Raw genomic sequence first — 72089 nt, 5'->3', positions numbered from 1 at the left:
TTTATGTGCAGGATCCAGACCGCGTTCTAACGGGAGAAGGCAATTCAACTGGAACAGTGGATCCTAAGTTAGCTGCTTGAACACGCCAAGTAAGCTATTATCTGTAGCTGCCATGAAATTTCTGGTTATCATAGCTACCTTTCCCGATACACATCAAGTAATCATATTGAATCTAAGGGCTTATGCTTTGACCTGAAACATCCATTCACCAGGGCATGGTAGATATCTTCATGATCATTCCAAGAGGTTCTGTTTTCTGGTCTTTGGACCATGCCCTTGTGCATTGCTAAGTTTTGTTCTTTCTTTAGTATTGAAATGCTGTCTAATGTACCCAGCATTCAAACAACTTCATGAACTCTTTCTCTTGTAAACTGTCAATAATTTCGTAGAAACAAGTTAGCAGGAATTAACTTTGTCCTCTTAGAGATGAGTTATCATAAGTTAGATCCCAATGGTGGAGCGATGAGATCTCGGCGAGAGCTTACCGAGGGAGAAAGATACACCTTGAAAAGGGGCGGATCTTGTGAAGCTCTATGACGGCACAACTGGAAATGGACTCTGATCATGGTGGAGTTCAGAGAGAGAAAGGGACTTAGTCTTGGACCTTGGTAGTGCTTACCGAGAATCAAAAGAACATAGAGAGAAAGAAAAGGGCTTAACGTGTGACGATGGCAGCTTTCCTAAAATTCAGAATAATACAAGACTAACAGAAAGAACCCACTCGGCAAACAAAGTGGTTGCCCAAGAACTTCCAACCCCTTGTGGTGGTCGACGGTGTAGAAATAAAATTTACAAAGTATTTGGTCAATTACAGAAGAAAATAAAGCAATGGAGATCACTAAAATATAAGTGTAACAGAAACTCACCGAGAGGAATTATAGAACTCAGGTGCTAGATTGAAGGTCACAATGTCAACACTAAAAACTCAACATATGGTGACGAGGTTATGAGAAGGAAAAATTTTCTTGATGTTATAAGATCAAGAATAGAGAATTAAGGAGATGGAGATTTATTGCTTTGCCAAAATAATTGAGAATATAGAATATAAATTGAACTATTCGGCTCTTACATTGTAACATCTCAAAAATCAACGGATCGTTCAAGGAATTGAAATAGAAACAGCGGCTGAATATCTGAAGGTTTTCAAGGATATAAATTAAGAATTAAAATTAGTTATAATGGTACTATTAATATAAAATTTAAATTTAAAAATCCTTAATTTAAAATCATGGATGTTACACATTCTAACGACTAGGCCCAATATTTTTAAGGTTGGAATATAGATAATTTTATTGGGCTTAAATTAGGTTTAATTGGCCAATGTTTTCGGATGTTGATGGGCTATTATTTATTTAAGTTTGTGTCATGTTGAGCCTAAATTTGACAATATATTATTTATTTCTTTACATTTTAAAATATTATCAAAAATATTTTATTTTAACATATATTACTATTAGGAATTTTATCAAATTCTATTAGTAACATGTGTAATTGTAATTGAGGTTAATGTTGCTATTATTGTTATTGTTATTATTATTATTATTTATTATTTATTGTCTATTCTCCATTAATAGAATGAACGTAGTGGAATAATCCCGTCTCACGTTCTTCCTCTTCATGAATCATGGATATGAACATTATTAGTTGATATGCACGTTATCAGTTTGTAACCAACGGCATTGAACACATAGAAGCCAATTTATATTTCTTCGTAAGAAACCACGTCCTCTAGAATCAAAGCAAGCCCCCACGTTGAAGTTGATCTATATCGAACCTATCATGTAATGGTCTTTCTGAATTAATAACCCAGTAATGTGCAGTAACAAGAACAATAAGGCAATAAATCAGAACCCAGAAAGAATACAAGATTAAACAAGAAATCTACTTTTGATTTCCTGAGAGAGATTTTCGAGTAATCTCCAAACTCCTTACAACAAGGAAATTCACTTCGTAATTTTCTAGTCTCATTCCATTTACAAGAGTCTATTATTTATACTAAGGCTACACAGTAAAACGCAGCCGTTTAATTCAACTAATCAACTAAAAACAATGGCTATTTACAATTGCCAAAACGCCCCGTATCATTAAACGCAACGCACCGCTTCAAGTAGACGTTTAACTTCTTCAGACTTAAACGTAACGCACCATTTCAATCTTCAAATAACCGTTAAGCTTCAAATAGCCATTAAACCCACAATTCCTTCATACTTACTATTGCTTCCCATTGCTTCTTCAGAAACTTACCCACGACAAATTCTTCTATAACTTTTCTAAGAGAGAGCCATTATATCCCCGGACTCTGTCCACAAGACATTATTAAACTTCTTTTAGAGAACCTTACCCACTAGGTGTGGATAAAGGTCTCTCAGGTTCCATAAGGATTCCCAAGAACTGTCCTCAACAGTAGCTCCCCACCACTTGATAAGGACCTCAGTAATAGACTAATTACCTTGTTTCCTCATCCTCCTCTCTAAAATTAATTCAGGCTCTGGTTGAATCTGTTCAGCTGCATTTGTTGGGGGAAGAATTGGCAGTGTAGCAATGCCTTGACCCAATTTCTTTTTTAAACATGACACATGGAACACAAGATGTATGGAAGAAGAAGATGACAATTGTAACTTATAGGCAACAGTTCCTATCTTTTCCAAAACCTAAAAAGGTTCATAAAAGTGAGGAGCTAGTTTCATATTATGCCTCAAAGAAACTGACTTTTGTCTGTAGGGTCTCAAAAACACCCAGTCACCAACTTGAAAAGTCCTCTCAGACCTTCTCTTGTCAGCATAGAACTTCATTCTGTGTTGAGCCTTATGAATGTTTTCCTTCAACAAGGATAAAATCTCCTCTCTAGACTTCAATTGGAGATCCACAACTTAATTACGCGTAGTACCAGGCACATAAGACAGCAATTTAGGTGGGGAATACCCATAAAGAGCTTTAAATGGAGTAATAGCTATAGTAGAGTGAGTTGTAGTGTTATAATACCACTCAACCATAAACAACCACGCAGACCATTCTTTAGGCTTCTGTCCAGCATAGCATCTCAGATACGTTTCCAAGCTTTTATTCAATGCCTCAGTTTATCCATCTGATTGTGGATGGTAGGCTGAGCTGAAATCCAATGAAGTACCTTGCAAAAGAAACAATTGCCTCCAAAAGGAGCTGGTAAAAATTGGATCTCTATCCGAGACTATGAATTTAGGCAATCCATGGAGTTTAAAAACTCCAAAAAAGAAAACTTGTGCAACCTTAGTGGTTGTGTAAGGATGTGATAAATGAAAGAAGTGAGCAAACTTTGTTAACCTGTCAATAACAACAAACACCTCAGAATAGTCGTTGGATGATGGCAACCCTTCCACAAAATCCATAGAGATATCATGCCAAGGAAGATTTGGAACATGTAATGCTTGTAGTAAGCCAAGATATTGCACATTTTCATGTTTATTAGCTTGACAGATCACACTCTTGCCTCATGTCTTCCCAAAAGAAATCCAACCTAGCCTTTTTAAGAGTTCTATGGTAGCCTACATGGTCTACCTGTGGGTTATTATGAATGAATTGCAAAATTTTTGCCTGGAAAGGTGAAGATGGTATCACAACCAACCTTCCCTTCCTCAACAATAACCCTTGCTGCAAAGAATAATGTTTAGGTCCCTCTTGCCCTTGTTGTAACTTAGTTAGAATCTCGGAAGTTTTGGGACACAAGGAGTAACTATTTTTGAGTTCCTCTATCCACAAAGGGGTAGGAAAAGATATTAGAGCAACCGTGGCAAAACCTTCTTCATTTCTTCTAGAAAGTGCATCAGCTACAACATTTTCCTTGCCCTTCTTATAAACAACTGTAAAATCATATCCAATCAACTTAGAGATCCATTTTTGTTGTGCCTCAGTTCCCACCTTTTGTTCAATCAAATATTTTAAAGCCAGTTGGTCAGTCTTCACCTTAAAAGTATGGCCAAGCAAGTAAGGCCTCCATCGAGTCACTGCAGAGACAAGAGCTAACAACTCTTTCTCATAAGTAGACAACAATAAGACTTTACCTTTCAAGACCTTGCTATAGAAGGCAATTGGGTGGCCCTCTTGCATAAGGACAGCTCCCATCCCGATGCCTGAAGCATCACATTCAATAATGAATGTTTTGAAAAAATTTAGTAAATTTAAAACTGGAGGATTGCTGACAACTTTTTTCAAAGCTTCAAAGGCAACTGCAGCTGTTTCATCCCAATGAAATGAGTTCTTTTTTTAACAAGGAGGTCAATGGGGCTGCAATTGATCCATAATGTCTTATAAATTTTCTGTAACCCTCTTAAGGATTTCAAAGTTTTGGGGCTAGGCCACTACACCATGGCTATAGTCTTGGAAGGATCAGCTTGAACCCTTTTACCTGAGATGATGTGGTCCAAGTATTCGATTTCAGAGGCTCCAAATTTACACTTTGACATCTTAACATACAAGGTGTGTTGCTCCAATACTTGCAAAATAGATTTCAAATGATGAACATGCTCTTCTATATTTCTACTATAGACCAGTATGTCATCGAAGAAAACTAACACAAACCTCTTTAAAAAGGGCTTAAATATGTTATTCATCAGCCCTTGGAAAGTTTTTTGTGCATTGGTAAGCCCAAAAGGGCATTACCAAGAACTCATAGTGCCCTTCATGAGTTCTAAAGTTGTTTTGGGATGTCTTGCTCTCTCACTTTGATTTGGTGATAACCAGCCCTCAAATCCAACTTAGAAAACACTTGTGCAACAAAGAGATCATTTAACAACTCATCAATGACACGTATTGGAAATTTATCTTTGATAGTTACTTGATTGAGTGCACGATAATCAATGCACATCCTCTAAGTACCATCAGCTTTTTTAATTAGTAAAACAGGTGATGAAAAAGGACTTTGGCTGGGTCTCACCCACTGTTTTCAATCTCGTACTGTATGGTCGATATTTACCGTACCGGCCGCTAGGCCGGTACAGATACCATATACGTTTCGTACCGACCCAAATACTGGCTGGTACCGGCCATACCTGCCTCAATTTTGGCCTGTACCGGCCTATATTTCGGCCTTCAAATTTTTTTTTTTCATTTTTTCAAACTACAAGCTTACTTTTTGACCTCCAATTCAGATTAGGCTATTTATAATTTTTATATATATGTATTTATATATAATTTATTCATATATCGACTATCCTGAAACGGTATCGGTACCGAAATATTTCGTTCCAGTGCCTTGACCGGTACGACTTCCGATATGTTATTCAAAACACTGGTCTCACCACCCCAAAAGCCAACAATTCTCGAACAATCTTTTCAATTTCTGCCTTCTAGTAATGGGGATATCTATATGGCCTAACAAAAACAGGGTTTGCCCTTTCTTTAAGATTAATAGGATGGTTAAAAGCCCTATTAGGTGTTAAACCCATAGGTTCAGAAAAAACCCTTGGGTATGCATTCAATAACTTAGTAATGATCTTAGGAGTGGACTCAGGTGCTACCTTTTGATCTACCCCCACTAGGTGTAAGAACCACCCTTGACCATTTATAAAATCAAGTTTAAGCCATTTGTCTCCCATTAGCACATCAACAGTGCCAGTACTAATTCCCTGCAACACTACATCTTCCTTTCCTAACCTGAAACTCATTGACATCTTAGTAAAGTCCCAGTAAATAGACCCCAGAGTTTTGAGCCACTACACACCAAGAACAATGTCACGGCCTCCTAATGATAGCACATGAAAAGGAACAGAAAATTTAGACCCTTGTATCCTAACTACTTCTTCACCTTTTCCTCGACTCAGTACTTTAGTCCCATCAGCAACTCTTACCTGTAAGCTTGAATATCTTCCAATCCTCAACTCAGTACTTTAGTCCCATCAGCAACCCTTACCTGTAAGCTTGAATCCCTTTCAGTCCTCAACTCAGCCTTCCGAACCACTAGTGGATCTAGGAAGTTATGAGTACTTCCTGAGTCCACTAGAATTTCAACAGCGCAGGCACTAATTCTCCCATGCAATCTTATTGCATTGCTGGTAGTACAGCCTGAGATAGCACTAATAGACACCTCAACACCTTCCTCCCCTTCTTCTTGAACTACAGCATGTCTCTCCTCATCTCCTAAACATAAGTCATCCTCATTCACCCAAGAGGGGGTCTGAAACCTCTTGATTAACTTGCAAAAGGTAAACATTGGGATTTTACATTTATAAGTGGGATTTTACATTTATAAGTGGGATTCCACTTCTCATTACAGTGATAAAAAAGTTTTCTCTTCTCATCCATCTGAGAAGAGAAAACTTTTTTTACTAGTATAGGACTTCTTTGCACTATGGTACTATCCGCCATGAGAGGACCGCCCACTTTTAATTGTTTTTCTGAATTAAGAACCTAGTAATGTGCAGCAACAAGAACAATAACGCAATAAACCAAAACCCATAAAGAACACAAGATTAAGCCAAGAAATCTACTTTTGATTTCATGAGAGAGATTTTCGAGTAATCTCCAAACTCCTTACAACAATGAAATTCACTTCGTAATTTTCCAGTCCCCTTCCATTTACAAGAGTTTGTTATTTATACTAAGGCTACACAATAAAATGCAGCCGTTTAATTCAACTAATCAACTGAAAACAACGGCTATTTACAATTGCCAAAACGCCCCGTATCATTAAACGCAACGCACCGCTTCAAGTAACCGTTTCACTTCTTCAGACTTAAAAGTAACGCACCGTTTCAATCTTCAAATAACCGTTAATCTTCAAATAGCCTTTAAGCCCACAATTCCTTCATACTTACTATTGCTTCCCACTGCTTCTTCAAAAACTTACCCACGACAAATTATTCTATAACTTTTCTAAAAGAGAGCCATTACATATTAGTAGCATCGTCGACCTCGTTAGGCCAAAATGAAAATCACCGTTGCACGGAACAAGCAAAACTGCATGACTCTGTTTTACACTCACGGAAAAAAGCACACCCATGCCACGAAAAGCTGCATTGACACCACTCAGTGAGATGCCAAGCACCAGGCAACCACCACAGTTCACTACCACTGCCACTGCACAAAATATTAGCCAATAGCTCTACATCGTGAAGCCCCTCCGACAATCATTATGTACACCATGCAACGCTGTGTTGCACTGCACGTATCGCCACAAGACAACCACCATGAGCCGTTGAACACCAATGTTGCTCCTGTTTTCTCTTCGTCAAAACAAAGCACCGTCGCGGTCAAGAGAAACTGACGAGTCTCCACCACGCCGAAGCAGCTAAGAATAGCCAAGAAACTGCCACTGGTCACTGTCGAAATACACCCAGAATACGTCGATGCCCTGGATGGCCACTGTAAGCCAATCTCTCATCTGCTTTATCTTCTCCGTTTCTCTCTCCCTCTAACTGCATCGGAATCATCTTTTACACTAGGAGCTCCGTTCACCATGCACGGAAGCTGTCGTAATCACCACATAATCGCTTTGTACAACCGCCACGTAATCGCTATGAAAAAAGTGAATAAAACATGGGACCCACATGAAAAAAAATTAATTTTTTAATAGTAGATCCCACTCTTTTTCAAATCGATTATGTGGCATTTACGCACTTCACGGTTGTATGTAGAATTACTCTAAAAAAAATCTTTAAGAAACATAACTATTAGGAAAAGACATTTTCAAAAGCATGATTAATTGTTAGAAACAATGAGAAGAAGATTGACTTAAACAAGGTACTTATGAAATATTGATTGGAAACATAGAGGTGTTTTGAAAAGTGAATAACTAACATAGAAAATGGAGTTTTGGTTAGTAAAAATTTAACAAATTTTAGTTGTTGCTCACAAAGGAGAGGCTTGGCTGATAATGCCCCCACAGTCTCACCTTCATCATGAAATGTAGGACCATGCCATGTAAATATATGCATGTCAAGGATGCGATGCGATGCGATGAAGGGTCAAAAAAATGTTCATGCATGAGTCCAGCTGGAGGGATCGAAGATTCAAAATGATATGCAAGATCATGAAAATCATAAGCTCCATCTGATTTGAGTAGAGCAGAGTCCATGCCTTTAATTTTCTCAGGTTATCTCTGTTCAATGGATCACAATACATGACTGCACCATTTCAAGCCACCACTTAATATATGCTGATGACCTGTGCGTGCCTTCAATCCATCAGAAATTGGTTAGAAAACACCATATATCTTAGCGTTCTTGACAAGAATAGCATGATCAGTTAATGTTAAAGGTCATGGACAGGGCTAAAGACCATCGTCTTCTTTCTTTCTCGAAAAGAAAGAAAGAAAGAAAACAGTAGAAGGCCTGGAATGAATGAAGTGAAACTTTTGTTCATTGCAGTTAGAATGTGATCTAGTCAATAGAATTGTGCACTGATGGGAGGTCGGGAGAGGGGAGGGATAACTCACATCTTCCTAATTAAGAAGGTAACCTCAACAATAAAACTATAGTCATAGTAAAATAACCATAAGAATAGCCAATCAAGCTAATATTGGACATGTCATCATGAGAAAGCCACCTCCGATCGTCCCTGCCTACTCTTTTTACTCAGCAATATATATATATATATTGATTGAAATAAAAAGAATGAAAGAAAATGCCTTTAGTTGAATACACATATAGTTGTAGTAATAGATTTACACGTCTGGCTTGGCACAAAAAGCAGACTCGAAATCGAACCGAATAAGCTCACAAGTTGAAGTAGTGCAGAAGCCACACGTTATAATTCATACAATCAAGAGAATCAAAAAGCATTTAGTGTACATTGTGATTTGTGGGTGTTTTGGAATAAATAAAAGCAACTAATGACGTTGTTTTTGCTCTTTTTTTTTTTTTTTTCCCTTTCTCTTTGTGATTTCTGTCTTTTCTTTCCGAACCTTTGAATTCTTTGTGTAGCGTCTCTGTCCCGCGCGACTGCTTTGAAGACTAACTTCAACTTTAGTATCTTAACTTTAACTACAAACTGGATTAGATAATCGGTTTGGTGTACATTTTGTCTCGATCAAGCCTACCTTGTGCGTGCTTGTGCTAGCTATACCTTCGAGGCCTAGCTTGTACTTCCAAAACAGTAATAATAGATATAGTCATAGAATATGCAAGTTTCGTACAATAATTTTTTTAAAAAAATAGATTTATTATTAAAAACTTAGTTTTTTTTCTATAGATCTTATATTTATTTATTTTTTTAAAAGAAATTATACGGTACTTATATACTACATAATTGTAAATATCATTTCTCATATTTTAAACGACCAAGTTAATGGCTAAGCAGGAATATTGTGTACAAGGAGCACCTCCACTTGCAGTACAAGCGGCGATGGATCCAGCACACATCCACTTGCACTGCACTCTACGCACGAAAACAATTCAAAAAAAAAAATAGGTCACTTTTACTACTGTCCTTCTGAATTATGCATATGAGAATGATCCTCACACCATTTTGGCTTTTGTTTTCGAAACTTGTTCTTTATTTCCTTCCATATCTCTGAAACAACGTTAGTTGTGGGGCCTCTCACAGCCCCTAGCCCGCCCCAGATATAATAAACTCAAGCAAAAATGCAGCCCCACCTGAGCACCTGCATTCATTCTGGCTGCTGCCCCCTTATTCTGTCTTCTTTACGTGTGGATTGAACAACTATAATACTCTGTAATTATGCCCTTTTCATGCAATAAACACGACTGAATGGACTGCCCCCTTATCAGTCCATTAATTAGTCCGTACACACCTTCGTCCGTTTAGCATTATTCATATATATATATATATATATATATATATATACACGTATATGTTATACGTACGTATATGCAATGCAAGTACTGTTTTTGACTTGGAAAACCCTTTCCACATTTTATGCATCCTGTACCAACCATAAAGGCCTGCGCATTGCTAAATTTACGAATCCACACCTTCGCAATTTTGAGCAGTAACGCATTAAAAGAGTGAAAAAACGGAGAGAGAGAACCTTTGCTTAATATTTGCTCGAGTGAGGCTTGAGCAAATATCATACAGATTGTCCGTTCGACTCTTCGCTCAAGTGTGGCTCGAGCGATATTCACACAGATTGTTCGCTCGAGCCTTCGCTCGAGTGTGGCTTGAGTGGACGTTCAGTTTTGTCTTTTATTTATTTTTAAAACCACAAACACGACTAGACACATTTTTTTTCCTTTTTAATGTGTTTCCAGTGTGTACATAATTTTCAGAACATGTTAAATGATAGTTATTTGTTAATTGTTTCAGATTATTTTCATAGCTAATTATGGATTCCACACCACGATTGTCTACAAGAGGATGACGTACAGAAGATGTTGATATGCTTAATAAGGAGGAGTTGATGAATGTTGAGGCTAATCGACTAGCACGGTCGAGTAAAAAAAGATCGTGGACATAAAAACATTTCACTAAAGTTCTCGGTGATCGTGAGAACCCACATGCTCGATGCCATTATTGTGGACAATAATGCGATTATAATTAAAAGAAGCAAAGTACATCAATATTAATAGCACATCTTACGGGCTGCTAATGGTATAAGATACAGAAAGGGTTGGTGGCAACTGAACAAAAGAAGCAGAGTTATGAGACTTCTACAGCCACTGATGGCACGTAGATTAAGAAGATTTCAATCCCTCAATATAATGAGAATATGTTAAGGGATGTTCTTGTAGAGATAATCATCATTAATGATATGCCTTTTATCAAGGTCGACAAAGCAGGCTTCCGCAAATTTGTGCATACTTTAGAGCCACAATTTTCCATACATTCATGGTATACGGTGATGCGTGATTGTTTGAAGATGCATGTCAAAGAGAAGGCATTGATGAAGGAAATGTTTGTTACCACTAGTCAAAGAGTGTCATTTACGACTGATACGTGGACCTCCATATAGAATGTGGGTTACATGTGTATCACAACCCACTTTGAGTGGGCGTTACAGAAGCCGATTATCGGCTTCAAAGAAATTGTTAATCACAATGGTTCATTCATTGGCAAGGAGATGGATGACTGTATAAAGGATTGAGGAATCAGAAAAATACTTTGTATCACGTTTGACAATGCCAGTGCAAATGATACTATCATTGATTGGTTCAAGTGGAATACGATAATAAAAGAGGATATCATTCGTGAGCACCAATTTATCCACGTTCGATATTGTGCTCATATCATCAACTTCATAGTTTTTGAGGGGTTGAAGGAGGTTGATGATTTCATTACTAAAGTCTGGAACCTTATGAGATATGTGAGGGCTTCCACCCAGCAGCTCTGCTAGTTTAAGGTAATAGTCAAACACCTTGAGATCTCATCTTTTAGTATGTTGCAACTGAACGTTTTGACTCGATGGAACTCTACATACATGATGTTGAATGTAGCGTAGAAGTACCAACCAACGTTCGAGCGGATGGAGGTCAAGAATGGCGGCATGAGGTATGCTTTGCTGGAGTCAATTGGGGGAAGAAGAGGGCTCAATGCGCTGAACACAATTGATTGGGTCAATGTTATGTATTTTATTCAATTTTTGAAATTATTTTATGACATAACTATATGGATATCTGGGATAAAATATCCTACTGCGAACGTGTACTTCGAGAAGCTCTCGGTGCTTTTTGACTACTTGCAACAGAGTCATGTTGATAGTGTGGGTTTGTTGCTTGCTATGACTATGAGGATGAAATATAAATATAATAAATATTGAGGGGATGTTGGAAAGATAAATAGATTATTATTTATGACTGCGATCCTTGACTCCCGATATAAGTTGGTGATTCCAGAATCTTGGATTAGGGACGTCCTCGGTGATGAGGACACTGATCATTTATTACCAAGCTTAAATGTGATCTTAATGATTTATATAGTCATTACAACAGTAGTGGTCAGTCTTTAACCGGAGGTGATAGCTCCTCATCCTCGACCGGCTCGACATCTTCCTTAGATCACACACATGCATAGAGTTCAAATTTATTGCGACTACGAAGGTATCATCAAAACCGTGCATTGAGGAATATTATGCAGTGTAAGTCTGAGTTTGAGCATTACTTTATGGAGAGAAATGATAGTTGCAGTCATGAGTGTGCAAGTGTCAGGCAATCACTTTGAAAAAAATGAATAAATACGAGACCCACATGAAAAAAAATTAATTTTTTAAATATAGTAGATCCCATCTTTTTAAAGCGACTGCACGGTGCTTACACACTCCACGACCATTACTCCTTTATGGAAGATGTTGAGGCACCTAGTGAGACATTCCAGATATTAACTTAGTGGAAGGTGAATTCTGGTAAGTTTTCAATCCTCTCCCGAATAGCGAGGAATGTACTAGCTATTCCTATCACTGCAGTTGCCTCTCAATCAGCGTTTAGCACCGAAGGTCATGTCTCACATGCTTGTCGGACTTCATTATCTCCAACCACCTTTGAGGCCCTCGTTTGCACACAAATCTGGTTAAGTTCAATGCCCATTAGAGTAGATATCATTGATACCGAGAGCTATAGGCTTGAATCAGGTAACTTTATGGTTGTAAATGATTATTTACATAATTTTAATGTTTTCATTATTTAATTTATAATTTATATAATTTTGTAGACCTAGTTGTGAACCTCAAACTAATTGTGGATGACTGAGACGGATGCACCGTGGGATGGAGAACCCCTAACCCCTTTATCGGTGAGAAACTCAATATCATGATTACCATCATGTAAAACTCGTCAGAATTATAGGTGGAGGTGAGTTCATAATGTGTCTTATTTTATGTCATCTATCACTTGGCTGATGGTTTAGATTCTATCATTCTACAAGTCTATAGTTAAATGACTAAAGAAAATATAGTGTATCTGATCAGTAAAACTTCATGCACGAAATCACTATCAAGTATCGAGAATCGAGTCGACGAGCCATCGACTCAAATGCATGGGTTGTCAGGACTGATGTGGGGGACTGTGGCTATTTGAATCAAATCTATGACATTATTTATATTTTGGTGTTGTAAGTTTAACTTTATTGCGAATTTGTAATTTTAAATTTAAATTTATCGTTTGCACACATTAAATCACTTATTTTTGTATTGTACATTTTTTTTAAAGAAGAGTAGGAAATCACATTTCCAATAGTGAACCCCTCCTGAATTTATTAATAAAGTTCTCACTTATGGTGGAGGAATACCGTGGTAACAATCAAGGCCCATGGGAAAACCCAACAAGACCGCAACCAAGAAAACATTCTATGACAATCCTATGGAATGATTAAGAAAACAAAACCACAAAAAACCAGACAACTAGCATCTTAAAGATGGGAGGGCTAAGAAATCTAAATGGAACAATCCTCTGAGAATCTGAGGCATATCATAATTATTAGAAAAAACCAACTCAGCGCCTGAGGCCCCTTCCTTGGCTAACCAATCCGCCACCATACTACCTTCACTAAACACATGTTGAAATCGGCAATGCATAGTGCGAGACAATCCAACAAGTTCTTCCCAAAAATCCTCTAGGTACCACACACCACATCTTCCTCTATTCCACCAAAAAATAACCACCATCGAATCCATTTCTACTATCACATTAGAAATATGTAAATATTTATAAATTCTCAAACCTTGAAGGAGCGCTAGAAGTTCTGCTTTGTTATTAGAATCGAAACCAATATGAGAGGCATAAGCTTGGACAAGACAATCTGAGTCATTTCGAATAACCCCACCAATGCCACAAGTGCCCGAATTTCCCAGACAACTACCATCTGTATTCAATTTGTACCATCCCGATAGTGGTTTTAACCACTTAACCACTTTGGAACAAGGAGCTTTAGGCATAACCGGCTTAATCCGCAAGGCCTCTAGAATCATGCCATCCTGGCGAGACAAATTAATAGGATTCTTTGATGCATGACAAAGGGAACCTAGCCACACACAAATAGAATGAACAACAGCTTCATGAGTTTCCAAAATACCTTCCATACGTGCAAGGCATCTTCTCCTCCATAGGCGCCAAGTAACAATGATGGGAAAGATGTCCACTATAAAACCCACCTGAGAAGAAGAGCTAGCACGCCTAAACCAAGACCCAAAATTCTGCGTCCAAGATCTGCCAAGAGGATTACCAAACAGAGTGCCAAAAAATGACCATACTTTTTTTGGAAAATCACCCTAAAAAAGCACATGATTAATATCTTCAAGATGACCTACATCACAACAATCACATTTGGAAACAAGAGGAATACCAATTCGACGAAATCTTTCATCTACGCTCAAGGCCATGTGTCAAGCCCTCCAAAAATGTATAGACATTTTTAATGGAAGACTTTTATGCCAAATCCAATTATGCCAACCAAGAATAGAACCTCTAATAAGAATACAATGCCAAGCAGATTTAGAAGAGAACATACTTGACTCTGTAGGAGTCCAAACAAGCATATCCTTTCCAGAAGAAGGTCCAGATAAAGAGACTAAAATATCATCCACCTTCTTCTGCCCAATTAAGTTGTCCATAAGATCCACATCCCACTATCCAACAACTTGCACTCTTTAACTTTTAGCATGGGTGAACTCACTTATGGCATGTCATTAATTAAGGGAACATTATCCCTCCACTTGTCATACTAGAAAAAAAATCTCTCATTCTCTAAGTTTCCACTTAGAATTATTCAGCAATAGCGGGATACAATTAGCAACCATTCTCCAAAATCTAGACCCTTTGGTGCCCTCTATTAAAAACCAAGGCTTTGAGCCCACATATTTTGCTTTGAAAAAATTAGCCTATAGAGAAGTACCTTGTAAAATATTCCAAGCAAAACGCATATGTAAGGCTCTCTGAATATCTTGGAGATGCCGTAACCCAAGACCACCTTCCTCCATAGGGGTGCAAAGATGTTCCCAAGCCACACATTTCTTTTTATCTCTCCCATCGAACTCTCCCCAAAAGAAGGAGCTCATCAACCTATGAAGCTTGGTGATAGTAACTTGAGGGACCTGTAAAATAGCTGTTGATAATTGATACGTGAAGTTGGGGCTTGGATTGTTGTTGGGTTGCATATGCATTTATACATAGGATTACATGAAGATAATTTAATCATGTATAAAATGCTCAAATTTGGTGGATTCCTACACTCTACCTCTCGTTTTAAACTAGTGCCCACGAAGTGCTTGTTTTTATGTCTCAATCAAACTACTTCATTCATTTTATCATAATTTTACTTGCATTCATGCTTATACATCATATGCATTTAATCCATGAAAAGTTGAGACACATGAGAGTTATGAGTTTTGTAAAATTAGTGACAAAAAGGGGGAGATATATTGGAAGATTGATTTACTTCGGGTATTATGAAATTCGTATTGTGAATTTTAAGGAGAGTTTGAGTAAGTGTGTTGTTGAGGGGGAGTTGAATGAATTTTTATTATTCTGATTAATAAAGTTTAATATTGAGGGGGAGAACTAAAATATGGATATAATTCAACTTCAAGATTAGAACATGCTTAGATTTTAAATCTTGTGAAATTTAATCTTAGTCATTGTTTTATGCCATTATTTTTTGCCTTGAATCTCTACTCGGTCTCTTGGTCTACTGTTTGTGCTGTTGACAGGTTTTATATTAAATTCATCAAGTTGATATTGTCACCAATCCGCCACAGGAGGAGATTGTTGATGTAAAAGTTTGTTCACTAGGATTAGATGACTAGGACCTATTTGAATTATTGGATGAATGTAATTTATCTTTATCTTTATCTATGAATATTTAAATTCAAGGATAGATAGATTAATAGATAAAAGTTTGTCTTTATCTTTATCTATAAATATTTGAATTCTAAGATAAGTGGTTGAATAGATAAAGGTTCAAAAGACTTTTGATCTGGATAGAAGATTCAAAAAGAAGATATCAAGCAGAAAGAATTTCAAACTATCAAGAAGATATCAAATAGTCATCTGATGAAACTTCAGCGCTGGCCGTTAGTAGTCCGTCAATAGCGTAAAAAAATTATAATTGAATGTAACTGTCAGCATAATTGGATAACCACTAAGCAGCTTATTTAAAGAGACTTCGGCTGAAGGTTTCATTGATCTTTTGGATCAGTGTTTATGTTGAGAGCTTGGAGATTTGAGAGAGATCCAAGTGCTTGAGGTTGTGAGAATTCTTGTTAAGGATTTCTCTTTTCGAGTGTGTACTTACTCCATGTCGGAGTGGAAGTGATCAAGTTCAGCCACTGGAGTTCTAGGGAAGTTAATAGGTTGAAAATCGCGAGAGGTTCTGACTACTATTGCAGTAGAAGACAAATGAGTCATTTGTCTGGTCAAGTAAGAGAGTCAAGTTACAAAGGTTTTGTAATTGAGATTTACTTGTAATTGATTTTCAAATAATAAAATTGATTTTCTTGGGTTTAGCTGTCCCGTAGGGTTTTACGTTTAGAGATTTTTTTAAAGAGTTTCCCTTCGTAACCAAAATTGGTATTATACACTTTGTTTATTTTTTTATATTTGATTGTCTATCAAATTATTACTTAATTAACAACTAACCAATTTATTGAGTGAATTGATAGATATTTCTATTACGTTACAGAGGTACTTGGGTAATTTCAATAGTAAAGAGGTGAATCGCCATGCTAGATACAACATGCCTTAACATAATTAGTTTTCCACCAAAAGATAATAGTCGCATCTTCCAATCACTGATTTTTTGCCTCACTTTATCCACCATGCCTTCTAGATAAGACTGCTTAAGGTGCCCCAGAATACTCGAAACACCTAGATATTTAAAAGGAAAAGTCCATTCCATGAACCCAGTACGACGTAAAAGACTCCGCTTGCGCATAGGGGAAGTTTTTTCCGAACAATATAATGTTGATTTCTGAATATTGATAGACTGACCCAACCACCTCTCATATTAAGTCAGAATGTTTTGAAGTATTCGAACCAATCTCTGACTTCTATTAGAAAAAATCATTACATCATCAACATATATCAAATGAGAAATAGTAGGCATATCTCGAGCTTGATAGAAATGACCAAATTTATTATCTCTCACGCTGCCATGAATCATTCGGAATAGGACCTCTTTCTGAATGATAAATAGATAAGGTGACAAAGAATCCCCTTGACGAAGACCACGGCCTTCCGGGAATAAACCCTTGATCGTGTCGTTCATCATAATCGAAAACCAAGGGTTAGAAATACAACTATTCAACAAGTCACAGAATTGAGAAGAAAAACCAAACCTTCGCAAGACTGTAATCAGAAAAGCCCTATCCACACAATCATAAGCTTTCGCCATATCCGCTTTCAACATAATATTTCCCCCATGAACCATTTCCTGGGTGAGAATAATGTTCTCAAAGATACTTCTTCCAGGGATAAAGGCTCCTTGCTCCGAAGATATCAGGCGAGGTAGGAGACCTGTTAATCGATTCACAATAATATTGGAACCAATTTTATAAAAAACAGAACAAAGGCTAATGAGGCGAAATTTATCAAAGCCTATAGGCAAATCCACAATAGTTTAGATTTTTTAATTTTTTTAATTTTTTTTTTTTACATTATCTTGTCTTTTCTTTAAAAAATATTTTTAAACAGTGATGGGTCAATAATTGGGCATTGGATAGTGGGCTATGAGCCCATGCTCAATCCGAGTAGCTAGGGCAAGCTCACATGTACTCCGATCGAAGTTGGAGTCAGAGATGATTTATACCTCTAACCCCAGTCAGAGTCGGAGGTCAAAGGTGGACATTTCGACTCGGTCGGAATCAGAGCCCACCCCTACCTTTGATTGTTTATTTTTTTATTTAATGATTAAGAAATTATTTTTTAATATATTTATCTAATTTTATTTTTTAAAATATTTAAATAGCTTAACAAATTGTATAAAAAAAGCAAAAAAAAATTGTCTTACCGATGAGATTCTCGGCGGTGGCTCTAGCAGCACCATTAATAATTGTGGTTGCAGACTGCATCTTTGTTGTTGACCTTTCACCATGTATAAAAATCATAGTACTGAACATTAATAACATGCATGGACCATCCTCTTCTGTTACACGAGTGGCCAACAACACTCAATATTAACACCATATTTTATGGCTCTCAAGCCCCTAAGGCGGCCCACCCGTTTACCAGTGGAATTGAAGTGCCAGTTTTTTCATTTGACAAATAATTTCTACATGCCTCAATTATATAAATCTAATATAATCTTTTTTTTATAAATAAATGTCATCTTAAAAATTTAAAAAAAAAAAAACCTATTTTTTTACGTATAACTTATACATAATTTATCTATTTCAGACTTGTACCTAACAATATTCTTTTTATTCAAACTGTACTTTTTTATAATAGTCTCATGCTTCATTTGCTTCTAAATTTATCTTAATTTATCTCAATTCATCATTATAATTTTTTTAAATTTTAATATAAAATATAATAAATAATTTAACTTTTTTAAATCTTAAAATAATAATAATATTAAAAAATAATATTTTATCATCTCAACTCAACTCAATTTAAGATCTAAATGCAGCCAATCTCACTCTATTTAATATTGAGATTTCATATTGCGAGCAAAAATCTTAATACAAAGAAGAAAATCATCTCACATTTTTATCTAACTTGAAAGATTTCAAGCGATAAAGTAATGCATAAAGTAAGTCTTATATCGTTTATTACTCATATAATATTGTTTAGATAATATTTAATGTTGTAGGGTCTACTTCATCTTACACTTTCTCTGAATTAAATTCGGACAATAATTTTAAAAGAAATTTGATCCCGCATATTGTGATCATCTAAAAAGTTAAAATTATTGATATGCATAAGATTGCGGTTTCAAAGATGAAATAATTGAGATTAAAGTTAAAAGTTGAATAAAATATTATTAGAATATATATTTTTAATATTATTTTTATTTTAAAATTTTAAAAAATTGAATTATTTATTTTACTTTGCGTAGAGATTTGAAAAAGTTATAATTATTAAATGAGATAAGATGAGTTGAGAACAGTTGTGAAAACAAACGAGAGTTATAAAGTAATTATATATAATTGAAGATAATAAAATTATAAAAAAGTAAGGTAGACTTGTAAGAGAACTGGAAATAAGAATCCACGAGCAAATAATCAGGAGGGATGCATATTCACATTAGAAATTGATGATAGAGTAGTGATGGTTTTTTTTTTTTGAACATAATACTACTTTCATTAACAACAAGAGTAGTGATGGTTTTGATCTACAGAAGACAACGCTATTCACAAATCATATTTATTTCAACCCGAAAAGTATGCATCCACGTCCCATTTCAAGTCTTGTTCTAAATCTACTGAGATATCGATTAAATCTTCTCTTGAATATGTTTCTGGCAGCATCATTTCATCCAAAAGTATGAAATCTTTCAACATTTGTGGATCCAACCACAAGCAATCCTCCTTGCTTTCTTCAACTGCTCGTTGAGTAGAACTCGCCGGAGTAGTAGTGCTCACTGTGTTTCTCTCCGTATCAACTTTAGGCGTTGGAGGCGAAACCGGAGGTTTGACAAAGTTTGTGAGAGCGTTGGGGCCTCTGATGCGAATGGCAGCCTTGTCGTATACCATGGCTGCCTCTTCGGCTGTGTCGTACGTCCCGAGCCAAACCCTCGCCCGCCGGAGAGGGTCTCTGATTTCAGCCGCCCATCTACCCCATGGTCGTTTTCGAACGCCTCGGTACCTCTTACCATCCTGCAAAAACTGCTGCTTTGCCTGTGCCGGTGCCGGAGTAGTACTCTTTTCTTCTTTGGGCTGCTTTGGCCTCTGTTTCAGCTCTGCATTCTGTGGCTTTGCGTTAATGGCCGCGTAGTGCGAGAAATCACGGATTCTGATCTCGTACACGAGTCTCTTCACTCGGTACTGACGAAACGGCTTTTCGTCTTCCTCTTCACCGCTCGACGAGTCAGTAGCATCGGCATCCGTGACGGAGATCCGAACGAGTTTTGGTTTCTCGGCATTGGAAACCGGAAACTGTTTGGCAAGAGATTTCACGAGCTTATTCGTAACATTCCGATGCTCTGTGTACTTGACCAAATTATGCATCTCTCGAACAACAACAACAACGACAATTGTACCCAAAAAATTGATGGAATGCGGAGAAGGAACAGGAACTGGACGAATATAAAAGCATCTAAAACAGATATCTCAATGAATGAATTCAGGAATAAGGAAACTCTCGGAGAGAGACAGACAGAGAAGAGTGAGAAGCAGAGGAGTTACGAGGAGCACAGTAGAGTCCAAATTCCTAAAGCAGAGAATCACACTTTTATAGGAGAATCCGAATTGAATTGCCCAACTATTTTTCATTTATTATATTTAAATCTGCTTTACAAAAACAAAACAAAAAAACGATTGTTTACAGCCGGAGATTCCGGCGGCGACCGGTGCCATTCCATACGACTCGCCGCATCCCCGTGCTGTAACGGCTTGGTTTTGAACACGTGGCAATCCTGGCCAATTATATTCGTCGCAATAGAGTCGGAGATATGCGAGTCACGTGAGTGAGGAGGAGGGAGACCGGACCGTTCTGTTGAGTGTGACTTTCTTTCACTATTTAAAATATTAATTTATTTTTTAAACAAATGAGAAAACATTTTGAATCACAAACCTTTTCAAAGAAAACTACTCGTTAAAATTAAAACCAGGCGATTTCTTTTTCTTTTTCTTTGAGAGTTACAAATAACTATATTAATTTTGTAAAAAACAAAAATTATACTCATTAATTCTACATCACACATTTATTTAATAAAAAAATAAAAAATAAAAATGTAATATAGGAATTCTGAGTAGAATAACTCTTCTATAAAATAAAAATAATACTGATAAAAATGGTGATAATAATAAATGCATCTTCAAATTCACGTTGATGATAATTATAAATTTAAAAAAATAAAAAAAGTAAAAAGTAAAAACACATCAAAATTATAATTCATCATGAAAATTTTAAAAAAGCGTACATTAAAAAAATATATGCATTAAAAAAATACAAACTACTTTTCTTTGGAAAAGTAATTAAGATACTTGATGTTCTAAAATAAATAAATAATATATATTTGAAAAATATTAAATGATTTTTAGAAAAGTTGGCCTCCCAAGATGAGTGACCATCTCTCTTTTTTAAAAGTGAATTAATCCAAAAACATTTTCAGGTTTTTATTATTATTTGTTTTTTGTATTTTATATTAATTTTTCATTTTTTTTTATAAATATTTCATGAATATTATGCATTTTAAATAAATCAAATGCTAGTTTCTTATTAATGTTTTAAATTTTATTTTCTCGTGCTGACTATATATTTTTTTAAAAAATTTTTAGAATGCATACTATTTATAATGTCATACAGATGATCTGTAGTGTAAAAACTTTCAAATAAAATTATTCATATATATAATAAGACACGTGTCCTCTTATGGTTGATTATGATGTGGTATATAACTGTCACATTTTTATCGAGAGATTAAAGCACCATTTAGATAGTGAGATGAGATGAGATGAGATGGTTTTAGATAAAAGTTAAAAATTAAATAAAATATTATTAAAATATTTTGTTTTAATTTTAGTATTATTTTTAGATTTGAAAAAGTTGGGTTTATTTATTATATTTTGTGTGAAAATTTAAAAAATTTATAATAATTAGATGAAATGAAATGAGATGAAACTGTTTCTATATCTAAACATAGTCTAAATAAGTGATGGCGAATGGCTCATTTTAAAACCAATTTAAAATCAAACCCTAATTTCAAAATCTAAATCATAAACTTTTTAAATTTTAAATACCAGATTGAAAAAACTTAATAATAATTTTTCCTTAAATTTAAATATGTAAGGACAAGCAGCTAGTGATCATAAGATATTGGTTGGATCTGGGTAGGTGGAAAACGAAAAACTCACCTTTTTTTTTTTTCTTTTATCCTGATTAGTAAGTAATTTTTGTGCTCCATCAATGTTTTACCATTCTCTTCACGTGATCCGACCTTGTTTTTCATCCCAATAATTCACATCCTTTAAAAAAATAATAATAATTAATTTAAATTTAAGGGTGACTTTAAAAAGAATAAACAAAATCATTAGATCAATCAATGCCTTTGGAGATTCTGAAAGTTGAGACTCAAAACAAAGCCTGGGATTGAAGACAGACGACCACATGAATCGCGACATGTTATCATAGCATCTGCAAATAAGCTGTGTTGTGATTAAGGTTTGGATTTAGAGATGAGTTGAGATAATTTGAAAATGAATTTCAATCACACCGGAGAAAAAAATTGGGAATTCGATCGGGAAAGGGGAGGAAGTGGACGTGGAACAAGATGGAGTGGGTTGGGGCACTTTTCTTTGGGTGAAAGTTTTGATTGACCTCACTAAACCTATAACGAGAGGCAGATCAATTACAGTAAATGGACCTAAGATCTGGATTCCATTAAAGTATGAGAAATTACCCAAAGTTTGTTTCCAATCTGCTTGAATTGTTCATGAGAGGAAGAATTGCTAGTCAACTGAAAACAAAAAAATTTCTTTGATTCAGCTCGGGCCGTGGTTGAGAGGTGAGGCCCCAGGAAGAAGGTGCGCTGAATCAATTCATAAGTCTAGTAGAAGAGATGATGTAGAGTTTCCAACTGACAGTTTCGGGAGAAATTCAAATTCCAGTGACGAAAACCTCGTTAGACTAAGTCAGACGAAGGATGCAGATTTGGAAACAGTAGAGAATCATGGAGCAAACAGAGATTAGGGCGAGAAATCTGGAGAAGATGAAGTCAATATGGCAAGTAACAGAATGAGAGAGGTTGAGTTTGAAAATGGAAATTATGGCTTTGGTAAAGGAAAGATTGACTCATGGCTTCTCAGAAGACTTGGTGGATCTCGTGACACCCAAAGGAATTAATGAAGATATTGGGGAGGGCCAATCTGGTATGTAGAAGGGTTGCTTGGGCGTTTTTCCTACTGGACCAGTTTCAGTGGAAATCCAAGCCTCAAACCCAGTCCACCTTGAACAAAAGGACGTTCCTTTGGTGATTCAAGACTTGGAGACAAACAACTAGCTCTCCCTCCAGCAACAAAATCCTATAGTGGAAGAATTGAGGCGAGGAACAATGATCAGGGATCCAAGAGACAACAAGAAAAGCAGAGATGCAACACTAAGGATAATTGGAAGAGGCGAGCCCATGCATCAGGTTCGATTTCTGGGTCTCCGAACCATAAGCCATGCAAAAATAGAAATCGAATAGATGAGGATAATCTACCTTCCTTAGGGGTGGTAAAAAGAAATAGAGTAGGGGGAGAATAAAATTGATTATGCTGAACTAGGTCTCTATCATCAACTTCCCAAAGAGGGGGAAAATCTTGAGATGGATACTAATAAAATTTTATCGGTGGAGGCTAGATTCCAGTCCTGCTAAGAGTAATGAAAATCATTGGTTGGAATTCCCGTGAGTTTGAGAACCCACAAAGAATTCGTGCTTTCTGTGACCTAGTCAGGAAGGAAGTTCCCATAATTCTCTTTTTGATGTTTGTGGTAAAAGTAGAGAAAAGGTTCACTCTGGGTTTTGAGTGTTGTTTGGCAATAGACAGTGTAGGTAGAAGTGGTGGGCTGTTATTCTAGAAAAACGAAGTTGATTTGACTATGACAAAATTTTCAAAGTATCACATTAATGCCTGTGTTAAAGAAGAAGGGGGTGATGGTAGGGAATGGAAGCTTACAGAAATTTATGGGAATCCAAATACACCCCACATGCATGAGACTTGGGACTTGATACGATCTTTTAGGGTCAGTAATGAAGCCTGGTTAATGTTTAGAGATTTTAATGAGATTCTGAGCAGTGATGAAAAAAGGGTGGAAAAGTTAGACTTGAGAAGCAAATGTATGATTTTAGATCCTTGTTGGATGACTATGAAGTGTATGACATGGGTTTTCTGGAGTAAAATTCACCTAGTGTAATAGAAGGGGTAGTCACAAAGCATAAGTGAAAGGTTCAATATATATGTTGCTAACCTGGAATGGAGTGTTATCCATGGTATTGCAGCACATTCAGACCATATCCCAATCATTTTCATGGTACGGCAGCAGATTTGAGGCGATGTGGGTGGAATCTACTGATTGTGAAAGAGTTATCATGGAGGCATAGGTGGCAAGCTCAGGTGCTTAAAAGGTGGAAAATGTGGTTGAGAAACTATCAAAGCGTAGTGCAAACCTTGAGGTCTGGAACAGGAAGGTCTTTGGACATATCAATAAGAACATTTAACAAAGTACAAGGAAAATCCAGCTACTTCAAGCTTCCGACCCCCACAGTACCAGAATTAAGGAAGCTCAAATGGACTTACAGATTTGGCTGGAAAGGGAAGAATTAATGTGGAGACAACGTTCAAAGGATTTGTGGCTATAATCAGGAAATCAAAACAAAAAATTCTTCCACAATAAAGCATTCTAAAGGAAGAAAAAAAATATGGCAGGAGGAGGAGGGGAAAGATGAGGTGATTCAATTTTTTTTTCAATAACCATTCACTACTTCAAACCGGAGGGGGAATTTGGATATTCTTGACGGCCTAGAGGGAAGAGGTAACGTAGAAATGAACAGGGAGCTCACTCAAACGTTTTCTTAAGAGGAAGTATGCACTTTTCAAATAGATGAATCCAATCAAAGCTTCTAGCACATATGGCACAGTGCCTATTTGCTATAAAAAATACTGGAGCATCGTGGGAAAGGATGTCACTGTAGCAGTTCTGGAGGCTTTAAACAATTTATGAGTTCCCAAATTCCATTAATCATACTCTCATTTCTCCGATTCCTAAGAAGAAGAAACCTAAGTTAGTTGCTAATTATAGACCAATTAGCATTTGTAATGTATTTTATAAACTGATCTATAAGATTATTGCAAATAGGCTTAAGGGGGTGCTACCTCATGTAATATCTTACTCTCAAAGTGTTTTTGTACCGGGTAGACTCATTTATGATAATGTCTTAGTTGCTTATGAGATTCTACATTAGTTGAGACAAAAGAGAAAAGGAAGAGAGGGTTATATGTCCCTAAGAGCACTGGCATTGGACTCATCAAATGAGTCCAATGTCCATAATTTGAAGAATTTAATGAAAAATACTCTGCATTGAATTCACTTTTTCCTTAAATCTTAAACTTTTAGCTACAGTGAAGTCTCTTCAATCGCCAAATTTAGCGACCTACTATTCAACATCTATACGGTTATTTTATTACGAAACAATTATTTCGCACGCAAAAGCCGTTCTCTTCCCTCTCTATTCTGCATTCTTCCTCTACCCCCGAAATCCCCAAATCCCCAATCCCTTTCGATTCCTCTCCTTTCCTTCTTCCTTTCCTCTCCTTTTCTTTCTTCCCGAATCGACGCATCTCCAGTTCTTTCTTCCCCCTTTTCTCTTCCTTCTTCCTCTACCCCGGAATCCCGAAATCCTCAAACCCATTTCCGATTCTTCCTCTCCCTTTCTTTCTTCCTCTCCTCTCCCTCTCTTTCTTCCCGAATCTGGCAAACCGTCTTCCCTCTCTTCTCTGTTTTCTTCTCCACCCCGAAACCCCCAAATCTCGACTTCCCGTTTCGATTCTTCCTCTCCCTTTCTTTCTTCCGCTCCCTTTCTTCCTCTCCTTTTCCTCCTGTTTTTCCCGAAGCTTGTATCATAAACTTTGCCGAGAAAGTGACCCGTGAATCTTCGTGAAGCAGATGTTGAAGTGCGTACGAGGTGTTTCAGGTGAAACACCACCTCCATCACCTCCATAGGCACACCGTCGCCGATCATTTCTCCCTTTGCTCCGAACGTTCTCCATCTCCGTGAGTTCACTCTCTCATATATATATATATATATATATATATATTAATCATATATGCATGTATGAAAAATTTTGCATGATTATTTATATGATTTTATATGACCTTTTTCTTGGGGCCGAATTGATTTTGTATGAATTTATATGATTTTATATGACCTTTTTCTTAGGGCCGAATTGATTTTGTATGAATTTATATGATCTTCATGTTAGTTTAGATGGTGGAGGAGGGGATTCGGCCCCATTTCTGGGGGGTTGTCAATGTTCTGTTCTTGCCAAGATATATGCTGCTTTTAGAGCTCTCTGTCTATGCCGTCCATGACTAGAACTTTTAGAGCTCTCTGTACCTGCCATCCATGCCTAATATTGAAGATATATGCTGATTGTGTATTAAGTTTTAGAGCTCTCTGTCCATGAAGTTTTAATTGCTGTCTTTAGGAAATCAAATTTTGTTAAGTTTTGATTGTGTATATTAAGCCTAGACAGAGTCTTTTTTCTGTGGGTCTGATGGCTTTATAACTGGTGATTCAGATAGCAAGGTATTGTTCATGCTTATATATTTGTTTGTGTACTTTTGCACACATTTATAACTGGTAATTGCTGTCTTGAAAGTTTTTTTTTTTTAAAATTCAATTTGGAGAGTTTTGTTGTCTTATTTACATTTGTGGCTGGGCAGTGGCTGCAAAAAACACGTGTAATTGAGTTCTGAAGTGGCTGGGCAGTCACTTCAATAGTTATTTGCCAAGCCCTACAATGTTGTTGATTGTTTCTTGCAAAAGCTGGAACCTCCTTGTTTTTTATTGAGAGTAAGAACTCCCGAGCCACTTATATTTCAAAATTTGAGGCCTTGTATAGGCAGTTATGCAAAAGGGTTTTGAAACATACAGATAAAAATGATTAAAAATAAAGTGGCTGGGCAGTCAACCTCTAGGGATAAAAATAAAGTGATTGAGAGTAAGAACTCCCTTAAATTAAGAAAGCCAACCTCTAGGGATAGTCTTAATGGCAATACACATTTAACTTGCAGGCTCTGTACTTGTTCAATCTACACGGATCCACTTGAGTAAAAAATAAAGTGCATCTTGTAATGTGAGGTCCGTGTGCCTATACTCGTGGAGTTGTGTATTTGAGTTGTATTTAGTGGCTGGGCAGCCACTATCTCTAATTCTGAACTTGTTGTTGTGTATTCAAGACTTGTATTTGAGTTGTATTTAGTGGCTGGGGAGCCACTATCTCTAATTAAAAATTTTTTGTTGTGTATCCAAGTTCTGTAGACTGAGTTGTATTTAGTGGCTGGGCAGCCACTATCTCTAATTAAAAATTTGTTGTTGTGTATTCAAGTTGTGTATTTGAGTTGTATTTACTGGTTGGGCAGCCACTATCTCTAATTCTGAACTTGTTGTTGTGTATTCAAGACTTGTATTTGAGTTGTATTTAGTGGCTGGGCAGCCACTATCTCTAATTAAAAATTTTTTGTTGTGTATCCAAGTTCTGTAGACTGAGTTGTATTTAGTGGCTGGGCAGCCACTATCTCTAATTAAAAATTTGTTGTGTATTCAAGTTGTGTATTTGAGTTGTATTTGAGTTTTATATGACCTTCTTCATGTTAATGATGTGTATAAACCAACATGCAACATGGTTTGATATTTTCTTAAAATATGCTTCCACTGCTTTGTTTTCTTGTGCTGAGTATTATCTTTTTTATTGTACTGCCTTGTATCTAATTTTTTGTGCTTATTGTGCTACCTTGTATCTATTGTTTGATTCTTAAAGGATGGGCAGTCCATCTGAGGAGGATCTCTTCTTCACCACTCTCTTACAAAGTGGAGGAGAAGGTTGCACTCCAACATATGAGCAATATTCTAGTGTTATGATCCAAACAACTCCTCTTAACGGTGAAAAGAGGCCTCCTCCAAAAAAAGTTCAGAGAGGTGCATCTTTCACTGTTGAGGAGGATAACTTACTTGTATCCGGTTGGCTCAACATTAGCATTGATGCCATACGGGGTACCGATCAAAAATCCACACAAATGTGGGAGAGAATTTCTGAGTTTTATCATGAGTATAAAAAACCAAATACTGCAAATCGTTCGATAGGGTCATTGATCAATCGTTGGTCCATGATCCAGAAATGCACAAACAAGTTTTATGCATTTCTATCACAAGTAGAGTCATTGCACCCAAGTGGTGCAACCGAGCAAGACAAGGTATGTACCATTTTCCTTTAAATAATGTATTTTTTTATCGATTATTTATTTTTTTGACAATATTCCTTCAATTTTTCAGATTGAAAAAGCTAAAATAATGTACAAAGAGATAGAGAAGGGGAATTTCACAGTGGAGCATTGTTGGTGTCAATTGAGACACCAACCCAAATGGCAGCAACACATGAACATGCTGAATACAAGGAGAAAACCACCCGATAAACGTCCAGCCAATGAGCAGTCTTTTGAAGTTCCCGATGACGTTGTGGAGGAGAATGTTGAGAGGCCTCCAGGCAAAAAACTTGAGAAGGATAACTTAAGGAAGCGGAAGGCTCAGGAAGCATGTGATGTTGACTTCAACGGTGCGCTAGAAAAAATGACCGCTGATAGGCGACTGTTCATGGGAGAGAGGAGAGCATGGGTGACGAAGGCTGATGAAGTGAGAAGTGCACAACTAGAACTTGATAAGAGGAAGTTCGAGGCGGAGATGAGTAAGGATCTTTCTAATATGACCGTCATGCAACAAGCCTATTTCCTGAATATTCAGAAGAAAATTTATGAGGACTCTTTAAATAATTCCGAAGGTACATTCGACACATCTCCATCCATACCTCATGGAGGTGTGTAACTGTTGGTTCATTTACAACCCAAAATTCCAGTATTTAGTGGCTGGGCAGCCACATGTATATCCAAAACATGTGGCTGGGCAGCCACTAGTACTACTGAATGTTAGTTTTGTTTTAAATAGATGACTGGACAGTTAATTAATGTTTTTGTGGATTAGAGACTTTATTTTGTTGAGGTTGGACAGCCACTTGAAATTGGCTCATGTTAGTTGATGTTGTTGTGGATTAGAGACTTTATTTTGTTGATATGGACAGCCAGCAGTCTCTTGGCTCATGTTAGTTTATTTTGTTGTATTTAGAGAATTTATTTTGTTGATATGGACAGCCAGCAGTATCTTGAATGTTAGTTGATGTTGTTGATGTTAGAGAATTTATTCTTGTTGATATGGACAGCCAGCAGTCTCTTGAATGTTAGTTGATGTTGTTGATGTTAGAGAATTTATTCTTGTTGATATGGACAGCCAGCAGTCTCTTGAATGTTAGTTGATGTTGTTGATTTTATAGAATTTATTTTGTTGATATGGACAGCCAGCAGTATCTTGAATGTTAGTTGATGTTGTTGATTTTGGAGAATTTATTTTGTTGATATGGACATTCTAGATGTCATGAATTTACAATGGCAAGATGGTCAAGTGAGTTTATATCCACAGTACTTCCCAACTAAATATCTCTCTGCTATTGATTTATCTATTAAAACTACAAGACAACCAAAACCCTTTGAAATTGTCATGTTTTGATACTGAAATCAGTAATGGTCATGGATCTTTTGATTACTTTAGGTAGGACCAATATGATTCAGGAACCATTTGATTAATGACATAGGTATTTGACGATTCATTCAATTTCTTTATCAGATTACTCTCCAAAATACCCCAAATGTTTTTTCAGGTTCCTCACAAATCTGATACACTTGTACTAGTTCACATGAATCACAGTTGATATAGTTCATCGAGTTGGAATTAAGACATCAGGGGACCAACTATTATACAACAACTTGAAAGTGTCAGTCTGGCCGAAAGGCAGGTAAATGAGAAAAAACGATAAATTCAATGTCTCATTTGCACAGAAACAGTTTTTAACACCCAAATAAACAATGCAGAATTCATTTTTAAAATGATAAAATAAACAATGCAACAATGATAAAATTAAAAATAAACAATGCAACCACAAAATGATTGCATTGTCTTTTATATATTGTTTTTAAGCATGAATATGAATTTGCAATATTCCAAATGACATTCATATTCCAAAAAGTTTTAAAACAATATTCCAATAAAAAGCTTTAAAATAATAAACAACGACACATCATAACTAATAAACTTATTTAATAATCATAAACAACAACAGTGAACTCCATGCATATTCTACGGGTACTCGACAATAAACGGCAATAAACTTCATAACTCGTAAATTATGAGCGGCCATGCAAATTCCATAAATGCTCAATAAGGTCAGCTTGGAGTTGAGAATGAGTGCCTCTATCTCTGATTCGATGATGTTGCGCAATGAATTCCATGAATTCAGGTATATTATCGCGTGAAATTGGCTCATGTGGAGTATCATCATTGGATTCGTAAATAAACTGGTCAGCCCCGAGATATTGATGACGCTCATCTTCAACGATAATATTATGCAAGATAATGCATGTGTACATAATGTCTTTTAGAACTCGGGGCTGAAAATACCTAGCAGGTCCATGCACAATTGCAAATCTAGCTTGGAGTACTCCGAAGGCTCGCTCCACATCTTTCCTTGCAGACTCCTGACAAGCAGCAAAATGTTTTTTCTTTTTTCCATGTGGAGCAGGAATTGTCTTCACTAATGTTGTCCATGAAGGATATATACCATCAGCAAGATAATATCCCATTGTGTATTCGTGACCATTGATTGTGTAGTTGCACGGAGGAGCATGACCTTCGGTCAACGTGGCAAAAACAGAAGATCGATCGAGTACATTGATGTCATTATGAGACCCAGGCAAACCAAAAAAAGCATGCCATATCCAAAGATCATAAGATGCAACAGCCTCCAAAATAATAGTTGGTTCATTTACGTGACCAGAGTACATACCTTTCCAAGCACTAGGACAGTTCTTCCATTTCCAGTGCATGCAATCAATGCTACCCAACATTCCTGGAAACCCACGGTTTTGTCCAACTTCTAGTAACCTCGCTATATCACTATTGGTTGGAGACCTCAAGTACTCACCCCCAAAAATTGACACGATCGCCTTTACAAATTTCTTCATACTCAACCGTGCGGTGCTTTCTCCAATTCTTACATACTCGTCCATAAGATCTGCCGTAACCCCATATGCAAGCATCCTAATTGCTGCAGTTATCTTTTGAAGGGAGGACAATCCAAATCTCCCACTAGCGTCTCTTTTTTGGACAAAATAATCATCGTGAGCTTCAACTGCAGAATGTATGCGTAAAAAAAGATTACGATGCATTCGAAACCTTCTCCTAAATACGTTTGGCGGATATATTGACGGCTCAGCAAAGTAATCATTCCAAAGGCGCTCATGACCTTCCAATGGATTACGTCGGATGAACATACGAGGTTGAGAATTACGACGACGTGAAGCAGATGCTCCCTCGACTGCATGTTGTTGTCTATGTAGGGCCATTGCTTGTATCATATACTCCTCGTGATCAAAATAATCTTCATCTTCTATATGATCAATACTCTCAAAGGGATCCATAGGGAATTGGGAGAATTGTGTATTTGATGGAATGAAAGAAGAAATATTGGTTTTTGATGAGTGGGAAGTAATGAGAGGATGGATCTATTTATACAGCTTAATCAGAGACTATTAGTTGTAACTAAAAAAATTGGTAAAAGAAGAATGGTTGGCACCATCTACTTGTTGGGTAGAAGAATGGTTGTTAAAATGTGTTTGTTAGATAATTAGGTTGAGAAAAAAAATTAATACAATTAATAATAATTTAAGTATCAAATTAAATTATTAATTAACATATATTAGTGTAATTATAAAATTTATTATAAAAAATAATATTATTAAAAAAATAATATTATATTATTATTTTGATGAATCTAATGGCTAATCCAATGTGGAGTTATGGATAAGGAGATTTTAGATATATGAAAAACATGTACTTTTCATCAAATTTTGAAGATGAATTTGATGAATCCAATGCCAGTGCTCTAAAACTTGATATGAGTAAAACTTATGACAGAGTAGAATGAGACTTTCTAGGGAAATTATGCTAAAGTTGGGTTGTCATGAAAAATTGGTGGATTTGATTATGAAGTGTGTTAGAATAGTGTCCTTCTCCATTTTGATTAATGGTGAGCCTAGAGGTCTTATTAAATCTTCTAGAGGCTTACGACAAAGAGACCCTTTGTCCTCTTACCTATTCTTATTTTGCACTGAATGCCTTATTAATCTGTTGTATCAGGTGGAAGTTGCAAACCAGATTCAAGGTATTAAAATTTGTAGAAGGGCTCTAAGAATTAACCATTTTCGTTTTGCAGATGATAGCCTTTTATTCTACAGAGTAGATATGCAAGAAACCCAGCATCTTCACAGGCTTTTAGAGCAATATGAGAGAGTTTCTGGCCAAAAAATCAACAAAAGCAAAACATCTAGGGTTTTCAGCAAGAATGTTTGTCCAGTGAAAAAGAAAGAGATCATGGCTTTCTGGGGAGTTCATAGTCACCAACAATATGATAAATATTTGGGTCTTTCTCCTATGATTGGTCGAGAAAAAAATAAAGCTTTCTTAGATATCAAACACATAGTATGGCAAAAGCTGCAAAGTTGGAAGGAAAAGATTCTATCTCAAAGAGGAATGGGGTTCTAATCAAGGCTGTTGCATTATCTATCCCTACTTATTCGATGAGCTACTTCAAATTACTAGGAAACCTTTGCAATGAATTGGAAAGGCTAATGGCAAGGTTTTGGTGGGGTCAAAGAAAATATGAGAATAAGATCCACTGGGTAAGTTGAGAGAAAATGTATACAACTAAAGGAGAATGAGGGATGAAATTCAAAGACCTTAAAAACTTTCAATATGGCACTTCTTGCGAAAAAGGGTGGAGAATAATGAATGAAAAGTCATCTTTATTGCACAACATTTTTAAAGCCAAAGACTTCCCAAACACTAGGCTTTATGGATTCAAAACTAAGGGTTTTGCCCTCTTATGCATGGAAAGGTATATGAGAGATAAATACGTGTCTGTCGTATTGATGTGGATGGAGTGAGAAATGGAAAATTTAGAAACATATGGAATAATTACTGGGTTCCAGGTTACAGAAATATGTTGCATCATTGGAGAGGGGAAGACTGACAGACTAGAAGGGAGAAAGTGGAGAGCCTCATTGATGAAGATACTCGAGGATGGGATATTGGAAAACGTAAAAGCTCTCTACCACCTAGTGCAGTCACAGAAGTACTAAAATTCATGCTTACACTTGGAGAAAGAGAAGATAAATTGATCTGGGAACCAAAAAAGGATGGTCATTTCTCTATTAAGAGTGCATATAGACTACTCTGATAGATTGACGAAGGCAATAAGAGAGGTGAAAGCTCAAATTGAGTATAGCAAAAATAGATTTGGAGAGAGTTATGGAGGTTACATATGCCTAATAAGGTTAAAGTGTTTTCTTGGAAAGCTTGCAAAAATGGCTTACCCACAAAGCACAACTTGATGAAGAAGAACATTATCAATGAGGACTGCTGTGTTTTTTGTGGCAAGGAATATGAAGACCTTGTTCATGCACTTCTGGATTGCTCAACTTTAAAGGATATATGGTCTAAGCACATTCCTTTCCTAAATCTCTCCCACACTCAAAATGATTTTGCTGATATGGCAAGGCAAGTAAGAGCAAAAGGTAATCGAGAGGACTTGGAAAAAAAAATTTCTGATCTTCTGGGGACTGTGGTTTAGAAGGAATCAGAGAATTTACGAAAACAAAATACTGACTTTGGATGAAGTTGTAGACTATGTTTTATCATTGCTGAAAACTCATAAGGAAGCCATATTTTTTAAGAAATGGGAGAACAAAAAACAATGTTGCTTGGTCTATCCTCTGAAGGTGTTTTTAAACTTAATGTTGATGGTGTTATGTTTTATGACCAGCATAGAGCAGAGGTGGGAGAAATTTTAAGAGACCACAAAGGAGAAGTTATCATGGCAGCAAGCAAAAAGGAAAATGAAGTTAGTGATCTTTCTATTATTGAATTATTGGCTATGTTCAGAGGCCTACAACTTTGTGTCCTTCTCCATTTTGAGTTGGAGGGTGCTGTTAAAGTCCTTAGAACAAAAAAACCTTTTCTATTTGAGGAAATGTGGGTGGAAAATAAGGATTGTGAAGATATTATAAAAGATCAATGGAGGAGGGGTAGTGACCAGTCGAGTATGGAGGATGTCGTGGGTATGATTCGGAAGAGTGGGGCAAAATTGCAAGCATGGAATAGGAACAGTTTTGGTCATGTCTAGAAGAATCTTCAGAAGGCAAAATTGAGGTTGAAACAGTTATATGAGGATGACCATGGAGTTGATATTTTAGCGGTGAATTTGGCTCGAAATGAGGTACAGATCTGGTTGGAGAGGGATGAGGTAATGTGGCGACAGCGGTCAAAGGCATTATGGTTAAAAGAAGGGGATCAAAACTCTCGATATTTTCACATGAAAGCATCGCAAAAGAGGAAGAAGAACAATTTGGTGAGGATTCAGAATGAGAGTGGGCAGTGGCATGAGAAGTCTAGTAAGGCAAGGTGATTCTCGATTACTTTAGAGACTTATTCACTTCTACAAATCCGAGTGAGTCTCTAGAGTTTCTGAATGTTCTAAGGGGTATAGTCACTTCACATATGAATGAAGATTTAAGCAGAGTGTATACTGAAGAAGAGGTTAAGGAAGCCATATAGCAAATGAATCCGTCCAAAGCTCCAGGCCCGGATGGGGATGTCTCCAATATTTTTCCAAGAATATTGGCATGTGGTGGGGAGTGTTGTCACTATAGCTGTGTTGCATGCTCTTAATTCAGGTTCTTTTCCGTCTTCTTTGAACCACACTTTTATTACTTTGATCCCAAAAAAAAAGTCCCCTCTTAGAGTTGCTAATTATAGACCGATAAGTTTGTGTAATGTGGCCTATAAGTTCATTGCTAAAGTTGTTGCAAATAGGCTGAAACTGGTTTTATCTGGTATTATTGGGGAGAGTCAAAGTGCATTTGTGCTGGGGTGGTTAATTACTGATAATGTTCTTATAGCCTATGAGCTAATCCATTATTTGAGGCTTAAGAAAAAATGGAAGAAGGGGTTTATGTCTTTGAAATAGGATATGAGTAAAGTATATGCTAGGGTGGAGTGGGGGTTCTTGAAATCTATTATGGAGGTGATGGAGTTCAATCAGGGGTTTGTTAAGATGGTCATGTTGTGTGTTAGTTCCATGTCTTTTTCTGTGCTTATTAATGGTGAGCCTAAGGGTCCTATTTTGCCATCTAGAGGACTTAGACATGGGGACCCATTGTCTCCTTATCTATTTTTTCTGTGTACTGATGGGCTTATAACTTTATTGAAGGAAGCTGGGCTGAGAAAGCATATTTCAGGAATAAAAATCTGTAAAAGGGCTCCGAGAGGAGATAAAAAATTTGTGGAAAAATTCTGATATACATCAGTATAACTTGGAAGGAAAAGTTGCTATCACAAGGGGGCAATGAAGTTTTGCTTAAGGTTGTTGCCCTTTCTATACCTTCCTATTCCATGAGTTGTTTTCTTCTCGCCTCAAGCTTGTGTGATGATTTAGAAAGTATGATGGCTCGGTTTTGGTGGGGGCAAAAGGAAAATCAGAGGAAAATACATTAGTTAAGTTGGAACAAAATGTGAGTTAGAAAGTCGTGGGGAGGATTGGGTTTTAAGAAGTTGAGTCTTTAATTTGGCTATGCTAGCTAAAACATGGTGGAGATTAATTCAAGATGAGTCTTCTTTACTTCATAGGTTGCTTAAAGCTAAGTATTTTTCAAGCTCAAATTTTGTGGAAGCTGGGTTGGGTAGGTCCCCCTCTTTTACTTGGAGAGGGATTTGGGAGTCAAAAAAATGGGCAGTGGATAGGTGTAGATGGAGAATAGGGGATGGAACTTCAATTAACATTTGTCTTGATAGATGGATTCTAGGTCATAATTCTCTGGTGAAGGAAGGGATTGTGGGTGGTGAGGGAAATAGGCTGGATCATGTGAGTTCTCTCTTTTGTGAGACGCCTAGATCCTGGAATGTGGAAAGACTTAGAGCTCTCTTTAATCCAAGTATTGTGGCGGACATTCTGAAAACACCTCTATGTGCTGGGAATAATGCAGATAAGATAGTTTGGGGCTATGAAAGAAATGGTTTGTTCAGTGTTAGAAGTTGTTATCACTTTATTCTAGATCAATAGGGTTCCCAAGAAGCTGAGTCTTCTTCTGCAAGTGTTCAAAGAGTGGTTTGGAAATATATTTGGAAGATGCTAGTTCCTAAAAAGATCAAAATATTTGCCTGGCGTGCTTGTAAGGATGAATTGCCTACAAAGGAAAATCTATTATTAAAGCATGTTCCAAATGATGGGATTTGTAGTTTGTGTAATGATGGAGAAGAAGGAACTTTTCATGCGTTGGTGGGTGACTCACTCAAAAAATGAGTAGCACAAAGGCTATTCCAAGTGCAAGAGGATGTCGCGTAATAATTAGAAATAAATTCATAGATCGTCTTCTCAGGGAAAGTTACTTAAAATCAAACTCGTTTAAAATGATGAAAATATTCACAAAGAGAAAATAAAAATGATGGTATATGCAATAGATGGAAAACTGCAACAAGAATGAAAATGGCACAAGTCATGGACTAGATTCATATTTTTGAGATTTTGAGTGTCGAAATGAAATGTAAAAGATTAACAAATTGAAATTAACAATCAATTAAACTGAACAATCTTAATTAATCTGAAAATTAACAATAAAACTGAAATTATTTAAGTCATAATTAAACTTTAATCAATCTAATATGCAATGGAACTAAGAGATTAATAAAACTAAGCTAATAATTAAACTAGATTAGAAAGTAATTGACCAAATACGAACTGAAAATTGAAAAGCCCCAAAATCAAGATTATAGGGTTCATCCTTGTATTCAAATCATAAATTCTCAAAATTAATCCATAGCAATTGTAATCACTGTTAAATGAAAGCTTAAAAAAACGAGAAAAATAAATAACACGAAGTAAATAAATAGCAAATAAAATGCCCAAAAGTCTAAACCAAATATCTCAAAAATATTCCATAAATTTTAAACTGAAATTAAATAAAAAGTAGGAAATGAAAAGAGCAAGCCAAATAGATGGAGATGGAGGTGGTAGGCAATGGCAGAGGCTACTGGAGAGGCAATTGAACCCTGGAAGAATTCTTCAAATGTACTGCACTGCTCTGCAAAAAGTTTCCAATTTCGTGCTAATGATATGCTTAAATAGGGTATGAAAGAAACCCTAATTTTTTCATATTCTCGCACACAAAATCGCTTAAATTTTAGGACTCAACTTGGAAGCCACGTACATGCTTCAGGAGTTCGAATTTGGAAATTCTTATTAGAGATAACTTTGTAGCCCTTTAAGATATTTTTCCAACGCATCAAGAATCTTATTAATCCGATATTTGAACTGAAAGTTATGATTAAAATTCTAAAGTGTGTCCATTCTGTCTCCTAACGTATTTTGGACTCTGATCCGAATTACTCTCAAACTCCATCATTATCCTTATTTGAAGAGTACTATACTCGTTGAAAATTCTTAAATTGTTCCAACGTCTTGTCCACTTAAAAGTCTTTTGAATTTGAAATTAGAAATAAAATAATATAAATTAGAAATAAAATAAAATAAGAATAACAGAATATCAAAAATATGTTGTGTATGTGAATGAACATTATCCAATTAAATCACAAGTTATAAAATTAAGCATGAATCATGCTATTAACCAATTTAAATCACAACTCGAATTTATTCATCTTAACTATTTATTCATCTAAAACTAATAATAATGTAATAAAATAAATAAAATATATTTATTCTAAATATATAAAATATGCAATAATTCAGCTCAATTAGTGGGCTGCAAGCTGCTTCAGAAATCATGGAAGGATTATTTACCTGTACAAGCCATTGACAATGTTGTTACTGTTTTTGAGATGGCTTTTAAGTTCTGCAATACTAAGCAATGGGATAGTTTGTCTATTTTCTTTGTTTTGGCATGAGGGTTTTGGTACCGGAGGAATAAGCTTTTTCATTATCAGATTCTCATTTCTCCCTACCAAGCTGCTGAACATACAATTTCAGTGCTTAAGAGTTTTAAAGCTGTTCCTAAGCAAACCAGGCTGCAAGTGCAAGCGTTGTATAAGTGGAAGGCCCCGCAACCAGAAATTCTGAAGTTGAACGTTGATGGAACAGTTTTTTCAGAGCTTGGAAAAACAGGGACTGGTGCGATATTGCGGTATAGCATGGGCAGCGTTTTATTGGCTACAACCACATCAGAAATGGTTGTTGATGAACTCGAGCACATTGAGCTGTTAGCTCTTTTACGTGGCCTTCAATTCTGTTCAGGAATAGGAATACACAAGCTTCAAGTGGAAAGTGACTGCCTACTAGTGATTGAGGCGCTGCAACAAAACGGTATGTCAAGCTCAATGTTTGGTGGCCTTTATTCTGAGATTAAGCATCTTTCATCTTTTTTTTACTCATGTCTGTAGGGAAGCCAATATGGCTGCACATTCTCTTGCTCAATATGAGAGAAATGTTGAGAGTATCAACATGTGGTGGGTTCGTATTCCGGACTTTTTATCTCAAACCTTGTGGTTTGATTTATGTCTGTAATCTTCTTTTGATTAATGAAGTTATATGTTTTGTCATAAAATAATAATAATTAAAAGAATCAATCACCATGACCTGAATACGACACACTTGTTTCACAAAATGACCCAACTCGACTAGTTTGACCAAACATATCAAGACATGTAAAAGGAAACTACTAAAAGGAAAAGGTGAAAAAATACTCGGGCATTCCCAAACACAAACATGTCCTCCAAAACTGATATTTCGTGTTAATTATATAAGAGCACTCACAATAGATTCTTCATTCTATCCTTTAAAATACATAATCAAAACTCATTTTTTCTATTTTACATATTGACTTTTACAATATGCTATACATTAGCTTATCTATCTTTTCATCATATCATTTAAATTATATTATACTTTTTAATATTTTTTATTCATTTCAAATATTTTCTCTAATTACTAATGATATTCTCATATCTTTTTATATTTGTAATATCTCTCCATATACAATGTCATATAATTATGTTTTATTTTAAATTAATCCAAATTTATAAGCTAAAACAAAATATAAATTAATTTAAAAAATAAAAAGAATAGATTATATAATGAAAATATTCTTAAAATATATTATGAGAATATTCATTCTCAATAATTATATAATGTGAATAAAGAGAGTTGAAGAAATAAGAAACTTAGCAAGAGGAGGGAAGAGAAATTAATTAAAAATGTTTACAATGATGAACAATATTCTCTACATCTAGAGGTTTACTGTAGCAGAATGTAAAAGTATCTTTAAAATATAAGATCCAATGGAAGACACTTTTGAGAACATTTTTTTATATTTTAAAGAAAAATGTATTATAAAAGATCCATTAGTCTAAGTTATAACTATATAAGTATATAAATATATTAGTAAATACATATTTTTTATAACATATGTACAATATCGAAGTTGCTGTTGGAAGGCAAAGTCGGATTGGAATCGGAGTCAAAGTCAATCCAACAATACTCCGATCCGATCCGGCAATACCTTTGACTCTTATTGAAAAACTAAAAAAAATCTAATTCTGACTAGGGGTGTAAAAAAAACCTGTGAACTGGACCGAACTGGACCGAACCAGTGAGTTTGGTCCGATACCAAGTTTGGTCCAATCCGATACCGGTTCCATTTTTTTCAAAACCGGTCGAAATCGATTCAGTTCCGATTTTCTTTTTTTTAACAGCAGACCGAACCAGACTAGATCGGTTTATATATATTAATTTTTTATATTATATAAAATATTTTTGATTTATATGATAAATTAGTAATTAATATAATATTAATTTATTTTAGAGAAGAATATAATATTAAATTTTAAAATTCTACATAAATAACTATATATTATTACTATAGTATATTGTATTAGTAGTTATATTAATATTATATCACTATATATTATAATATATTATAATATATCACTATATTATATATTATAATATATCACTATAGTCTATAAAATAATTATAATATGTATTATAATATACTGAAAAAGCTTGACCAAACTAGACAAGTAAAATCATAAGTATCAGTTTAAAGATGAAACCGGTACGATATCGGTTATTCAAATCATAAAACCGGTATATACCGATTTGGTTCTAAAATATGTCTAAAACCAAACCGAATCAAACCAGTTACATCCCTAATTCTGACTCTGCTTTATCGAAGTCAAAACAGAGTCGAATTTTTGCTCAATCCTGACTCTATCTAGTAAAGAAAATATAGTGAAAAAAAGACAAGTAAAAATTGTACACAGATAGCATTAAATATTAGGGAGTTCCTGTGTTCTATATTTTTATTTAATTATAAAAGGTGATCAGAGAGAGAATACTGCAGGAGATCTCTATAACAAGAAGACTAGCATACAAAAAAATTTTATAAAAATAAATCTTAGATTATAAAATAACTTTTATTATAAAATAAATCTAACATATTATATAAAATAATATCAATTTATAATTTTATTTTTATAAAATCTCTTTAATAGTTATAACATTTAGATTAAAATAATTAAAAGAATCAATCACCGTGAACTGAATACGACACGCTTGTTTCACAGAATGAACCCAACATATCAGGACACGTAAAAGGAAACTACTAAAAGGAAAAGGTAAAAAAAATAATCGGACATTCCCAAACCCAAACATGTCCACTCCAAAACTACTATTTCGTGTTAAATTTACAAGTGCAAACAATATGACAGTCCTAATTCTTATCCTTATGCGCAATTTCTGTAGGCTTTGTTTCCTCTCAAGATGAGTAAGAAGATAAGAGACACCGAACACCGCTAGTGTCTGTCTCCCTCCAAAGTAGAACGTCGTACCCTTAATAATCCATTAAAGCAAGAACAAGAAAAAGCTAACTTCGAACACTCATGACGATGCTTAAAACGAGCAGAAGATTATGGACATGTACTAACTGCTAAAATGGAGCAACGAAAAGACTGAAGAAAGCAGAAGGCGTGAAACTGCAAGAGCACACTTGCCACGCCTTTAGGCGATGTGTTAAGATACAATTCATTTAGTCAGTCGGCACATAATTTTTTTTTTATACATAACAAGGGAATAAAAAGACAAGGTTCTCTTCCTAAATGCAACAAAGCGTTGAAGATCTAACCCATGGCATACTTCTGGGTCCAGCTCCTAGCAGTTGTCTCGTACTTGGCCCTGTCTGTCTTGTACATATGAGCAATTTCTGGCACCAAGGGATCATCTGGGTTTGGGTCTGTCAAGAGGGAGCAGATGGACAGCAGCACCTGGAAACACAACAACAAACCTTTCCACCAACTCACAAAACAGCAATGATGTATGAAACAGTTAACAGGGGTGAAATTCAACAAGCCGATTCTATGAACATTTTCCTCCATGGAAATTTAAACGATTGGGACACGGGTTGAATATGATTACAACAAAATATCTTTCTACCATCTGATTTCAGACTTAAAGGAGTGTACAATCATGGGTCTTTTCCTTTTCCCACAATTCATATTTCAAAGTGGAATTTTCTTTTTCTTTACACATACTGAGAATCTTGGCAGTTTATTTAAATCAGTTGCACACTCATCATCCTGATTTTGCCATGGAGTTGTCATTGTCAGGACCATGAATTATGGGGCCGTGAGCTACCAACATTTGTGGTACCATAGATTTCTCGTCTAAGAAGTTTCATTCACCAGCCTAATAATAAGACCACAACTAATGACTAATCCATTTCAGTCTCATGGTGTACCAAACATCGTATTTCTAAATAATATTAGGCCACACTTCCCGTGCCATCTCATTTTCAATAATGTTGGAAGGAAAGGAACCTTGAGAATTTTGGAAGAGCAGTATTTTTTTTAATACCTATTCTTTTGGACAGCTTCTACAGCTTTTGATAAACCAACTTTTTATTATTTTCTTTTATCTTTTTCTTCTTCTAGATGGCATCCAGGCACACAAGGACTTTCTTCTATACACCATGTGTGCCTGGATGCAATTTTTTCAGTTCTTTAACAAATACAAAAATTCAAAACTGAGTAGTTAGTAATAAAGTTGTTAAGAGATCATAACCTTGGATATAGTCAGGGCAGGACTCCACTGTTCTTTTAAAATGTCAAGGCATATGCTGCCATTGCTGTTTATGTTTGGATGAAAAACCTTGGTCCTAAATGCAACCTGCCACAAAACAAATAGAGAGTGTACGATAAAGGTTACAAAGGAACTATCACAAAGACTCCTAAATGATCGGGGCCTTGGGGGTTAACAGAATCCAAAATAAAAAATAAAAAAACATATAAACTTTAATTATTGAGATTTCACATGCAGAGGGTCCGTCTTACTGGATTAATTCATCTCACATGCCAAATTAAAATTCATAAAGGCTCAGGCTCTTGGTGAAACATAGCCCACCTCATCAAGCTTTGGTGTATAAACACAATCTAAATTAGTAAAAGATAAAACTCATCACATATTTAAACATCAAAAAGGGGAAAAAACAAAAGGAAAACTGGAAAACCAAGGAAGCAAATTTTTTTTTTTCCTTTTCTGATTGGTAAGTTAAACACACCACCAGTGGATTTGAATTCGTGACTTATTCTTTACTTAGGTTTTATAGGGGATGGAAGTGTCAGGTTTTATAGGGAAGTGAAGTGTCACAAGCTGGACCGCACAGGCCCCATAGACCCTAAACTTTTCTTCTTATCTGATTTCAATGTATTTAATTAATCAATTAGTCAGAAATTCTTCACTTTCAAATTTTTTTGGTACCACTACGTTTTTTACCTCTTTTGTGAGGTCATCTTTAGTCCAAACATGTGAAATGACACAATTGATATCGATAGGTTCTGAAAGAATTGGGAGGGGATGCTGTGTGAATTTCAAAATAGATACTTGGGCAGAGAAAGGTATCCAGAAGTGCATGATTTCAAAAATCAATTCACTAGTAAAAAAAATGAAAACCTTCTCCTGCTTTTCAAATTGCTACAACAAGAACCTTATGTGAGTGTCGTAGTCCCCAAGGTCGTATTTAAAATTTTATGATAATAGATTAGAGTAGCTTCCCTTAGAGATGGAAAATACTTCAATTAGAAGAACTAAATTAAACAATATTATAACAATACCATGTAGCATAGACATCATTGCAGGAGAAGTTGATATTTGAAATGATAATTTATACTTCAGAAATATAAGATTTTTTTTTTTTTTGATAAGTAACTTCAGAAATATAAGATATTAAATAGAATATCATATACTTAGCAACAAATATAAGATATGAACACTTTTTACAAAGTGAAAAAGAAATCTATCAAATTTGTCTTTCCTAGGCACACTAGTTTTTTCATGATATACTTTCTAGTAAAACTTCATATAAACCTAATAATGAAGAATTGTTTATTGTAAAAGAAAAAATCAACATTGTTAAAAACATAATACAAATAATTTAATTTACATCTTTCCATCAGCTTAAACTTTTAAGACAATTGGTGATTTCACATGACATCAGAATAGAGGTTCTGAGTTTGAACTGTGACTCTACACCCTACCCCATTTAATTAAATATTCCACATGTTGGGCTCACTCATTGAAGGGGATTTAACCCACACATGACGGGGAGAATACAAATAATTAAATTTATCTATTCTCATTAGCTTAAGCTTTTAGGACAATTGGTGGTTTCACAAACATCAATCCCTTACCAGGCAAGATATCTTTTTCACGAAAAAAAATTGGAAATACACAAAAGTGGAAAATAACAAAATAGGACTTATACGTAACAACCAACTTTTATATGAACTTTCATAAATGGACCATAGCACACCTTAGGTGGTTTAAAAGGATAGTCAGGAGGGAAATGAATGGTAACTAGAAAGACTCCCCCAGCATAAGGACTATCTGGGGGACCCATTATTGTTGCTTGCCAATGAAACATGTCCTCTGCTACAGGGCCTGCCAAATTAAAAGAAGGAATAGATTTATATCCCAAAATATTTCATTACAAACATTGCATTTATCATAAAAAGTTACGGTATACATGCCCTCTTTAATAAAATGGAAAAAATGGGCACCTTAATATCATTAGCTTTCCAATAGCATTTGCATATTTGGATATATAACAGTCTGATTGGGCTACATATAACATGAATAACATGGCATTCTATTGGCTTCTATTAATCTGAAAGAGCTAGAAAAACTGTGACGTTCCTCTGACATAACATGAGAACTTTTTGAATAATTGGAGAAATCATAGGCTTCATGGCATGCCAGATCTTCTTTACCACATGAGATAGTCTTTGAGTGGCACCTATTGCATTTACTCCTAAAAGAGGGAGCTATTAAAAGTGATAAAAATCTATATTTTCCGGGGATCAAAGTGGTACAAATCTACAATTAGAAAAGAATAGCAATTAAATGAGAAACTACGTATCCATGAAGAATCAACAAGTGGGTACTAGAAGAATAGAAAAGTGATTCAACTCTCAGGAGCAATAATATGCATTTTCCACCAAAACATTTATGCTCATCCAAAAAATTCCTCAAACATGTCTTAGATCAATCGTTAAGCAATCACATTTGTCATAAAATGATATGTTTAACTCTCTAGATTAGAAGACTCAGCTGAAACTAAATTGTAATGTAATGGACTTGACAATGATATGGTGTTGGCATTCATTTGCATTGCACAATATCTTTGCCTATTGTTTAGATGATGCTGTACAGTTTCTTTGTTCCCCCTTTTCTGAGACTAGGATAAGCAAATCTTTTAGAGATACAAGATGAACAAGTTTTATGAATTGCTAGAGCTACATGACAATGAGGGTGGCGGGTCCCCACAACCCAGCCAATCCACCCGTCCTGCTAGGGGACTAGCAGGCAACCCGGCCGGCCCGGGTGCGGATGCGGGCAGGAGGCAGGTGGGTCACCGGGGTTTTAACCCACTCGGCCATATACTTAAAAAAACCCTAACTATAAATTCACTAATTTTTCTCTCTCCTCTCATTTCTCTCAATCTCTTGTCGTCCCTTCCTCTCCTCTCCTCTCCTCTCCTCTCCCCCTTCCTCCCTGTCTCCTCTCCTCTCCCCCTTCCTCCCTGTCTTCCTCTCCCTTTATCTTCTCCTCCTCTTCTTCTTAGCTTGGCTTCTCTCTCCATTGTCATGGGTCATGGAGACCACGGCTTGGCTGTGGGTCTCTACAACTCAAGACTATCGCCACCGTGGATCTGTAAATTAAAGACCCACAATTGCGACTATGATTATATGGGCTATATGAGCAAAGATCTTCAGATCTGTGTGATTTGTTGGACTTGTACGACTTTTCTGATGTAAATACAATTTTGTTGAATTTTTTTTGTGAAAAATGTGTTGTCGGACGGGGTGGCCTGAAGGTGGTGTATGCAGAAGGTTAGAGATATGGGTGGGGACGGGGCACGGGATGGGTAGCTACCTGCCCATATAGGGTGGGTAGCACCCCTAACAATGACAGCCCAAAGAGCCTTCTCTAACCATATCTAACCATATGCAGCATCAACTCCCCTTTCTATGAGTGTCTAACAATTACACTCACAGATATAGATTTATTTTACTTATAAAAAAATAAGGAAATTTTTTTTTATCAAAGATAAGATCACGCAAATGAATGTTAACGCCATCCTTCAGGGGAGAAATGGAGGTGGCGAAATATAGTCCAATGAATGTGGAAAATATTGAGAACTTAAAATCAAGCACTACTGCACTACAGTAGATCTGATATATCAATTTTAATTGCATATATTTTTCTGACTTTAAAGGCATAAATGAAAACAAGTGGGCAATGTCTCCAGCTTTGCAAAAGAAAAACCAATCTTCAATCATTTCATTTATGGGGGTTGGGACCTGAAAGAAAATTAACCATTTAGCATTGAAACATACAATGCACAGACTGCTATAATTGGGGCAAGGTGCTTTCCTTCAATGATCAAATGCCATCTTCTGCTCTTGGATTTCCTAAAAATGAGATCTTTTTAATAAATAAAAACAGTTCTCACATTTGCTATCATTTCTTTTAAAATTAATCTTTCTCACTTTTGCAACACAGTCGTAACTTTAATTGAACATGAAACGCCCACAAAGAAGTTAAGAACCACCCATTATTAACAATATACTTCTCTATCGACTTAGAACGGATAAAGCGGAAAACTTAGCAAACCTCCCACGACCAAAATATTATTCTTATCCACAGTCAAGCTCATGACTTTACCAGTCAAGACACCTAGATGATGCTACAAAAAGCTCATGTTCACACAATAACATCACATCAAAGGCTTTCGTCTCATGTAAATGCTTCCCAAAACAAACATGAAGACTACTTGCAAACAAAAAGAAATACAAATATCTCACCGTAATCAACCGCATAAAGAACTTAGAAAATACGTCCGAATTGACAAAAAAACAAAAACAAAAACGAAACAGCCCAGATCCCCAAAGACTACGTCACAGATCGAGCCTGAGAAGAAGCTTACAACCATGCACACCAAAGAAAAGCATAAAAACAAATGAAAGAAAGAAGATAAAAGAAAAGTGAAGGGGATTTTAGTGAAGAAGATCATACCAGCGCTGCAGGAGGTGGGAGGGTCTTTCTGTAGGTCCTTGAGCTCCTTTAAGATCCGCTTGGAAGCCATGGATGAAGCTCGAAGATCGCCTCCGATCTGCCTCCGACCTAAAAGGCGAGAGATTCGGGGAGAGAGAGAGAGAGCGAATGTATAAAAGATTATTCAAGGCCCAGCTATTTTATCATGAGACTCTGGTTGTCGTTCACCGAGATAGGTTTTGGACCCTCCATTTTGATGATTAAAACAACGAACGGGTGAGATCGGTCCGTGCTAGGTGGTGATTTTGCAGGGCCCACTTGACTTCTCGAGAGCAGGGATTATTAACTTATTACTCCGGTGACTTTCGAGATTGCTCATCGCTGATACTTTTCTCTTTTTAGCCAAGAATCTTTCTGCCCAGCACTCACGTCTTCCTCTTTAAAATTTTGACTATATTTTAATTAAAAAGTCATTTTCTCGCACACCTCCCAATCATTTATCTATACTTTAAATAAAAAATATTATTTATTATGTTATTTTTATTTTTTATCAACTTTTTAATATTACTCATTATTATTTATTATTTTTTTATTATTATTCACAAAATACTTAAAAATACATCACTAACCAAACGCAACATAAGTGCTTAAATAAACATAAATTTATAAAGTAGGTGTCTTGATGTTATACATAGAGTACTAAAACTTTTGATTTTTTTTTATTCCGATTTGGTTTGATTTCAATATGATTTTCTCGATTTACCGTTTACAAGTGTGGCACTAAATAAGTTTAGTATTATTATTTTTTCAACACTAAATTTAATTGTTAGAATTTAGTATTTGTTATTAACAATTACTTATTCGTTAGTATCTAATTATACTAGTATAGTATAAGTAATGTATAACTTATTAGTGAGATTAACTTAGTATAGTATAATTATTGAGATTAACTTATTATACTAGAATTGTTTATATACTAGTAAGTAGTGTCTAATTTATTTGTATACTAGACTTACACTATAGTATCTAATTCCTGTTAGGGTAATGCTACTGAGACCGATGATAAACCGTGAAATTTGACCGATAAGTGCAAATGCACTTTTTTTATTTTTTTTCCTTTTACTTTAATTATTTTTTATATATCTTTAAACATTTTTAAAAAATACAAATTCACTAATAGTCACATCATTAATCCTTAAGTACAAAAATAAAAAATAAAAAATTCAATTGGTCACTTTTATCGGTAACTTTTAGCTATTCAAGTAGCATTTTACTTCATATTATTATACTAGTGTCTAATTTATTTCTATACTTAATTATGTATGTTAGTGATAATATGATGTTTACATATATTAAACTATTAGTTTATTTATATTATAGTATAAGTACATTATTTTTATAATATTAATTTTATGTTATATCAAATTTTATATTAATTTTATGTTATAACATTAATATACATGAATAATAATATTAAAATTTCATATTATATTAATTAGCAATTTAGCATATAATATAATATTAAAAATTATATAAAAAGTCATTTATATATAATATAAAAAATCAAAATATATCAGTCTGGTTCAGTTTAAACTGGTTTTCAAAATATAAAAAAATGATACCGAACCGATTTCGGTTCTTAAGTACTGGTACCGTATTGTTCAAGTTACGAACCAAACCAAACCTACCGGTTCAACCGATTTTTTGTTTTTTTTTTTACATCCTAGTAGTACGTCAGATTGTAAAATTATTTTATCATAAAGTAGATCTAACGGATTATATGAAATCACATTAGTTTATGAATTAATTTTTATGTAATTCCTTTGTGTCTCTAACATTTTTCTACTTTAAACAATTTTTTTCTTTTCAGCTGTTATAGTCTCAAGATTTTCAACTTTTTTTTAACTATATTATATTTGAGTGTAAATGAGACTACTCACTTTATTCTTCTAAAGATAAGTTTCATTTTCATTCACCTCAACTAAAATCTATTTTCCACTTATTCACTTGTTTTTAAGGGTTTGTGTTGATCATCTCTTTAGCTCTACTAGAGCAATGAATAAATTCTTTTTTAGGGTTTATGTTGATCATCTCTTTTAGGTAAATAATAAAAACCATGATTTTAGCTCTACCTAAAAGAGACGATCAACATATATAATAATGGCTTTTATTATTTAGCTCTACTAGAGCAATGAATAAACTTGGGGAGCTATAGTTTATTTCTACAATTTCCTTTGATTACACACCAAACTTTCATCCATCAAGCACACTGCCCAAATGACTGAATTCAAAAATACCTTAAACCCATTCATGTAGAACAATCTTAAATATTCGTGTCCAAATGAAACATAATCCAAAATACCAAATTCACATTTTCCTTATACTTTGTATACTGCACGACCACAAAAAAGGAAAAAGAGTTGGCTTTCTTTTTCTTTCTTACTCCTCCCATATGCCTAGAATCATAAAATTAAATCATCTAATTTATAGATGATTTAAATAGAGTTAGGGTAAGAACTTAATGGGAAATAATCTACCCCTAACTCTAATAAGAATATAATTCACTTTTGTTATATGTTGATCCTAATGTTAATTATAATGTTTATCACTATAAAATAATAAGTGTGTATGAAAGAAGAGTTGAGAGAATTGCATTGAACTGGAATTGATTAATTACAAGAAGCTCTATTTTACAAGAAAAAAAAAAAAAAGATTACTTATATTTGTTTAACAATCTATTCCAACTTAGATAATAACACGGAATGATTAATATCATACACACTACTATTGTTAATACTCTCCTTAGGATGGGGAATAAATGTTCAAAAGATCAAGTATAACCTAGAGGTTTGGTAAGGAGGTCTGCGATGAGCAAAGGTAACATGCATTGTGCGAATGCATTTGGAGTTGATCACAAATGAGATGGGAATTGATCGTGATATGCTTGGTGCATTGGTAGAAGACGCGGTTGATTGCAATGTGGAGAGCAACTTTGTTATCACAAAAAATGAGAGCTACTTGATGATGGGTAATATGGAGATTCTATTCAAGTAAGTGGCGAAATAAGAAACCATATGTTTCTTCTTGGACTTCCAAATGATGAGTCACTGAGAAAGACACAAAATCTAGTGAGGGACCGGTGAGTATCAGGGTAAGAAACTCAATCAACATCAACAAAATCTTTAAGGTGAAGACGAGAGTAGGTAGGGAAAAATATACCTTGGTTAGGAGTTGCTTTAGGCTCGTTTGTTTTTGTAGATGAAATGAGATGATATTAAAGTTAAAAGTTAAATAAAATATTGTTATAATATATTTTTTTAATATTATTTTATTTTGAGATTTAAAAAAGTTGAATTATTTATTTTATTTTATGTGAGAATTTGAAAAAGTTGTAATGATTAGATAAGATGAGAGGAGTTATGAAAACAAACAAGGCCTTAATGTACTGAAAAACACTTTGGGTAGCATGTAAATAAGGCTCTCAATATGCTTCCAAGTATTGGCTGAGAGCATGAACGTGTAAGAGTCAAATACAACAATCGACTTATCAAACATCTACATGCAGTTGGGTCAGGAAAAAGAGAACCTTCAACTTTGTTGAACTTTAAGTGCTACTCCATGGGAAATGGCACAAGTTAGGCTCTCAAAAAACCAGTATCTTCTAAGATATCCTAAGCATATTTTCTTTAAGATAAGGAATTACATTGGCGGTCCTAACACTTTAAGGCCAAGAAAAGATTTTAAAGAACCAAGATCCTTTAACTGCAACTCATTATGTAGTAAAGTTTTGAAAGTAGTAACTAAAGCTTCATCATTGCTAACAATCAATATGTTAGCAAGTTTTACCAACAACGCAATACTCTTGAAATCTAGTGAGAAGTGAATAGCCAGATTTCGTTTGAATGAAACCATGCTTGAGTAAAGAAGAGGAAATCTATGAGAACCACTACCAAAAGGCTTTATTTAAAGCCATAAAGAGATTTCTGTAACTTGCAAACCTGAAACTCCCCCTTCATGTCAAAACTAGGTAATAGAGTCATATATGTTTACTCAATAAGCTCTCCATATAGGAAAATATTGTTAACATCCAATTGAATAAGGTGCTAGCTATGAACAATAGTTAAAGAATGTAAACATCGAACAATGAACATTTTGGCTATAGGGGAAAATATTTCCGAATACTCAAATAGTCTAAGCCATCTTGTTGTGTATAACCCTTACTAACTAAGCGGGCTTTGCATCGTTCAATAGTATCATCCAATTTATACTTGATTCAATACACTCATTTACATTCTATGATAGGCTTACCAGCAGGAGGGCTGGTTAGCATCCAAATGCAATTTTCTCCAAGGTTGCTATTTAGGTTGTCATAACCACATGCCAATGAAGTATCATTAGTATTTTACGATCTAACAAATATATATGGGCTCAAATGAATGGATACAACTAAAGAAATACTTCTATGATTGGTAGATACATGAGAATAAGAAATATGATTATAAAAATCATAGGCTTTACCTAGACCATTGCTGTGAGAATACTACAGAGGTATAGAAGAAGACATTAAATGACAATGATAGTCATGCAAATAATGAGGAGATTTGTGAGGTCAACATGATCTATGTGAAGGGAGTTGTGTTTCAGTAAAGAGTTAAAGTAGATATCTTAGTAGGACTAGAGATGGAAGTGTGTGTGTGTGTGTGTGTGTGTGTGTGTGTCATTAAGAGTAAGAAGCACAGCAAAAATGCAGTCAATAATTATAAGAGGTAAAACAACTTTAGTTATATGAACAAAAGAATTAAATTTGTTAGCAGAAAAAGAATGATACAGAAAAATGTAGGGTTGTAAGACTATTGGTTCAGATCGAAAAAACTGAACGGATTGGATCGATAGTCTTATTGGTTGGTCTCGAAATGGTTGTTTTGGACCGGACCGAATTGAGACCGACCAAATGTATATATATATTTAAATATTATATATATTATTATTTTATATAGTAGTTATATAAGTTAATTATGTAATTCTCATCTAAGCGATCACCATTGACCATATATACAATGAAATTATTTACTATTCATTAACCATATATAAAATGTTAAAAATATCACTTGATTTTAATTTTATTAATTTTATTAATTTTTTATATGAATTATTCTGTCAAAAGAAGAAAAAAGAGGAAAAAATGTTCATGGACCAAATGGACCGATCGAATCAATAGCTAGCGGTTAGGTTCAACAAAAAGGATATGACCTCCTAAACTGGACTAGATAGGACCAAATCGGACCGATTACACCGCTGAAAAAATGTGTTCATAAAATTAATATCATAAGATATGAAGATGACATTAGTATCCAAGTTAAGGAGTTTATAGACCTTACACTAAAATGGAACCAATAAAGACATAATCTACATCTAGTATCAAACTTTGACCTATCAAAGTATAAAGTGGAAGCAAAATAAGATATCCAAACACACACAAATGATTATAAGAATGAGGTTAATTAAAAAGAAGTTAATAAGATGTTTTATTGGTTAAGAGAAGTGATGGAAATTTATTTATGAGGTAGACAACATTGATGACACAATCATCCTAAAAAGATAAAGGTAAATTTGATTATAACCTAAGAACACGAGCAATTTGAAGCAAGTGTTGGTGTTTACACTTAACGATAGTGTCTTGTTTGAGGATTTGTACGCAGTTAATTTGATGACCGATCCCTTTAGAGTCAAAGGAAGTAGACATGGCAAATCCAAGACCATTATCGGTACAAAAAATTTTAATCTTTATATTAGATTGAGTCTCAACAATGGTAAAAAAGGATTGAAGTAGAAGATTAAGTGTTATACTTGGACTTAATTAGGTATACCCAACAAGCACGCAAAAAATATCAACAAAAGCTAAGAAATAATGAAAACCTTCAACTATAAAATGTGGGAAGGGTCCCCAAATATCTTAATGTAATAGTTGAAAATGTGATGTAGAAATCTGAGAACTGTTAGGAAATATTAGTCGTTTATGTTTAGCAAGGGAACACACAAAACATAAGGTTTATTTATTACATATATAAGAGATAATAGATACAGCTAAAATGTTATGCAAGAAAGCTAGATTTTGAAATGCAATATGGCATAAGTGAAAAGGCCAAAGTTCAACAAAGTTATTGAATATATGAAAATGTAAATAAGAAGATTTTATTATAGGACAAGTGGTGGCAAAACCACGAGGAAAAGGAGCTGGTCTTGACATGACATGATTTGCAACAAATAAAGGTCATCATGTTTCTTAACCATGACAATCGTTTTCTAGCAAATTAGGTCTTGGATATCCAATGATTGGAAGAAACAAAAGAAAAGCATAAGAAAGATTAGATGTGATTTTACTCAAAAAAATGAGATTAAAGTTGAAGTCTAGAATGCAAAGAACATTATTGTAGACAAGCTAATTAATAAGATGTATGGTCCCTATGTGTGAAACAGAAGAAATCATGTCATTAGGCAAATGAACTTAAGTATTTGTGATTGAAATTATGGATGAAAAATAAAAAGTAGATGAAAAATATGATTTGTCGCCTCAATATAAAAAACCCAAGAACCAAATGATAAAAATTGTGATCAAGAAATAATAAGATAAAATGAGCTTTACCTAAAAGAGTTTGAGAAGAGGAAGGGTGTGATGCTCCCAACTGCTACTTAGGATTTAGCAGTGATTGAAGTGTCAGTATATGCAAAACTGGATTACATGCCCCTTGGTTAAGAAATTTAACATGCATTACATCTAGCATGTTTCTAGCAGTATGAATAAATCGCAACAAAAAATAACAAGGTCTTGAGCAATACAACATGGTACCAAAACATAATCTATTAATCTCAAAATAGCATGTTTTAACATTCTTACAAAAGTAGGATCCCAAAACATTAACCCTTCATGATTACCAAAATATTGTCTTGAGATATATAGTTAAAAACATTATCTATCATCTTCTTCCTCTAGGATCTCCTTAAGGTCCTCTAATAGCCATATAATGATTTCCATATGGAAACCAATCCCCTCAAAATGAGCTCGAAGGGTATATTTGTTTTCTATCAAATCAGGTTTGAAATCCATTATGCTCGCTTTCTTCTAAAGTTGTCACAACTTCTACCATTCTGGAGTGAATGGTCGTGAAATTACTATAGTGAGATTTCGAGAAATGTTAACAAGTTATACCATAATATACACAGAGATAATATAAACATATATAAAGTAAACATGAACATGGATGCATGAATATGAACATGCAATTCTTCTGAATTGTATTTTTCAATCATTCAAACTTCTTTTTAAAAACATTTGACCTTGTAACAATATAACCATTTGCACAAACTTACCATTTGTTATTCAATCACATATTCCTATTCAATATGAAGAATTATGGATACCTTACCATTTCTCTAATAATCGTGTGCACCAACTAGTTACCGCACCACATCATGGGCCTTTTGACCAATTATTAATATGTCATACGAGAGATATTCAAGTAGATTGACACGCCTTCTTATAAACTCTTGGCAGATTGACATATCTTGACCAAAATTTCACAATCAATACAACAGTTCGTAAGATCTTCACCATATTTACCACATTTTGCACCCACTAGCATTAGACACTACGACTTTGCTCTGAAAACCTTATGGTCCCATTTGAAACTAGTTGACTGTACTTCATCAATCCAGAAGTTATAACTCAATCTTCAGTCACTCCAGAATGGACATGAGAATTCCATTAGAATATTCCCCGTCCTAGTCTTAGGGCCGTGTAAAAACTTATTTTAATGCACAACCCATGAAACCTTGTATGAACATAAGATAATGACATGTGATCATACTATGGCATTGAAATGCATGTAACATCGCAGCATAACGACGAGAACGTTTCATATGAGCATGTCTGTTACATATGGGCATATGATATAGGCACAACTTATAATGATCCAACATATTACTTGAGCATGATTTGCAATAATCAAACATGTCACATAAGTATGATTCCAAATATTCACAAATTTTGGACATAACATGACACCTCGAGCACACACATGATTCAATATGACAAACATATGAGAATGTGATATAGCATAACAAGAATTCAAATATTTATAGATAAATGCAATAGGTACATATGCAACGTTTACACGAAAACGTGAGCACATTATCCAAAAGTAAGTTAGAGGCTAACTTACAAACTTTTTGTCTAGAGTACTGAATGAGTGAGCTGGAAAATAAAACTCTAATTATTAGTATCATCTCATAAAACTCTCAAATTGATCCAACTAATCCGTATATGTGGACTTAGTGGTTCTTGAAAATAATACCCCTAAATGGTTCAAGACCTACTCGGCCAACACAAGCCTCCAAGTCACAATTTCATACTTGCTTACTCAAATGTAAGCAAACAAAGAAAAACCCTAGTGATGGTCAACCAACAACTTGCTCAACCAAGGTGGTTTTCCTTGGTCACTTTTCCTCCTAGAAACCTATTTTGAAAACTCTAGAGACATGTATGACACCTGAACCCGATTCAAACAAGGTTTATATCCTTAAGGTCGAGACTCACAAAATACATGGACATGCTCTTTTTCTCTTCCTTCTTGCTTCTTAGGTCCATATCACAATTACATAGAAACACTCTTTATATATGTGAACCGAAACTCTTAGATTTACCCCTCCCTTGGTGTTTTCATGCCAAGAATTAGAAAAGAAAATGAATAGGGTTAGGGTTTTCTCACCGAGCTAAAGTCTCCTTGAGTGCTATCTGAATCCTTACTAGGTTGTGAGTGAATGTGTTTGGACTGAAGGAAAATGATTGGAGTTTTCTTGGAGGTGTGCGTGAAAGGAAGGAGGAGGAGAGAAAATCATAAACTTCAGTCCCCCCTTTGAGGCATGTACTTCTCATGGCCATTAATGCAAGCCCTTAAATACCTCCTTCGATTTCCTCTTTTTTCTCTCTCCCATCATTATTCTACTTCAGGAGTTCAACAGATTGCTCATGCATGGGCACCATGTGGCGACCTAGGGTTGCTATTCCCAAGCATGTACGCCAAGTGGCACTTCTTGAGCTCCTCTCTCTATCCTTCATCGTTGGCTTTTTCGAAAATCAAAAAGACTCTTCACACATAAATGCCAAGTGGCCTATTCTTGCCAAGGTTGAGAATGTCTTTCTCTCCCTCATCATTGTCTCTCTAGAAAATTTAAGAGTTTCTTCACGCATAGATGCCAAGTGGCTTATTCTTGACAAGGCCAAGCACCCCTTCTCTCCCTTATCATTGCCTTTCTCTCTTAGGAGCTTAAGGGACACACCGATTCTCAAGGCATGTGCGCCAAGTGGCTAAGCTGAGTGAGTGGGGTGTTTTTCTTCTAGTGATTGGCGTGTCTCTTCCCTTTCCCAATTGTTGGTTTCAAATGGGCCAATAGGAAAAATTCTATCACCAATGATTACACTAACCAAATCTTGAATCTGATTAGCTTCTAGATCCACACAAATTCTTTACTTGGCCTTACGGTTTCCTAATGGGTCTCTTAATGGCTTCTTACTTGAGCACTAAGCATGTGTGCCCATGGATAATGGGCGGCAACCACAAGTGGTTTTCGGTCACCTCTTTTCAATTTCTTACAAAAGAATCACAAGTGATCCCATCCTCTAGCCGATCAACTTTTACCAACTGAAATAAGAAATAAAATAAAATAAATAATCAAAGAAACCCTAGCAGCTTGGGCGACTACCTCTTATAGATTTCATGGAACCCAATTGGAAAGATTTTAAAAGTAGTTATTTCACTTGCCACGTGTCAAAATGCTTGCTACAAAAATGGGGACTCCTATTTTAGAGCAACTAATAACCTTGGTCCATACAACCCTAATCAATCAACAATAATGGATCAAATGACCTCTCCCTCAAATTGAGCTGTTAAACGGGCTAACTCATGCTACCTTGGGCCTAGGGTCTATTATTTTGCAAAAAACAAATCGAGTCCAAAGTTTGTGACTATGATCTCAACCCTCGTTTTTATTTGGGGCGTCACAAAGGGTTAGAAATTACAATGACTATTTGAGGTGTAGAGACAGGTAGGTCAGAAATAGTTTTGGAATTAAGGAGAGCCATGCGTTTATTGCATTAGTCATAGGAGTGTGGCAAGTCAAGTAAGGCATCATATCATGAAGACGGATTAGCAGCTGGAAATGACATATGGGTTGAAACTGCAACCTTGTGCTTGGTACAAAAAGCTTGGAGGAAAACCATGCAATTTGTAACACCTGTCAACATCTCCGAGAATAGCACAATGAGAACAAAGAGGCCAATCCTTTTAAGCATAATCTTGGGTGGAATGAGTAGTATCAACCTTGCTAGGAGAACAAGGGAAAAAATATAGTTTATGGAAGGCAATGGATCCATTAGATGGATTTGACCAATGACATGATAAAATAAATGTCATTAAATCCCATGAGGAATTGAAGAACACGCTACTATTGTTGGTAAGATATTAAAGTGCCTAAAGTATCACAAGTGCAATTTGGGAATAGACAATAATTCTTAAGTTCATCCCTCAAAATTTTTCAAACGAGTGTAGTAAACACTCATAGAGAGCTAATCTTGAAACAAGGAAAAAATTGCATTTTGCAAATGAAAGATTCAAGAACCAATATGTTTGCTAATGCACTCTTTCAAATCATGCCACGTTTCATGTGCAGAGCAAGTGTAGACCACACTAGAAGCAATTTATTTAGAACTAGAGTTCAAGATCTAAGAAATAATCATACTATCACAACGATTCTAGGCAGGGAACATATATAGGATCCTTGATTCTAAAAGGCTGCAGAATAGTGCCATTGATGAAGCCAAATTTGTTCTTCGTAGTGAGTGCCATGAGCATTGAGCAACTCTAGGTGTGGTACTTGTCACTAATTAAAGCCTGAGTGATAGGATCAATCCAGGATTGTCGCCATGATGAAGGTAATAGGGACTGAGGTTCTCTATCACAATAGCGCCACCAAGGATGGTGGTTTAAGGAGGAGAAGTATTGGAGGTGGTGGCGGCCATGAAAGGTTAATACCATTTGAAAGGAGAATTGTATTGAATTCAAATTAATTAACTAAGTTACAAGAAGCTCTATTTTTATATAGAGAAGTAGACCGCAAAACAAATAGAGAGAAATTGCATTTGTCTAATAAACTATGCCAAGTCAGATGATGATATGGAATGATTAATATAATACACACTACTATATATGGTTAAGTTTGTACTATGTGAAATTACTCATGATCAAAAGAGAGGATCTCACTTCACTAAAATTATGAATAGAATCTTTTATAAAACATTCATATAAGGTCGTTTGAGTAAGACGCAAATCCCTCCTCCAAATCACAACCCTTGCACAATACTCAAAAGAAAATAGAACTTCTTAAATATTGTAAGCCGTGTTGAGATATCATACAGCAGATATCACATTCATCGGTCATGACCCGAGTCCCGACAAGCTGATTTCAATTTTCGACATTGAGATGGCTCACCAAAAACCAAAGGAATGATATGTTGCATGCACCTTATTCTCCATAAAAGATAAGACTAACCATGCAAACAAAAAGGATGCCAACCTGACAGTTCCATCAGCTAGTTTCAACCCCACAACAGCCAAAATATCTCTAATTTATTCAAGAAAGAACAAATTACTATAAATGAATCTAATATTATGTGCATCCCACAATACATGCACGCGGATCCAAAGCTTGCGCAGGCATGCATTCACGAGGATCCAATCACTCTTTTTCTTTTTCCCAAGTAAAGAATATATATCGTATATATTAGATTATACTTTTTATAATATAGATTGAAAAAGAAAAAGAAAAACAATGATCAAACTTGCTTCAACCCTTTGAACGTAGGTTGCAGTCAAAATGACATATCGCATCATGATCTTCTACCATCAACAATCTTCAAACACGACAACCCTAGTATCAATGTACGTTTATCCTGCGTTCAAAACAACAATCTCAATGATCAGAAATGATTTATCACTTCTTTTGTCAAAGCATGCATGTTTATAATCAAAGTTCATGTCAAAGACCTGTGATCTGATTGACATAAACTCTACAGCCGTCAAAATAGAGATCTTGGATTCGAAACCCCACTCTCCAAATGTATAAAATAAAAAAAATAAAAAAATCCCATTAATTCTAATTACCTAGTATATTCAATAACATCATTTTAACATGGTATCAAATATTTAATAAATAAATAAAAACAATAATGAATAATTTTCTAATCATTTAGCATGTCATCAAAAAAAAAAAAAAAACAAAACAAAACAAAAACAAATAATGATCAAGTATGGATGCATATATTCAATTGCTCACCATTTGAGAGTGTCAAGGGTACATTTGTGAGTGGCACCAGCCTCAAGCGACATCAAGCTCACACCATCGCACAAAACCTTCATCTCCAGGGGCCCTATCCGCAGCGCATCCAGTAGAAATCCCACCGCAATCCGTACCTCCATCTTCACCATCAATTCCTTGCTCTGGAACCTAGCCTTTAGCCTATTTCCTTCCTCACCATCCACCCGCTGGTTCGTTACCCCGGTCTTCACCTTCAAGCTCGTCGTGCTGCTCTTCTTCTGAGTGAACTCCGGCAACTCCTCCGACCCGACCTTCGTTTCGTCCTCCCCAAATGTGACCGCGACGTTGCTCTGCTCATAGAACAGCGAGAGCTTCCGGTTGGGGTTAGTCACCACGAAAGTCGAGACCGTTTGCGCGTCGAGGTACGTGCCGTCGGTCTTGGCTCTGACGTCGAACAGTGGGATCTGGAAAGACTGCAGGTGGAAAACTGGGACGCTAGGCTGAAACCAGAGGTAGAAGACGGTGAGGGCGAGCGCGACGAGGAGGAGGAGGAGAACGAGGAAGCAGCAGATTACACGACAGCAACTCCTGCGCCTCCTCTGAGGCTTGAAACTAGGCGGGAGGACGGGCATGCGTGGCGGCGGTCTCCTGCCTGGTTGAACCGAGTGACTCGGGTCCCGGTATCCTGGCGGTTTCTGGAGCAGCACCGGATGGTGTGGTCGTCCGGCCATTTCGGAACTCCGAATTCGCTATTATGGTTTTCAGAGAGCTGAAAAGAAAATGTATATTACAAATATCAGGCAATGGTTTTATTAATGTGGAAAAATGGCACCTTCAGAAGACAATCAAACCAAAACTAAAATTGCATGAATTACTTTTTAAAACAATTTAGAAATGGGATGGAAGTTAATAAAATTTGTGGATGAGAAGCGATGACGATGCAGGCAGATTTTACGTTGTTTCTTCAAATTCCAGGAAACTCCATTTATTTAAAAGAATGAACGAACAATTCTCAAGTATATATGTAATTTGTGAGATGAAAAAAAAAACCAATGAGAATTCAGGATCGATATAAGACCGAACCTGTGTGAGAGAGATAGAGGGAGAAATGCTGATCAGGGTGCATTAATGGGAGAAAATCAAATTACAGGTAGCTGTTGGGTTGGAAATTAATTAGTTTAAACGAAGAGATCAGGGAAGAGATCTAAATTCTGAAATTACGAGGAGGAGGAAAGAAACCAAAATAGTGCGAATCAGATCCAAAGGTCAAAGTCTCGCTGATCTGGTATATATATATATATATATATAGAGAGAGAGAGAGAGAGAGAGGTCGGAGCTATCTGTCATGGAAGGCTTTGGGAGGCAGTGGTTGAAAACTTGAATCAGAAATTTGATTCCGAGGGGTCAAATTTGATATGATTATCTTTCTATATATCTTTTCTATATATATCCTATTGTTAAAAAAAAATATTTTTGTGGAGTGTGTAAGAGTTGAGTAATTTTTTTATAAAAATAAATAAATAGGAAGCGCACATAAAAAAGAATTATTTTTTTAACAATAAAATTCACTCTTTTTTAAAATGATAGTACGATACTTACGCACTCTATAATTGTACCTAACATTACTAATCTGTATATAACAACGCCTATCATCCCGTGAATACTATATTTTGTTTGACGTTGTATATAGAGTTTCTCTTACATTTTGGGTCTTTATCCTTTGGTTGTAGCTAGGGCGGCATTAGGTTTTTTGTACGGTTTTTGTTTGGTCTCTTTTCAATCGGTCTCTTTGTTTTTATAATTTCTTTCAATTAATCTCATCTCATATCATATCATCTAATTATTATAATTTTTTTAAATTTTTATACAAAATAAAATAAATAATTTAACTTTTTAAAATTTCAAAACAAAAATAATATTAAAAAAGTATATTCTAACAATATTTTATAAACTTTTAATTTTAATCTCAACTCATCTCATTTGTGTAAACAAACGAGACTTACTGGACTTACATGACTTGATGTATAGATCTATTTTGGGTTAATTACACTTTGCCCCCTCCAACTATCATCAAATTCACAATGTGCCCCCGAAACTATTGATTGCATCAAAGTGGACCCTCTTACTTTTATAACGTCCCAATCCCCCCATTCCCTCTACGATGAGAGTTAAATCAGACGGAAAACTCACCCACGTGCTTCTCACATACTAATCCTTCAATGCAAAGACAAAATCACCCCTCACTCCATCGGTTTCCATTTCCCCAAACTGAACTTCATATTCAAAAATCCCCAAATCCATGGCCAAAACGACTCGTTTTATTAATGCCGAAAAATGGTTTTGTTTCAAAGTGAAGAACGTCTGTCTTGAAGCCATTAGGAGCGATGGAGAAATAAGCTGGGGTCGACTACAAAGAAGGTGGGCAACGACGAACCCTAACAAAGCTGCCGACCACGGTGTGAGCTGCCGACCACGACGTCGGCGTCCCCTTCGAGCTGTCAGTGACTCCATTGCAGAGGAGTTTTTTTGTAGAACTCTCATTCAAATTGCTTTCTCCATCGCAGGTACCTCAGTGATTGTTAATATTGATAACAAATATCCTGCCTTGATGTAGTTTAAGAATGCTATAAATGACTGTACGTTGTAAGGTGAAAAAATGATTCGAGTTTATTGTAGCTCAAGAATGCTATAAATGATTGTACATTGTAACTCAACAATGTTCCAATTTAATTGCCATGATATTGATTCGATACCATGCTTAGATAATGTTCTAGTTTAGTTTGTTAAAATTCTTTTCTCCTTTTGTATAAAGCTGCAGTAGTCTGTAAAGAATAATATTGATTCAATTCTATAGAGTAGAATTTTTTGGCTCATCAACCTCTCTTTTAACTGTTTCCTTTCTACACTCATAATCCTGACATATTTCAGCAGGTTGTGAAAGATGTCTACTAGTTCATCTAGCACAAGCTGGGGTGGTAAAGCACCACTAGATGGCCCATTTTGCCGTTGCAATCTACGAGCACGTCTAAGAGTGTCAACTACGGATGATAACTATAAAAGGAAGTTCTGGAGATGCCCATATTGGACTCCTGGTTGTCAACATGGGAGTGGAGATAGGTTTTGTACATTTTTTTATTGGGTAGATGATGACCATTGCTCCACGTGCGGAGATGTGGTTGGCCAGCTACGAGATAGACTCCGGATAAGGAGTCGTGAGTTCAAGATTGAGAAATCCGAATTGGAGGCTAACTTAGTGATGGAGAGGGAGCGTAGGAAGCATATCCAAGAGTTATGCAATAAGTTGAAGGAAAAATCTACGGAATTGGAGGCTAAGTTAGTGATGGAGATGGAGCACATGAAACATATCCAACAGTTTTTATATGAGGAGAAGGAAAAATCTAAATATTTGCACAAGAAATACAATAATTGCACATGGTGTGGTGTCATTGTAATTGTTCTAGTTGTTGTTGTTATCTACATGAAAATGTCTCATTATGCTAATGAAGGTCGTCATTACTTGATGATAGCGTAGGATTGGTTAATGTAATTTTTTGGATGTGTATTGACTGTGGTTGTTGTTTTGAATTTAATTGTTGTATTGAACATCACTTGTTGTATGTAATTTGGTTATGGAGTGAATTTTGTGACAACAACTTACTGTGTTGATAATGATTAATAATAATATCACCCTACATATCAAAATCCCTCAATTGGAACAGCAAGTCAATATTGCCAACAAATAATGTCACTCTAATAATGTCACCCTACTATAGACCATTACAACAAAAGTTTTCCAATAACAGTAATCTCATTAAGCCCTAACTACACCATTACAACAGCAAGTCAATATTGCCAATTTCGTCGCTTCTGTTTCCCCTTTTTATCTTCGTTCATCCTCTCCACACGTAAAGATGACTCTACATTCTTCCCTTTTTGCACTGATGCATTAGTCTTGGCAAGAGGCACTTGGGTGGCAGTTGACCAACTCTGAATTGCATGCCTCCCCTTCTAGGATTGCCCCAAGAACACAGTCTTCCTTGTGCTGGATTGCTTGTATCAACGTCTAAGTCCACAAACACAGGTCTACGTGTACTAGTCTGTGAGTGGTGGCCCCCAAGTCTTGCAGACCGCCTCCTGGGTGGTCGTTTGGCCAACATTTTTACACGACCCATATTGACTTGCAGTTGATTACTTTGGCCTGCCTGCGAAGTCTCTGACAAGGGAGTTTGCACTGTTGGACTTGTTTACCATGTTGCCTGTGAAAGCGACGAAGGTGGAGCGTTCCCAGTTTGCATAGATTTGGTTGTTGGCTGTGAAGGCTCTGACATTGGAGGTTGTGAAATGACCTAGTACCACATTTAAATGTAAATTAACATTCTCAACATTTTCAAGCAATATGTAAATGAATACCGTATAGTAAATAAGGAAGAAGTAGCCACTAACTTGTTTATCTGGAAATGAAGGAGCTTGAAATTCTGCTGCAGAAGTGAAGGAGGGTGTGCCTGGGTTCCCACGCGGACATTTTCTTTTGTTATGACCAACTTGATTACATCTCGAACAGGTCATATGCACACCAGTTTTCCTCAACTTGTTTGCTCCTTGTCGATCGTCCTCATTTCTTCTTCGATGTTTCTTTGGCCTCCCGGGTTGTTTCCTAACCTTAGGAGCAGTGGGCTTCTCGTATGTGGTAGTGAGCCACTGATCCTCACTTGGCATAGGGTAAATTAAAGGCTCATATCACTACAATAAAAAGGGGCTTTTGTGATCAATTTGTTGCAACTAAAATACTAATTGCAATCAATTTTAGTTGTAAATAATTATTTCGCTGGAATTAACTGGTTGCAAATAAGCAGTTTTTTTGTAGTGTATACTGCCCTCCACATCTCCACACTATAGTAATGATGCACATATCCCTTGGGATCTTGGTCAGAATACACAATACATGTGTATGCATGCGGGCATGGAATACCTGTGATGTCTCATCTCAAACATGAACAAGTCCTCTTTTTCAAATCAACCACATATTGCCTACCAGCATTGTTAACTTCAAACTGACCACATCCTGCATACGTTGGAGTACAATAGATGGACAAATCATGCATAAGTTCAAGCTTTGCAACTATCCGAGGCGTGATTGCATTCTCCCATTTACCAATTGCTTCCCTTTTCAACTGATATCGTCCCATCAGTTTCTTCCGTATGGTCTCCACCATAGTCACAATTGGCTTATCACGTGCTTGCAGAATATACGCGTTGAAACATTCACTAAGATTATTCACTACCAAGTCAGACTTTGAAAATGTGTTAAACCATGCTCTAGGCCATTGTGATGGGTCTATAACCTTTAGGTAGTCATATGCAGGCTGACTGAGGGCTTTCAGTTCCTCCATAGCTCTCTCAAAGTCCCTCTTTGTGTATGCTGTGGCTGCCTGCCACAATTTCTTCTTTAAAGCCACACCCCTGTGGCCAGCATCTCGAAAATTGGCATATAAATTCCTGACACAAATACAGCTGTCATTGTAAGGCACCAACTCCTCCATTGCTGGTTTTAAACCCTACAAAAAATATTCAATGAGTGGCTCATTTAATAAGTTTTAGTTAATAGAATATATTGAAATATTTATAAAATTACCTTTTGTCTGTCACTGATAAATGTCCACCCGCCTTCAGGTTGCTGTCCAAGATCGGATATAAGTGTCTCAATAAACCATCCTCAACTATCCTTTAACTCTGCATCCACAATGGCCATTGCAATTGGGTACATATTATCATTTGCAACCCTACCAACAGCACATAGGAGCTGCCCCTTAAATGGTCCTTTTAAGAAACAACCGTCCAAACCAATCAATGGTCTACAACCAGCCTTAAAACCCTCTCTACAGGCTGCCAATCCTACGTACATCCTTTGAAAAATAGGAGGTAACTCAGGAGCTATTCGTTCCACCCTAACTAACAAACAACTACCTTGGTTCCTTTGTTTCAGGGTCTCACAATAGTCCCATACCTTGGTATATTGTTCTCTATGGCTGCCAAATATGGTAAACTGAGCCTTCGCTCGAGCACGATACAACTTCATTTTAGGAACTTCCACTCCCCACTTTCTCTTAATCTCATCAGCAAGTGCTTTGATAGGCACATTAGGTTGGCTTATAAACAGTGACATCATCTTATATGCAATCCAAGATGATGTGACAATGGGGTTCTTATAACTCCTACTACAATCATGTCTTGGGTTCATAGACTTTATCTGGAAAGCTTGTTGCCCTCTAATCCAAGACCCATAAACCCGGTAAGGACATTTAGGGGTATTGCAGACAACAATAACCCTATCCCCATCATTCTTTGCAAATTTTATCGATTTACCTATATTTAGGTTCAACCTCCTTATTGTCTCTCTAAACTGTGCTGTAGATCCAAACTTCATTCCAACAGATATTTTTGGCTTCTCCAAGTCAACAGTTTGAAACTCGGGAAACTTAAAATCATGATGTCCTTCGTCACCACTATGGACAGGAGATTGAAGGACGTCACTTGGTGTCATATCAGAACAATTACCTGCTAATTGTTAAAGCAAGCACTGTTTAGCAAGTTCTGAAAAATGAACACTAAAATAATAAACAAGAAAATAGAAGAGTATTTTATACCTATGTCATCCTCCTCTGGCCACCTTGGACCACTTCTGTCTTGATTCCTCCCTTCATCCTCCTCATCCTCAGCATCTGAGGAAGATTGTGGCTCTTTATCATTAACTGTCACTTGAGACTCAACACCTTTACTCCTTGGTTGTGCAGGCTTTGACCTCGATTTTCCCACTGTATTGACATCAATATCATACAACTCATCCTCACTACTCAACACTTCTTTCCAAAATGGATCATTAAGTCCAAGGCGACGTGCTTCTGCTTCCTCCTCATCCTCACTCACATCCTCCTCGACATGATGATCATGCAAAGAAGACTGGTGCAATGAAGTTCAAGAATGAGACACAAGATACAAATGAGCCACTTGTTGATCCTGAAGTGCAACCACCATAGACAGCACATCATGGTCAGATGTAAGCAATTTAAGACCATTGTGCATCCCCAAGCTAGGGTGTCTATAGTAGACTAGGCCACCTGGATGGTAACTATACTTGGCCATAATCGTCTGTATCTCAATCCATGATAGCTGATCCTCATCATATGGTTCATGGTACACATCAGTCTTACCCCCAACATATTCCCTATTCTGCTGCCTATCAATTATCCCACCATGATGGACTTGAAATAACAAATTCCTCGTAGCCATCCTACAAAATATTGTCTATTAAATTAGTCATGGACCGTAGTCAATTATTAGACCAACCATAAAGTAAACTATTGGACCAAACGGATAAATTTGGTCATTTTCCTATGCAAGAGGCCACCTCTGTGGTCCCTCTGTCACAACCCGACAATAAAGATAACAACAACACAGTCATGTTATTGTGTTCTCAAACTGGGACAACTAACGCCACTCAGCAATGCACTAGCGTCATATTAGGAAGCATACAACATTGGACCCACTTATGTGCAATATTGGAGGGGGACATAATAAAAAACAGTACACTTTGACATTCCAAATTACTCAGTTTTACACGAAAAATATACAAATTCGATGAAGACAAAGATGGAGTCATTTTGAGATGGACTCACCTCTGCGACACCCACTGCGCGAAGAAGACAGATACCAACTCGATGAAGATGAACGAAAATATTTTATGAAGCCACTAAGATTGGTGCGAAGACAAACGAACACCAATGCGAACAACAATCGATCGATGGTCACTGGTTTCCGAGTTAGGGTTTTCGAATTTCGGATTTGGGGATTTTTGAATGTGAAGTTCAGTTTGGGGAAATGGAAACCGATGGAATGAGGGGTGATTTTGTCTTTGCATTGAAGGATTAGCATGTGAAAAGCACGTGTGTGAGTTTTCCGTTTGATTTAACTCTCATCGTAGACGGAAGGGGGGGATTGGGACGTTATAAAAGTAAGAGGGTCCACTTTGATGCAATCAATAGTTTCGAGGGCACATTGTGAATTTGGTGATAGTTGGAGGGGGTAAAGTGTAATTAACCCATCTATTTTAAATATTGAAGTAGTGATACAACTATGATAAGTTGTCGATATATTATGAAGTTGATATATATTAAATGCTTTTTGTCATGTCCCGTATTTGGGGGTTGAAATCTACGAAATATAAAATTTTAATACAAAAATCCTCTAAAATCAAATATTTCAAAAATTGTTTCAAAAAAATTTAACTCAACACTATTAAATATTCTCTAAAATCTCACCAATCCATTTATTAGGGGTGAAAATTGACGCTATATCTACTCTGGCGATTCTTGATCCCCCTATCGACGAGGTTCGTCTGAGAGAGTAGAGAGATAGAGTGTTGCAGAGGAGAGAGAGAATGAGAGAAACTGAGAATCAGAGAAAAAAAGAGAAGAGGAAGAAGACGATCTCAAATCAAAACGACGCTATTTGGTTTAAAATCAAATTAAATGGCATCGTTTCACTCATATTTTTTTTTAATATGTTATGTATAAAACGATACCATTTCACTTAAACTTAAGTGGAACAACTTCGTTTTAACTACGGTATATGATAGTGCATAAGAGTATACTCTTAATGCTACTTTTTCCTTGTCTATGTACTATTACATAAGTATAACTGGGACATGGACTTCTTAATGATATTTTTCTAATTTGAGTACTAGTTTACAAAGTGTCCAATCCTAATTGATTTTTTAATGATTTTATTGTAGAAATGAAGCTAAAATAATAAAGGCCAAGGCCCAGAAGATAGAACTCCACTCTAGTCGGCTTGAAGCAAACAATCGAAAGCATTGTGGGTTTAACTTAATTTTGAATCGTCTTTGCACAGTTTTAACTATTCTCATGATATCTCTCTTGTCCGACATCATATTGAGCTGATTCAAGAGGCGTTGGAAAGCTAACTCAACGATCTACAATTATTGTAATTCTCACGTTCTCCAAGCAAAAAATGGCCAGGAATCTTTCTAATTTGGTTGACTACTAGGAATGTCATTATATGGTTTGTGGTATATATGTTGGTTTGATTATACTTAGGAAATGATGAATTTAGTCAATTTAGGATGCAGTTTGAGCCTTTCAAGCTGACCCATGTTTTCTCCTATAGAAGCCACTTTGAGCTAAAATCTCAGCCATTATTTTGTTAATCCATTTATTTTCTCACTCACTCCACATTGGAAGTTGAGCCAAAGTTGAACATCTCCTATACCTTCAAATCTCAAGTATGCGGTATGGGGAATACGTTGTTGATAATGAAAAGGAGTGAAAAACCTCTTAAATGAATGAAGAAAAGGTACGAGAAATCTTTTGAAGCGAGGTGTGTTATTGTAAACTTCAAAAACTTATAAAAAAAAAGAAGAAGAAGAAGAAGAAGAAGAAGAAGAAGAAGAAGAAGAAGAAGAAGAAGAAGAAGAAGAAGAGAAAAAGGGAAAAGAAAAGAAGTGTTTTGAACTGAGAAGAAGAAGAAGAAGAAGAAGAAGAAGAAGAAGAAGAAGAGAAAAAGGGAAAAGAAAAGAAGTGTTTTGAACTGAGAAGAAGTACGAAAAGAATAACATAAAGTTGTGGGAAGCCATGTTAAGTGTACAATCTGGTGAAGACCATATATATATACTTGAGAGTTGAGATTCTTTTTCAATCCTCTGGCCGTTTGAATTCAAAGATAAATTGAGATGATTTGAAATAATTTTAGATAAATTGAATAAAATTTTGTTAGAATATTATTTTTAATATTATTATTGTTTTGGGATTTAAAAAAATTCAATTGTTTATTATATTTTATGTAGAAATTTGAGAAAGTTGTAATAATGAGATGAGATGAGTTGAAGTGAGTTTCAAATCTAAACGGAGCCTTATCCTTCCTTCCAATTTGACCTCAGCCCCATTTATTGACCTTGAAGGTTGTACGACAATACTTAGTGACGGGGGTACAAGTAGCGGTGAGCTTGGAGGCTACGCCGAGGGCATCAAGGGCAAGCCAAGCATTTGGGGCAAGACCTAAGGACGTGCCTGTTGTGATTTCTCTAACAACAACACTTGAACCCCTACTCTCTTCAAGGCTACCGCTGCTGCCAAACCCGCTATACCGCCTCCCACTATCACCACGTCCTGTTCTTCCACCCCTCTCTTTGTCTCCCTCTGTGAAGTATAAATGTGGACTTGGATGTCTGGATGCTGGTGATCTATATATAGATATATATATATATATATATATATTTATATATATATATATATTCAATACCAACCCTAAAGTGTAATCTAGGCTTTCTTTCTCTATTGCTCATCAATATAGGGAAGGGAACATAGTAGCTAATTTTTTGCTAGGCGTGGTGAGGAAGGCTGTAATGGTTTGGTTGATGATTATGAGTTGCTTCAGAAAGAATTGAAGGGCTTGTTGTGCTTGGAGAAATTGGGTTTGCCTTATATTCGTTGGTAATTTGTGGAGGGCTATTTTTTTTTCTTTTATTTTGTCAGGTTTGGCGGTTTGTGGTTTTTCTGTTTTTTGGATTATTGGTTGTTTTGTTTTTTCACAATATTCATTCGCCATAAGTAAGAATTTTATTTCAATAAAGTTTGGAGGTGCCGTCCTCCTTCACTGATTAAAAAAAAAAACCCTAAAGTGTAAGAAGATCATGCAAAAAATATGGTTTTATTTTTTGTGAAAACTTGTGAACAAATTTCATTTTTATTTGATTCTTGTTATTGACTTCTGATCTCGGTCTGAATATTTTGACTAGTACATCGTGAAAAATTTTAAAAAAAAAACGTACGGAAATCGGAAATGCATTCTAAATATTGTGAATTCGTAGTAATTATTTAAATTGAAGCATTTTTTTTTATCTGTTTGAATAATGCGTTGAATTAAGAGAAAGTTAAAAAAATAAACGCTGATTTAATAAAACTTGAAAGATATAAATATTCGAGTTAGCTTTGGGTCCAAAGAATGTTAAGAAATATTAATCCACAAATACCAGCTTATATAAAAATGAAAATTCAATGCACCAAATCGAGTGCAGAAGCAAATTAATTATGTACATGAAGCAAATCTTTTCTCCTTGAAATTTGATAAAATTAAAATTTACCATAGCTAGGATGGTCTTCATGTAGATCAGCCGTGCAGTTCATGATGACGGCCTAGCTAGCTAGATGATCTCGGCCACCACTGAGCCGTCGATCGGGAGGTGGGATGGGAGACCCCACGACTAGGGATGATATCGCGATAGCACAACCACCTTTGTGTTAATTTTTTTTCTAATTTTTGGCTTCTTACTTTTTAATTTTAACCATATATAGTTTGTCTTTTTAGTTAATTCTCAGTTTTATCTTTTTTTTTTTTTTGTATTATATAATTTTTTCTAGTTTTTGTCTCTTTCTAAAACTCTACCTTTTTTCTAAAAAAGAAAAAAAAAATGTGATTTGTCAACCCGGCCCCGACATTAGGGTTCATGTGGCATTTCTAATGGTTTACTGATGAAAGTTTGGCGGATGGACTAATTGGCTTCCTCTAAAAAACAAACATGATAGGGTGTAAAAGGGTTAATTAAAAAGCACAATAACAAATTAACTTTGAACAAACCACAGTAACTAGTTTTGTATTGGACTCTTATTTTCACAAGATGATAAAGAGCATATTGAATTTACAGATTGAAGCTTTTGATCTCTTTGTTGACCTTTTGGTGCTCATCCTAGAGATCTCACAAGTTATGATTATCAACAGCACACTGATCCTTGGGTGGGTGGTGGTGTTGGGGTTTAATTTCAACACTTGCCGTACAAAGTGGACTTTGCTTGTTTGGAGTGCACGCGATTTATTTTAGCCTGTTTCTTTCTACCCAATGGATAGATATACAAGAGCATTTATGTCTACATAGAACCCTATGCAGCAATAATGCAGGTTATATTCTCAGCTGCTTCTATTAAAGTGAAGTTTCCAGGGCGTATTCTCCGTCTTCTGCAACTTCCTTTATCTGCATGCAGCTATGGTCTCCTCGAAGGTGACTATGAGATGTAACACTAGGACTATTCATTCCTTCTAGGAAATAGATGGATGAAGTTTCATGTATTACTAATTTACTAATAAACAAGGAAAAAATGAAGTATGAGAATACGATGTTTCTATGTTAATTTGTAAGCTTGATTGACCTCTAGCTAATAGCCAAAAGTGTGGTTGCACCAACGAACTGATCATCACTTAAAATAATATGCTCGTTCATTTTTATGTTATTAGGGTGATGGCCAGTTCTAGGGCTGGTCTTCGACTCCGAGAGAGTTAAAACCCAAACTTTGAACTTCGACTATCAATGGCATCATAGCCCAAATCTAACTCGACTCTTACATTTCTCAATATAAATATTCGAGTTAGCTTTGGGTCTAAAATATAACGCTGTTTATTTTCGGCACCGTTCATTCTCTTCTCTTCTCTGCTCTCTCCTCGAACATTTTTGGGATGAAGAAGCTCTTACTGTTGTCTATACCATCAATCGGATTCCTTCATCCACCATTCACAACTAAACGAACCAAATTTGGTTGTGGTTGCTTTGTTATTCTTCCTAACATAAACGAACCAAATTAGAGCCTTGTTCTCGATTATGTTACTTTATTAGTTATGACATTGAACAAAAGGGATATAGATGTTATGATCCCATTACCAAAAATCTTGACTCTCTCGTTATGTGGTCTTTTGGGAATACAAGTCCTTTGCTAGTCTTTCACCTTTTTTTCTCTACCACTTCCCAACATTTTATATCTTTACTAAACATTCTATTGATTTGGGTCATGAGTCATTTGACACTATTTCATGTAATACAAACCCTACAAATGATCCATCTTCAGTTACTTCCAGGCTTGTTATACATCTATTAATCATCCTGCTCCATCACTTATCCCTTAGTCCCCTTTGATTTTTTTTTTTTTTTAATCTTTGTCGTTCTAGTCAGGTAAGGGCACCTTCCACCCACTTATCTTCAAGATTATCACTCTTCATGAACCTCACATTTATTGTGAGGCTAGTACTAATCCTCTTTGATAAAAAGCCATGTATGAAGAATTATATACCCATATTTGGGACCTGGTGGATTTGCCTCCTCATAAGGCTATTGTTGGATGCAAGTGGGTCTGCAAAATTAAGACTCAAGCATATAGATCAGTGGAACAATATA

General features: G+C 35.7%; 6 protein-coding genes across 7 annotated transcripts in view; 2 read left to right on the top strand and 4 right to left on the bottom strand.

Annotated features, from left to right (window-relative positions):
• The window catches only part of LOC108998371 (tubulin gamma-1 chain-like), a 5767-nt gene extending 5361 nt beyond the window's left edge, over window positions 1-406 (top strand). For both annotated transcript variants that reach the window (XM_035683293.1, XM_035683294.1), the window contains exon 11: window positions 12-406. In XM_035683293.1, coding sequence (XP_035539186.1) covers window positions 12-80 — 69 coding nt within the window. In that variant the 3' untranslated portion in view covers window positions 81-406. The remainder of the gene's footprint in view (window positions 1-11) is intronic.
• An 18666-nt stretch (window positions 407-19072) lies between these two features.
• Window positions 19073-20251, bottom strand: LOC108998399 (ethylene-responsive transcription factor CRF2-like). The gene has a single exon (XM_035683818.1). It carries the CDS (start codon window positions 20018-20020, stop codon window positions 19223-19225), a length of 798 nt encoding a protein of 265 aa, XP_035539711.1. The 5' UTR covers window positions 20021-20251; the 3' UTR covers window positions 19073-19222.
• Window positions 20252-27536: 7285 nt separating this feature from the next.
• LOC118343998 (glutathione S-transferase T3-like) lies at window positions 27537-28593 on the top strand. The gene is made up of 2 exons (XM_035683723.1): window positions 27537-27968; window positions 28048-28593. Exons 1-2 carry the CDS (start codon window positions 27537-27539, stop codon window positions 28591-28593), a joined length of 978 nt encoding a protein of 325 aa, XP_035539616.1.
• A 1409-nt stretch (window positions 28594-30002) lies between these two features.
• LOC108986411 (putative nuclease HARBI1) lies at window positions 30003-31295 on the bottom strand. Its single transcript, XM_035683722.1, has one exon. It carries the CDS (start codon window positions 31293-31295, stop codon window positions 30003-30005), a length of 1293 nt encoding a protein of 430 aa, XP_035539615.1.
• A 9540-nt stretch (window positions 31296-40835) lies between these two features.
• LOC108985485 (ubiquitin-conjugating enzyme E2-17 kDa-like) lies at window positions 40836-46672 on the bottom strand. The gene is made up of 4 exons (XM_018957791.2): window positions 46511-46672; window positions 43746-43873; window positions 41999-42103; window positions 40836-41202 (listed from the first exon to the last, which is right to left on the bottom strand). The coding sequence occupies exons 1-4, from the start codon at window positions 46578-46580 to the stop codon at window positions 41059-41061; spliced, it is 447 nt and encodes a 148-aa protein (XP_018813336.1). The 5' UTR covers window positions 46581-46672; the 3' UTR covers window positions 40836-41058.
• An 11735-nt stretch (window positions 46673-58407) lies between these two features.
• LOC108985483 (NDR1/HIN1-like protein 6) lies at window positions 58408-60040 on the bottom strand. Its single transcript, XM_018957790.2, has 3 exons — window positions 59942-60040; window positions 58877-59627; window positions 58408-58493 (listed from the first exon to the last, which is right to left on the bottom strand). The coding sequence occupies exons 2-3, from the start codon at window positions 59587-59589 to the stop codon at window positions 58478-58480; spliced, it is 729 nt and encodes a 242-aa protein (XP_018813335.1). The 5' UTR covers window positions 59590-59627; window positions 59942-60040; the 3' UTR covers window positions 58408-58477.
• Window positions 60041-72089: the final 12049 nt, after the last annotated feature.

This window comes from Juglans regia, chromosome 12 (genome assembly GCF_001411555.2).
Source record: "Juglans regia cultivar Chandler chromosome 12, Walnut 2.0, whole genome shotgun sequence".
Lineage (NCBI taxonomy): Eukaryota > Viridiplantae > Streptophyta > Magnoliopsida > Fagales > Juglandaceae > Juglans > Juglans regia.
This window is presented reverse-complemented; position numbering and strand designations above follow the sequence as displayed.

Bases quoted from the DNA above. Each gene is read 5' to 3' on its own strand.
- LOC108998399 (XM_035683818.1), bottom strand. From the start codon at position 20,020: ATGCATAATTTGGTCAAGTACACAGAGCATCGGAATGTTACGAATAAG.
- LOC118343998 (XM_035683723.1), top strand. From the start codon at position 27,537: ATGGGCAGTCCATCTGAGGAGGATCTCTTCTTCACCACTCTCTTACAA. The intron at 27,969-28,047 runs GTATGTACCATT...TCAATTTTTCAG, and splicing joins GTGCAACCGAGCAAGACAAG to ATTGAAAAAGCTAAAATAAT.
- LOC108986411 (XM_035683722.1), bottom strand. From the start codon at position 31,295: ATGGATCCCTTTGAGAGTATTGATCATATAGAAGATGAAGATTATTTT.
- LOC108985485 (XM_018957791.2), bottom strand. From the start codon at position 46,580: ATGGCTTCCAAGCGGATCTTAAAGGAGCTCAAGGACCTACAGAAAGAC. The intron at 42,104-43,745 runs GTGTGCTATGGT...GTTTTGTGGCAG, and splicing joins ATCCTTTTAAACCACCTAAG to GTTGCATTTAGGACCAAGGT. The intron at 41,203-41,998 runs GTTATGATCTCT...TTGTGTTTCCAG, and splicing joins CTGCCCTGACTATATCCAAG to GTGCTGCTGTCCATCTGCTC.
- LOC108985483 (XM_018957790.2), bottom strand. From the start codon at position 59,589: ATGGCCGGACGACCACACCATCCGGTGCTGCTCCAGAAACCGCCAGGA.